Genomic DNA, 72,089 nt, shown 5'->3' with positions numbered 1-72,089 from the left:
GAGCACACTTTTGTATGTGATGTATGGGTTTCATCTTTCTTGGTGAAGGACAGGCTGGTATGTTTACCTGCACAGAAATGGAATTTTGATAAAACAATAACTTCTTTATTAACCTTTACAATGTTTCTATTCCTTTATGTTAAGTCTGAAGGCTGGATTCACACACAGCATTTTGCAGAGTTTTTCTGGCTGTTTTCGTTTTTAGGATTTAGAGGCGCTTTTTTTCGTTTTTTACAATTTACTTAAGAGACTCTCCAAAATTGTATGTGAAAAGGAGTCCAAAGGTCAATGTTCTTTTCTGTTTGTTAAAAGCTCCAGGCATTTAAAGTGTTTTTCTTTATTTCAATACAATTGTAAAATGTCTTATTTTTGGCTTTCTACAGAGAAGACTATAGAAAAAATCCAAGGAGTAACACCATACTCAGACATTTTGACAAAAACATCCAGTTTTACTAACACTTTTTAAATTTTTAGACAATACAATTTGTTTCTCACAATTAACATTCATCACCTTTCTATCTGACAGGGGATAAGTATTTCATCTTAGGAATACTTGTGTCCTTATATTTGGTCAGTGTAAACAAACTGCCAATCACACAATGAATTACCAAAACGCTTGTTCATCAGGGGAAATGATTTTTAAGATTGCTTAAAATCATTGTTCTCGGCAGCACATTGAAGCAGGAATGTGCTGCCGAGAACAATGGCAGTCTATGTCACAGAACGATCTATTACCAATTGTAAGTGCATGTGGAGGTGCAGTTGACCTGTCTAACCATGCTATTAAATGACCAGTGATCGGCGAACATGAGTCGATCTGTGGACAATTAATCTCCACAAGTGTAAACGCACCCTTTCATTGATTTTTCTAGGGTTAAGACAATATTATTTTTAAATAAAGAGATTTGCAGATAGACTGTTGAGCATTTTATTGAAAGTCAGTTGGGTAATGTGTTGTAGATTAATCCAGGAGTGGATACAAAAAAGAGGAGCAGGAGCATTTGTCCTTTATACGTAATTCATCTTTATGATCTACACTGGGATTTGGCCTCAGAAAACCTGAACGTGCGTTCTCACCATTAGGTTTGCTGAAAGTACAATGACGATTTAAAACTAAAAACTGTTCTTTACGAGAAGGCCAACTCCAAAAGAGCCTCCACTGTCCTCTAGGTAAAAACTGAAGACTGAGTTGGCCTAGACAACTTCACCACCAAACAGGAGCTAGCATTAACCACTTGACTACACAGCCGAGTAAGTAATATAACTTTTAGCTATGCACTCTCAGGTAGCTCATCCCAGTGTTTCTAGTTGGTCAAGTTTTCAATGTTTGCTTTGAGTGAATATGATATTAGAAAAAGATATCTTGAGTAATTTTTGATTTATTAATACAATTATCTTAAGGAGCCACGTTTTCCAACACTTATAATGTATAAAAGTAAATGTTCCTTAACTTAATAACTACCAATAATGTATGTAAATATGCTCCAAAAGGTTTTAAAGCCATTTCTTAGGCAAAACCCTGAGCAAATAGGCTATATTTTCTCCCAAAGCAATGGAGAATCATCTGTATAATATAGCGTTCAATGAAACATGTACGGTAAATACTTAGACACCATGAACCACACTCAACTCCCTTAGTACACTTGAATGTTTGATGTTTTCCTGAACACCTTATGTTTTATGTATAAAGAAAAACATATGTACTGTATAATTCAATTTACTATTATGTTTCTTTCTAAAGGAAGTTTGAATAGATAAGTAATAGTTTTGTTTGTGTATTTCTCTAGACAAAATGGCAGAGATAATGAATGGACTAAACATCAGCTACATTTCTGAATTCAGATTACTGGGATTTCCCCTAGTGCACCAGGCCAAAATTGTTCTATTTGTCGTGTTACTTTCTATCTATCTGTTCACAATCACATCAAATGTTATTATCATTTACTTGGTAAAATGTGATCATCATCTTAATAAACCTATGTATTTCTTTCTTGCCAACTTCTCATTTTTGGAGATTTGGTATGTTTCAGTTACTGTTCCCAAAATGTTGTCTGACTTCCTTGATCAAGACAGGAAGATTTCGAGAGCAGGTTGTCTAACACAATTTTATTTTTTATTTTTTTTTGGGTCTACTGAGAATTTTCTACTCGTCTTAATATCCTTTGATCGCTATATTGCCATATGTCACCCATTGCAATACTTTACCATAATGACTGAGAAGTTTTGCAAGTTGTTGGCAGTTGGTGCTTGGACTACCAGTATTATTGCTATGATATGTGTTACTATACCTTTCAGCCAACTGTCTTTTTGTGGTTCTAATGAAATTGATCATGTGTTTTGTGACTTCTCACCATTGGTCAAACTTTCCTGCAATGGTGCCATGGTGAGTAAATTCACTTACTTCCTGGCAGGGGTTGTAATGATCGGATGCTTCGCCCTTATCATGGCATCTTATGTGCACATCATACTGACCGTTGTTGCTACTTCATCTACTTCTGAGCTTCAGACTGTGCTTGCTAGCTGCTCACCACACTTCACTGTAGTCTTTATGTACTATGGAACTGTCTTATTTATGTATATGAGACCCTCAGTGGCAATAACTTTCCATGCAGACAAGGTAGTGTCAGTCTTCTATGCGATTTTAACACCTTTACTGAACCCAATTATCTACAGTTTAAGGAACAAACAAGTGAAACAAGCAATACAGAGATATTTTAAGGATTTGGTTAAAAACTTGAGGATAATTAAATGTTGGGAACACATGTGCAGTGTGACACACAATCATATATGAAGAATTTTGGAATAGTGACAAGGTTACTACCATAAGTGACAGATACGTTAAAGTTATAGACCAGAAGGGGGAAAACATTTCTTGTTGCTGCTCAATGCTCCATCCATTCTGGATGTTCATATTTAAAGCTATTAGCTTGCTGCATTTGGTGTTTTCTCTCAAAGGATACCCTTCCATTTGAACAAGAAGTCTGAATTGTGGCCCACATGTTATATAGAGCAAAGGTAAGTGAAATAAATGGATATTCTTATACAGCTGCTTGATAAGTCATCCTACATCATTGGAGGGCCTACCCTAGTAGAAAGGGTTTTGAAATTAATTATTAAATGAATCATAGACTTGTCAGCGGATAAGGATGGAGGACTGAAAACCTGGGTGGGTTTACGCTGAATGATCTGTCTTTGAACGACAGCCAATTTGATAGATATTTGCCGATTGGCGGTCATTTAGTTGTCTGTTTAGACATGCTGATCGCATCTCCCAAGTGCATAGAACGATAAGTATTAAATTATTCTCTGTGTATAAGTTGTCATTGTTCTCAGCAGCACATGTTCTATTCACACAGAATGGTGTGCTGGCAAGCACAATGATTTTTTAAGAAAGCCAAAAGATTATTTCACCCAGTGAACAAGTGTTTTGCTTGTTTGCTTGGTGATCAACAGCTTGTTTACACTGCACGATTATCAGGAGCGTTCCTTGGAATGCTCGGTCCCGATAACCATGCACTGAAAATGCAATCTTACAATGCACATTGATCACTTTTTCACAGGATAGAGGATATCTAATTGGGGTTAGTCCAAACATTGGGACCCTTTTTGATACCTGTAAAAGAGGTTTTGCAAAGTTCCATGCAAGAAGACGCTAAAATCAAATAGGCTAAATGCGATGACAACTTGGGGTTAACTCTGGGGAAGTTGGCTGTGCACCTAGAGGCAGCCATGAAAGGGAGCCAAGAAAGATGCTGTTGCCAGTACAGTCCTTCAAACCATTTTGCAAAAGTGACAAGGCTTAGTAAAACTTTATCCAAAAGTGAAAGTTTTGTGAGCATTTCTGGGTGTTGCGGGGGTGTCCTAAATGTGCTCAATTTGTCTAGTAAATAATGGTAAGTATGATAGTCACCGTAGCTGTCCTGGAAGTGGTAGGGCTGAATGGTGGTTCAGAAGTCACCAAGGACAACATCTGCAAGAAGTTTGTTCTCCCCGTGTCTGTGTGGGTTTTCTCCGGGGTTCTCCGGGGCCCAGTGGGGACAGTGATGATAATGTCTGTAAAGTGCTGGGGAATTTTGGTGCTATAAAAGCGAGTAAAATAAATAAATAGCGTGGCAAGAGCTCTAAATCAGTAGGGCTTCAAGTGTAACATGGCCCTTGAAGTACAGAGATCAAATGAGAAGGAACAGGGCTCTGGGAGGGAACTTGAGATGAGGGTTTGGATAAAGAGAAGTGAGACTTGAAATAATGGTGTCTGGTTGGTAAAGGCAAGATTCAGAAAAATAGGGCCTAAGTTAGGAGTGACTAGCTGGAATTCAGTGTCAATAGTTATTTCTCTGTATAGTCCTGTGTGAAATGACTTGTTCCTGTGTATGACCCTTATGAAGCAAATATAGACCTTACATAGAGGGTTACACAATTGTTCAGTGTTCTTTTTCTTTAGGTAATTCACATTGTGTTTATTTAAACCACCATGATTTTGTGCCTTATATAAGTGTTGAAAGCATATTGTGCCTCTTGAAGTAACCATTAAAGGGAACATGACAGCTGATAGATGCTGCCAAACCGTGGGCAGCATGTATCAGCCACTGGCTGTACAATCACAATAAAGCTGCTGTAGCGTTTCAGAGTAAAACATACATGACTGTGACCATGCAGCCTGTGGCTATCTATCCTTACACCCTAACCACTTTTGTAATTTCTTTTATTACACAATACCCTACACTTTTCCCTAACTAATCTCTAAATGTGTTTTTTACTGTACTTCCTGTGATGTTTTGTTTGAGATGAGTCTCAAATGTGATGTCACAGGAGGCTGGGGCTGCATTCACTTCCCTGCAGCGTCCTTTGCCCCTCTTGGAACAGGACATCACAGGGGGCAGCGCTGCAGTTACCCAATAGCTTCTTGCATCGCTGCCCCCTCTGAAGATATCCTGGGTGATGGACACTATGGGAGAGGTGAGTGCAGCATCGGCTCTCTGCTTGTGGCTCTGCTGCCACCGTAGCTTCTGTAAAAGAAGACTTGGTCAGGGGACAGAGACAGAAGAAGTGAGTGACATCAGTGCCACCCCACAGCTTATACACCCACCATCAAATGACTCATCATCAGGGGCGGTGATAGAAGCAGTGAGTGACATCAGCGAAATGTCACAGGAAGTACAGTAAAAAAAACACATTTAAAGACTAGGTAGATAGGGGAAGGTTTAGAGTGTTGTGTAAAAAAGCTCATTACAAAAGTTAGGGTGTAAAGATAGATAGTTAAAAAATAAATTTTTGGTGCATCCCCTTTAAAATACTGTAAAAATGTAAATATATCACTTACCTGAACACAAAGGAACATATCATATACCGATACAAACTACAGCCTTAAAATGGTGACAGATACATTTTTACAAGAACAAGACTTAGGCAGGCTGACAAATTAATAAATTAAGTTGATTACATGATACAGTTTTAATATGGGAAAAAAAGACACAACTATTTAATATCCTTGAGACCAATTAAATTAGCAATTACATTTTCAACAGCTGATCCCAGACATATTATCAAGAGACATAAGTAACAGACCTTATGCAGTATGGCTAAAAAGAAACTTCACTTATCTTTTCTCTTGTCTCCTGAGTCTTTTCTTTCTCCTGTGCATATGACTTTGTATTTGGTGCTACTGTTTGCCTGACTACTGTGTACACATGGCATATAATTTTATGTGCTACTGTAAGCAGACATTTTCACTTGATTGTATTCCTCTTAGCATATGTATCTTCCATTACTAATGATTGTCCTATTTTCCCACCATTTTTATTCATGAATTTGTGTGTTTTTTAAAATTTGTGATTTTTTTATGTTGATTAATAAAGGATACATTTTTACGGTTTTACATTTGGCCTGCTTGCTGTCTTTTTGTTTGCAGGAAACATAAATAGCAATAACTATGAGACATGTATATTTATGTATTCTAATTGTAGCAGTGAGTGCATGTCGTAATAATCAATAACACTGGTGGCGAACCTATGGCACCGTGCCAGAGGGGGCACGCACGTTATCGCCTCAGCACTAGCGCAGTTCCGCACCAGTGGATCAGGCTCGTGAGAGTGAGGGGGTGCATATACCAGGGTGGGGACATATACAAGGATGGGGGGCATATACAAGGATGGGGGGCATCTACAAGGTTGGGGGACATATACAAGGATGGGGGGCATATGCCAGGATGGGGGAGCATATACTAGGATGAGGAAGCATACACAAAGATGAGGGACATATGCCAGGATAGAGGGACATATACCAGGATGGGGACATATACCAGGATGGGAACATATACCAGGATGGGAGACATATACCAGGATGGGGGACATATACCAGGATGGGCGCATATACCAGGATAGGGGGACATATACCAGGATGGGGGGCATATACAAGGATAGGGGTCATATACCAGGATGGAGGGACATTTACCAGAATGGGGAGGCATATACCAGGATGGGGGCTCATATAGAAGGATGGGGGACATGTACCTGGATGGGGGGCATATAATAGGATGGGGGGCATATACAAGGTTGGGGTGCATATGCCAGGATGGAGGGACACATACATATACCAGTATGGAGGAACATACAGTTGTTCTCAAAAGTTTACATACCCAGGCAGAATTTTTCCTTTCTTGGCTTTGTTTCAGAGAATATGAAAGATAACAAAAAAACTTTTTCTCCACTCATGGTTCTTGGTTGGGTGAAGCCATTTATTGTCAAACTACTGTGTTTTCTCTTTTTAAATCTTAATGACAACCAAAAACATCCAAATGACCCTGATCAAAAGTTCACATACCCTGGTGATTTTGGCCTGATAACATGCACAGAATTTGACACAAATGGGGTTTTAGTGGCTACTAAAGGTAACATCCTCACCTGTGATCTGTTTGCTTGTAATCAGTGTGTGTGCATAAAAGCTGAGTGAGTTTCTGGGATCCAGACAGACTCTTGAATCTTTCATCCAGCCACTGACGTTTCTGGATTGTGAGTCATGGGGAAAGCCAAAGAATTGTCAACAGATCTACGGAAAAAGGTAGTTGTACTGTATAACACAGGAAAGGGATTGGCTGAAGGTTCACCTTCCAACAAGACAATGACCCTAAGCACACAGCTAAAACAATGGAGTGGCTTCAGAACAACTCTGTGACCATTCTTGACTGGCCCAGCCAGAGCCCTGACCTAAACCCAATTGAGCATCTCTGGAGAGACCTGAAAATGGCTGTCCAACAACGTTCACCATCCAACCTGACGGAACTTTAATGAGAAAAAAAAAGAACTTTTCAGAATTTACCAAATAGCTGCAATGAAACAAAGAGTGAAAAATTTAAAGGGGTCTGAATACTTTCCATACCCACTGTAGGTGCAGTGGCAAAATGATTCTTTAAAGAAGAAAAAGCCTGGAGGGAACCATCTGGAAAAATCAGACCCCTTCTTAGTCATGTCAGAAAGGGGTTTCACAATAACAGAGTAATTTTGGATGAATTTCCGGTAAAAATGAGTAAAGCCCAGAAAACGTTGTAGAGCCTTCAGGTTCTCGGAACGTTCCCAGTCAAGGACTGCACGGATCCATCCGAAAACCCGAAAATGACAACAAGTACCCCAAAAACTGCACCTCCTGAACATCAAAAACAAATTTTTCTAGTTTGGCATAAAGTTTGTTATCCCTTAATATCTGGAGCACCTGCTTAACATGCCCCCAATGACTCTCAAAATCAGGTGAGTAAACCAATCAAAATATCGTCCAGATAGACCACCACAAATCTCCCCACCAAATGATGGAAAATATAATTTATGAAATGCTAGAATACCGCAGGTGCATTGGTCAAACCAAAAGGCATAACCAGACTCTCGAAATGTCCTTCCGGGGTATTGAACGCTGTTTTCCATTCGTCCCCTTCTCTGATTCTAACCAGGTTCTAGGCTCCCCTTAAATCCAACTTGGAGAATACCTTATCTCCCACAACCTGGCTGATCAAATCAGGAATCAGAGGAAGAGGGTATGGATCACGGATTGTAATTTGATTTAATTCCCGGAAATCTAAACATGGACGTAGACTGCCATCTTTTTTCTTCACAAAGAAGAACCCTGCCGCCATGGGCGAAGATGAGGGTCTGATATGTCCCTTCTCCAGACTTTCCGCAATGAAATCCTTCATGGGTTGTCTCTCAGGGCCAGAAAGATTATACAGTCTGGACTTCGGTAGTTTAGCTCCGGGGTCAGGTTAATAGGACAGCCATAAGCACGATGAGGAGACAAATCCTTACACCCCCTCTCAGAAAAAAACGTCCTCAAAACCAGACAGAAAAGCAGGTAATATTTCCATAGAGACAGTGGCAAGGGAAATATCTAAACAGTTCTCATGGCAGTAATTTCCCATTCAATAATCTCCCCGGTTTGCCAATCCACCAACGGGTTATGTTTAACAAGCCAAGGAATACCCAAGACAATCGGTGTGGGAAGATTGTCCAGGACATAGCACGGGATTATTTCACAATGAACTGACCCCACGCTCAGTTTTACATTATATACAATTTGAGTAAATTCTTTTTGTGCAAGTGGCGCTGAGTCGATGGCGAAAATGGAAATAGGTTTATCTAAAGTACAGCAAGCAAGACCATGAGTTTTTACAAACTCAGCATCCACCATGCTGACTCCGGCTCCACTATCAACAATCCATCCATCCGTTTGTGTGCTGTCTGATAAGTGTGAACAGAGTCATATTCTCTAGCAACATTTTTCCATGGTATTTAATTGTTTGGTCCTGCATCTTTTTGTCTTTTTGTTTTGTTTCTATTTTAAAATGTTCAAAGCCTTCTCTTTCACTGGTTTATGGCCTCTGTGTTTATCTTACATAGCATTGCCTGCTCTAGCCCAGTGCTAATTGGCTAATTACTCAGTATGACCAACTGGTGCTGGCCTCTAGCAGACATTTCATTTCATATATATTCAGCTCTGGCTGGGAATAGCACGCGTGCTGGGTCACGCGTGCAATAGATTCTAAGTGCAATAATTACAAGTGCAGTTAGACCATGGCAGTTGGGCAGGAGACAGGTAAGGTGCATAAAATTTTCATACAAACATGCTTCTTGGTCAGTCATAGTGCATTATGCATTAGTCTTATCAATCTGCTTTTTATTTGTTTTCACTTCTGCTTTCTCACAACTCACCCGCCCTTCAAAACATTCTGTGCACTCTCTCTATATCAGCCCCTCCCTTCTCCCCTCTCCCATGTATAACTCTGAGGCTCTACTGACATTCCTCACCCACTGCAAACCATCCTCTACCTCCATACAGCATTCAAAACGTTCATACAAATCATTAGACCACCTGATCTTTCTCTTCTTTCTCCTTTTACTAGTCGCAGGCGACATCTCCCCCAACCCTGGGCCCCCCTCCACTAGCGTACACCACTCTCCTCCAGCTGCATATAGAAACCCTGCTAATCTTATTAACGTTCAGTGCATGCCCTCTCCTATTGATTTCCATTGCGCTCTCTGGAACGCACGGTCTGTGTGTAACAAACTAACTTACATCCATGATTTTTTCCACTCTAATTCTCTTAACCTTCTGGCTATCACAGAAACCTGGATTCAGCAGCTAGACACCACCGCTGCTGCTGCTCTCTCGTTTGGTGGGCTGAAATTTTCACATACCGCCAGACATGGCAACAGACAGGGTGGAGGTGTTGGTCTGCTCCTTTCCTCACAATGTGATTTCCAGGTCATCCCCCCGGTTCCCTCACTTATGTTTCCTTCCTTTGAAGTCCACACCATCAGACTCTTTAAACCCTTCTCCCTGCGAGTGGCAGTCGTGTATCGCCCTCCAGGCTCCGCCCGCCAGTTCTTGGATCACTTTGCCACCTGGCTTCCTCACTTTCTATCCTGTGACATCCCCACCCTCATCATGGGCGACTTTAACATCCCCATTGATGACCCCCTCTCCCAATCTGCCTCTCATCTACTTTCTCTAACTTCTTCATTCCGTCTCTCACAGTTTACGAATTCTCCTACCCATGAAGACGGGAACACTCTGGACCTGTTTTTTTCCAGTCTCTGCTTGCTGGATGACTTTACCAACTTCCCTCTCCCGCTCTCGGACCACAACCTTCTCTCCTTCTCTGTTAAGAATTGTCTCCTCACCCGGGACACCCCCACTTACCACACTTATAGGAATACACGTACCATTAATACCCAGCAGCTTATGGACAATCTCCACACATCTTTAGCCCCCATCTCCTCCTTCTCCTGTCCAGACTTGGCATTGTCACACTACAACAATACACTGAAGAGCGCCCTAGATGAAGCAGCTCCTTCTACTCGCAGAAATATCCGACACAGACAACGGCAGCCCTGGCACACGATGCAAACACGCTTTCTTCAACGTTGCTCGAGGTGTGCTGAGCGTCAGTGGAGAAAATCTCTTTTAGCAGAGGACTTCATCCACTATAAATTCATGCTCAAAACCTATAACTCTGCCCTTCATCTGGCCAAACAATCCTACTTCACCACCCTCATCACTTCAATGTCCAACAACCCAAAACGACTTTTCGAAACCTTAAACTCCCTCCTGAAACCTAAAGCACAGGCCCCCACCACCAACCTCAGCAGTGAGGATCTGGCCACTTATTTCTTGGAAAAAATCAACCACATCCATCAGGACATCTCAGCCCAATCTCCTCAGTGCCTGGATCCCCTTCCCTACTGCACTTCAAGCTCACTAGCCATCTTTGAGCCTGTCACAGAAGAAGAGGTTACCCAGCTCCTCGCTTCTTCTCGGCCTACAACCTGCAACAGTGACCCCATTCCTTCACATCTCCTGCAGTCCCTCTCACCGGTGGTCACCACTCACCTGACTAAAATATTTAACCTCTCTCTTTCGTCAGGTATCTTTCCCTCCTCATTTAAACATGCCATCATAACCCCTTTACTTAAAAAGCCATCCCTGGACCAGAACTGCACTGCTAACTATAGACCTGTCTCTAATCTTCCCTTCATCTCTAAACTCCTGGAACGCTTGGTCCACTCCCGTCTAATCCGCTATCTCTCAGATAACTCTCTCCTCGACCCTCTACAATCTGGTTTCCGCTCCTTACACTCCACTGAAACTGCCCTCACTAAAGTCTCTAACGATCTACTAACAGCCAAATCCAAAGGTCACTGCTCCCTGCTGATTCTCCTGGATCTCTCTGCAGCATTTGACACTGTGGATCACCAGCTCCTCCTCACTATGCTCCGCTCTATAGGCCTCAAGGAAACCGTTCTCTCCTGGTTCTCCTCCTACCTCTCTGACCGCTCCTTCACTGTATCTTTTGCCGGCTCCTCTTCCCCTCCTCATCCCCTTACTATCGGGGTTCCTCAGGGCTCAGTCCTAGGCCCCCTCCTCTTCTCTCTATACACTGCCCCTATTGGACAAACAATCAGCAGATTTGGGTTCCAGTATCATCTCTATGCTGACGACACCCAACTATACACTTCTTCCCCTGACATCACCCCTACCCTAATATAAAACACCAAGGATTGTTTATCTGCTGTGTCTAGCATCATGTCCTCCCTCTATCTCAAATTGAATCTCTCCAAAACTGAACTTCTTGTGTTTCCCCCCTCTAGTAACCTAACTCTACCTAATATCGAAATTACCTTGGAGGGGTCAACCATAACTCCCAAGCAGCACGCCCGCTGCCTTGGGGTCATATTCGACACTAACCTTTCCTTTACTCCCTATATCCGATCACTCACTCGCTCTTGTCACCTGCATCTTAAAAACATCTCCAGAATCCGACCTTTTCTCACTTTGGAAACTGCTAAAACTCTTACTGTCGCTCTTATTCACTCTCGTCTGGACTACTGCAACTCTCTTCTGATCGGTCTCCCTCTTACCAAAATTTCCCCTCTCCAATCTGTCCTGAATGCGGCAGCCAGGGTCGTATTTATGTCCAGCCGCTTCACCGATGCCTCCACCTTGTGCCAGTCATTACACTGGTTACCCATTCACTACAGGGTCCAATATAAACTCATTGCTCTCACCCACAAAGCTCTCTACAGTTCTGCACCACCTTATATCTCCTCTCTCATCTCAGTCTATCGTCCTACACGTGTCCTCCGTTCCACAAATGACCTAAGGCTAACATCCCCCATAATCCGAACCTCACACCTCCGTCTCCAAGACTTCTCTCGTGCTGCACCAGTTCTCTGGAATGCTCTACCCCAGACGATCCGATTGATGCCTAGCCCCGATGTCTTCAAGCGCGCTTTAAAAACCCATCTCTTTAAACAAGCCTACCACCTCAACTACTCAGTAAACTAACTTTCCCCTGTTCCCTCCTAAATACTATTCAGAATCTGCACCCTACTGTTCATCTGTTTCTACACCCTCCATGCACTCGATAACTGCACTCGGTAATTGAGTATTGCACTTTAACATACAGGCTGATGACCGGATCATACAGCTTTATATGATAATCCCGACTTATTATAATTGCCAGACCTGAAATAACAAGCACTTTCCACCTATTGTGTCCCCCCATTTCCATGTAGATTGTAAGCTTGCGAGCAGGGACCTCACTCCTGATGTAACTGTTAAACTGTCTCACCTTGTATTGAATTTATTGTTTGTACATGTCCCCGCTTAATTGTAAAGTGCTGCGGAATATGTTGGCGCTATATAAATAAAAATTATTATTATATTATTATTAACACAGAAATTTTCTAAGTTTTGCTCTCTAGTAACACCTCTGCAGTCAGGACAAAGCGGGAACTGCAGTTTGGCCACAAATCCACCCCTTGTTTGTCCAACTCCAGACTTCCAAGAGTTAATCGAGTCTCCTTTTGTTTAGGAATTGAAGGACAGGTGTTAGGGGGACGTTTGCAAACACTTTATTAAATAGAAACGCAACCGACCCCGGGGTCCGCGATGCAGCCTGGCGGACTGCTGCCGAACTCTTCCCGGGTGAGAAGGGAAGACAACCAACTAAAGACAACCCTTCCGTGTTAACTTCACACCGGACAGGGTATAGCGGTACGCTCTATCTCCGTTAACTGCACGGAGGGAGAGCGACCGGCGACGCACTTACCAACAATCTTAGCCCTTCGTGTTAAAGCACACGGAAGGGTAAGACGGTTCGCACAATCTCCAAGAACCGCAGGGAGACGTGCGACCGTGGGAACAGCAGTAGCCCTGTCTTTGATACAGGTGCTACGCTATGGGGATTGGCGCTAAAGCGGTTCACACTATCTCCAAGAACCGCAGGGAGACGTGTGACCGGACTAGGAGCAGTAGCCCTGTCTACAGTACAGGCGCTACGTTATAGGAGACGACGCTAGTGTGCGGGAGTGAATTCCGCCAGGTACTCGTGCACTCAGCCGGCGTGCTACCGGACTGAGCCGACCCGCTCAATATGGCTCTTAGCGGAGCTCTGGAGAGATGCGTGCACAACCAAACAACTAGCTCAAATGATCTGAGCGCGCCACCATGTTTGTGGGCGGACCTTTTAAAAACTAAGCCCTGCCCCACTGTCGCACCATTGGTGACGTCGCCTGTGACCAATCAGGCGGTGCCAGGTCACCGAGTCAGCTGGTTCCTGAACCACCAATCACGGTGTGCCATGTCACGGGCATGCTCAGTGCGATGCATTTTAGACTTAGGCTGCGGTGGCCTAGTCTCTCTCCGCAACCTGTGCTTCATGTTGCTAGGCACAAATACACGAGATACCACTTGTACCTCTCATGCATTGGCTAGGCGTTGGGACCGACGGCGATGCTGAGCAGCATCAGCCCCAGCTGAACCAGAATGGGAGGCCACAGAATCCACTGATGATTTAGAACCCATTTCTGATCCAGCAAGTGCCCAGCGCCTAACAACAGGTCGAGACAAAATGTCCCTTTTTCCCACAAAAAAATATACGCCTTTTTTCTTGCGAATCTCCGGGGAGATGTATGATGCAGAGATACCTCCTAACTGCATGGGTTCTTCCACCTCCCCCAGTACTGGTTCACCTTCAGACCGCTCCCCTGGCAGAGGTACACAACCCCGATAAGAAGGCCCCGGAGAAGGTGGTCTCACCCGTCTATCCGAAGGCGTCTATCAAGATGTGTGGCCAAAGACATGGCAGCCTCCAAGGACTGAGGGGTTTCATATACTGCCAGGGCATCTTTCAACCTTTCAGTAAGCCCCTCACAAAATTGACTCCTAAGGACTGAGTCATTCCATGTGGAATCCGTCGCCCATCTACGGAATTCGGAACTGTATGTCTCCACTGACTGATTCCCCTGCTGAAGGCGAAGTAGCCTAGACTCAGCCAAGGCGACTCGGTCAGGGTCATCATAGATAAGGGCCAAAGCCACAAAAAACTCCTCCACACAATGGAGACAAACCGAGTTCTGCGGTAAAGAAAACGCCCAGGACTGAGGATCGCCCTGCAGTAGAGAGATCACAATTCCAACCCGTTGATCCTCATTTCTGGAGGAATAGGGACGAAGTTTAAAATACAGTTTGCAGGCCTCCTTGAATACAAAAAACTTGTCCCTACCTCCAGAAAACCTGTCCGGGAGGGCAACCTTGGGTTCAAGCTGGGCAGGCCTACCTGCAGAGACCCCCATATTGGCAACCTGTAGCCGCTGATGCTGCTGCTGTACCTCGCCACGGAGGCCATTCACCTCCAGAGACGGCCTGTGCAGCCGTTCTGCAAGCTCTGCAACTGAACCCATACCAAGGGAGAAAGGAAAAAAAAGGTCCACGCCCAAGAACACACAGAGAGGGGGAAAAAAAATGTCAGTCTTCTGTTTGTTTTTTTCCTTTGCAAAACGAGCTCGGCAGGCTATAATGTCACGCCAGGTGTGGGAAAGACTTAGTGAACACAGAGGGAAGAGGGAAAGGGAGCCCACACACTAGGGAAAAGGGGAGAGTAGAGACCTCCTAGTCTGGTCTAGTGTCACCCTGTCTCAACTACCATCCCTATATTGGCTCCTTGCCAGTCGCCGCACGCGTGCCTTGCCCTGACTTTCCCTGGCGTAAGGTTAAGGCTATGGAAGGGAGGAGATGAGCACTACTCAATCTCACTAAACTCTATAGACAACTAGGGTAGACAAACAGGGGGAGATTGCTTAGCTTTAGATGAACTCCAGACAAATGCGCACTCGGCCTCAAGCTCCAGAGAGCGAAGTACTGCTCTTGCTAAGCCTTCACAAGTAGTGTTCAATATAGGCGGCACCTCCTTCTCAGGCACACCAGGTATTTATACACCTAGGCCAGAGAGCTAATTAGCTAGAAGGAGGTAGCCGCTAGGTCCTAGAGACAGGCTCTCATCTAAGAAGATGTCTGTAATGCCAAACGTAGAGATCTCCTGCAACCACCTGCAGGGCGACTGTCTGTCACCTCTGATACACCTGTGACAGTGACAGGACACTCAGCGCAGCTCCTGGGCTCACTTTTTTTTTAGTCAAAACCTGCTCTCTTGACAGTAGAAATTAAGTGCAGGTTTTGCAACATTTTTGCAGTTTTTTTGGTGCATTTTTTTATGCGGATTACATGTGTGATTTGCCTATGGTACATATTAAATAAAGTTAGTTGTATTCAACAAAAAAACTGCAAAATGCAGCAAAAAAGAAAACCCTGTTTGCTGCGTTTTTGCATTTTCTCATTGCTTTCTATGGGTGAAACATGCTGCAAAAACACTGAAAGAATTATCATGCTGCAGATTTTCAAAAATGCTGCAGTGCCGAAATTCAGTAAGGAACAAAAAAAGGGGCGTTCATGAGATTTCCAAAATCTCATAGCTTTTGCTGGTACTGTGAAATGCAGCTTCTTTTCAACAAAAAAAAATGCAGAAAAGAGCGCTTCGTGTGAACATAGTCAAGAGTGCCGTCAACCTTAGAATACTGAAACATTCAAGAAAAAAAAACGAAGAGGTACCAACATTGACTGCACTCTCACCTCCAAAGGCCGCATGCACCCATGATAAGACATGCAAAGTAGCATTTTTACTATGGATTGTAATGGAATTTCACAATGACTAGATGAGGGAAATAGCAAAGATTTTGACGAAGGCGAAGTCCTAATTTTGTTGCTATATCAAAAGACTTTTTCATACATACCGTATTTTTCAGATTATAAGACGCACTTTTTTTCCTCCAAATTTGGGAGGAAAATGGGTGTGCGTCTTATAATCTGAAGGTAGCTTACCGGGGAAGAATCGGCGGTGGAGCGAGTTCACAGTAGGCCGGGGCGCTGCTTCAAGAGGCAGGCAGCAGGAGTGGGGCGATGCTGCGGTGCCTGGGAGCTCATTAGATGTCGGCACAGATGAGCGGAGTACCCTTTCCCATTCACTTCCCTGTGGTGGGCTCTGAGAAAATAGCCGTCGGAGGTGGAGCACGAGCAGATTCAGTGACCCTGCCTCCTGTGACCCCGCTCCACCGCCGCCGACCACCCCGGTAAGCTACCGTGAAAATGGATTATAAGACACCACTATTTTATTTAAAACATTTTTTTTCCTATTTTCCACCCCAAAATTTGGGGTGCGTCTTATAGTCCGGTGTGTCTTGTAGTCCGCAAAATACGGTACTGTTTAATACAGAAGCAGCATACCTTGACGCCCGCTTTCCTTTAATAAAAATTATGTTACTTCCCTGTGTTAATGCCTAAGCTGCCATGTCCTCCAAGACTTTCTATCTGATGGGTTGTATTTTTTACAATCTCTGGATAGAATTAATTAGTTATAAGTGGTCCCTAAGATCCAGAGATAGCATAAAAAGAAACAGTGTACACATGGCCAAAACCATGTTGCTCAAAAAGCAACCGACACATCCAGGTATTAAATGATGGCTCCTATTTTAATTCTCTTTCTTTTATTGTATGCCAGGCATTTAATAGCTATGTTTTTGAATTAATTTTTGCTAAGCTGTTTTTTTAACTAATTTAGGTCTGTATGATAGTTTAATATGAAATTTAGAAGAGCCATAAACAATTCATTTTGAGGGGAAAAATATTAGAATATCATCTCTCTTTGAAGCAAATCTTATCTCCAAATTCAAAGGCCCTTGTTTTATACTATAGAAAGTTTTCAACGCATCTACATGTATTACAGTAACATTGGTAATATAAATCTATACTGGATTTACTAACAGTGAAATAATTTCATTCATTTAAAGCCCCATCCTTATCTATAGGAAATTGCCAACAACTCAGCAATATCACCCGTTTTTTAAATTGTGAAATTCATGACCAGAACATTTTCTGCTGGGTAGTTATTTGAAGGTTGTTTTAGTCAAGGGGAAAGTCCAGTGACAATGTCTATATATTATGTTCTTTCATCACTTCCCAAATATTTGCCAGTGTATGCCTGTTACAGTATCATTTTTTTAAGGTAGGCCTTTTTTTATGAATCTATGGGGAGATATTGATACTTTTGTTAGTTTAACTAAGTTTATAAATTTTACTATTACTGTTAGCTAGCCAAGTGTGGAGACGTGTGGAGACGTATTTAAAGCATCTTACCAACCAAAGTGTTTCACAGAAAATGTAATATTGTAATATTAAAAAAGTAATACTGCTTTAAGACAGCAGGTGTATTGAGCAGACACAGACAGCAGAGGGCCCTTGTGCAACAACAGTACATGGGCCCTTTCCAGTCCTATAGGTCATCATAATGCACAATTCCTCCAGCTTTGGAGGTAGAAGTTTGCCCCCTTACTTCTTGGGTCTCTAGGCGGTTGCACCAATGATATGTCCGCCCCTGGTTCATACACTGCTCCAGATCATTAAATGATTGAGGTATAGCAGGATAAACATTAGGAAGAGGAACATGGACAATTCTGTTCCTTGTTAAATTCAGGAGGCCACTGACAAATTACAGACACATTGTAACGGGTCTGGGAGGCGGAACCTCTGAGCTACTATACAAGGGGGCAGTCCTTGTAAGGGAGCGGGTGGCGACCAGGCAGGCAGTCACAGCAGGTGACCGGGACAGTCTCTGGAAGAACGGGCAGGAGATCACGACAAGTGACTGGGGCAGTCTCTGGGTGAACGGGCAGATGGTCACGGCAAGTGACCGGGACAGTCTCTGGAACAACGGGCAGGAGATCACGGCAAGTGACTGGGGCAGTCTCTGGGTGAACGGGCAGGTGGTCACGGCAAGTGACCGGGGCAGTCTCTGGGTAAAGGGTTGGTACGACCTGTGGCGGCTGATGGTAGACTTGAGCTCCCAGGTGAGCAGGCGAGAGTCTCTGGATAAACGGGTGGTCACAGCATGTGACGGCGGAGCCTCCAGGAAGACCAACAGACAGGCGGCAGATGAGCGCTCCCAGGAGAGCGGGCAGAAGTCTCTGGACAGGCGGGTGGTCACAGCACGTGACGGCAGAGCCTCCAGGTAGGCTAGCAGACAGGCAGCAGATGAGCGCTCCCAGGTGAGCGAGCAGGAGTCACTGGACAGGCAGGTGGTCACAGCACGTGACGGCGGAGCCTCCAGGTAGACTAGCAGGCAGGTAGCAGGTGAGCGCTCCCAGGTGAGCGGGCAAGCTGGTCCATAGACAGACTGACGGGAGTAGGAAGGCAGACCGTCGGACCTCAGGCAAGCAGGCAGGTGGCTGGTGTGCGCTCCCAGGTGAGCGGGCAGGCTGGTCCTTAGACAGACTGACAGGAGTAGCAAGGCAGACCGTCGGACCTCAGACTAGCAGGCAGGTAGCAGATAATCAGGCAGGAATCTGGCAGGTAACTGGCAACGGGACCTGAGGACTGAAGCAGAGTAGTGAACAGTGCAACAACATTGCTCGGGCACCTCCATTTTGGAGGAGGTGCCTTATATATGGTAAAGTCCTCCGGCCATTGGCCGGGGACTCCTTAGGACGGCGCGCACGGCCCCTTTAAGAGGGAGGGAGGGCGCGCGCGCGCGCCCTAAGCACAGTGGCCGGGAAACAGCGCGCGCTGCCAGCAGAGCGGGAGAGGGACGCCGGGCACGGAGCAGAGCGGTGAGGGGAACAGCGTCCCTGCCTAGCAGAGGGCAGGGACGCCGACACTACAGTACCCCCCCCTTTAGGCCCCCCCTTTTTTAGGCCAGATAGAAATTTAGCTAGGATGAGAGGTGCATGGATGTTCTCCCGGGGCTCCCACGTTCTCTCCTCAGGACCAAACCCCTTCCAATCTACCAGAAAAAAGGTCTTTCCTCTTACCCTTTTGGTGGCAAGAATGTTCTCTACCTCAAACTCGTCCTCAGCAGAAACCGGAGCAGGAGGCGTACCTGTAGACTTGGAAAAAGAGTTAAGCGCCACGGGTTTGAGGAGAGATACATGGAAGGAGTTAGGGATCCGTAAGTTGGCCGGGAGTTTCAATTTATAGGCCACCGGGTTGATCTGACTGATGACCTCCAGAGGACCGATGAACCGAGGCCCTAACTTGTAAGAAGGTATCTTGAGTCGAACATATTTAGATGAGAGCCAGACTTTATCTCCTGGACGAAATTGTGGAGGATCCAGGCGTTTTTTGTCAGCGTGTCTTTTCATACGCTCGGATGACAGAAGGAGTGCGGACCGGGTACTCTCCCATATGGAGGAAAATTTGCTAACGAGAGATTCCGCAGCCGGGTTGTCCACAGAGGTGGAGACAGGAAAAGGAATCCGAGGATGCTGACCAAAGACTACAAAAAACGGGGATTTGGAGGAGGATTCGCTCTCGTGATTATTATAAGAGAACTCGGCCCATGGTAGGAGATCCACCCAGTCAGAATGGTGGGCATTAACGAAGTGCCGGAGGTAACTGGTCAGGTTCTGATTGATCCGCTCCACTTGACCATTGGACTGTGGGTGGTAAGCGGAAGAGAAGTCCAGGGTGACGTCTAGTAGTTTACAAGTGGCTCTCCAGAAACGTGAGGTGAACTGTACCCCACGATCCGACACGATGTGGAGGGGCAGGCCATGAAGACGGAAGATGTGGCGGATAAAGTCTTTAGCCAGCTCGGGTGCAGACGGAAGGCCTGGCAGGGGAATAAAGTGAGCCATCTTGGAAAAGCGGTCAGCGACCACCCAAATGACCGTACAACCGGCAGAGACGGGAAGATCTGTTATAAAGTCCATTGCTATATGCTGCCAGGGGGCAGCAGGTACAGGAAGCGGAAGGAGGCGTCCGGCTGGCAGATGTCTCGGGACTTTGTTGCGGGCGCAGGACACACAGGCAGAAACAAAGTCTATTATGTCCTTGTGCAGGGTAGGCCACCAATAGTGCCGGGCAATAAGCTGGAGGGTCTTTTTCTGACCGGCGTGGCCAGCTAGTTTAGACGAATGGCCCCAGTGTAGGATCTTCTCCCGATCAGGTACTGAAACAAACGTCTTACCGGGAGGGAGACGATTTAGACTCACGGGAGCCACCTGCATTACTCTGGCGGGATCGATGATAGGTTTAGGTTCTTCCTCGAGATCGGACACCAGAAAGGATCGGGACAAGGCGTCTGCTTTGACGTTTTTGTCAGCCGGGCGAAAATGAAGAACAAAATCAAAGCGAGCAAAAAACAAGGACCACCGGGCTTGGCGCGGGTTAAGTCTCTGGGCATGCTGGAGGTAAGCCAAGTTCTTGTGGTCAGTGTAAATTATTACCGGATGAAGAGCCCCCTCGAGTAGGTAACGCCACTCCTCCAACGCCAGCTTGATGGCCAATAACTCTCGGTCTCCTATGGAATAGTTGCGCTCAGAAGAGGAGAAAAGTTTGGAGAAGAAGTCACAAGTTACCATTCTCCCGGAAGATGATTTTTGAGTAAGTACCACTCCGGCTCCAGAGGAGGAGGCGTCAACTTCCAGGAAGAACTGCTTGTTGCCGTCCGGGCGATGCAGCACCGGGGCGGAAGAGAAGGCCTGTTTTAGGGAAAGAAAGGCCTCCTCTGCTTCGGGCGGCCACTCTTTGGGATTAGTACCCTTACGGGTGAGCGCGGAAATTGGGGCAGTCCGGGAAGAGAAGTGCGGGATGAAGAGGCGGTAATAGTTGGCGAAGCCCAGGAACCGTTGAATAGCCTTCAACCCCTCTGGTCGGGGCCATTTCTCGATGGCAGACAGTTTCTCAGGATCCATTTGTAGGCCGGTCTGAGAGATAATGTAGCCCAGAAACGGAAGCGAGGTCTGCTCAAAGAGGCACTTCTCATATTTAGCGTAGAGATGGTTCTGCCTGAGCCTGAGCAGGACCTGACGAACATCCCTCCGGTGAGTCTGGAGATCCAGAGAGAAGACCAAGATGTCGTCCAGGTACACCACTACGCAGGAGTAGAGAAGGTCCCAGAAGATGTCATTGACCAACTCTTGAAAGACGGCAGGAGCGTTACAGAGGCCAAAGGGCATTACCAGATATTCATAGTGGCCGTCCCGGGTGTTGAATGCCGTCTTCCATTCATCCCCCTGACGGATACGAACCAGGTTGTAAGCCCCACGGAGGTCCAGTTTGGTGAAGATTCTAGCCCCTCTCAGACGATCAAATAACTCCGGAATGAGCGGAAGGGGGTACTTATTTTTCACCGTGATCTGGTTAAGGCCTCTATAGTCTATACAGGGACGGAGAGAGCCGTCCTTCTTTTTTACGAAGAAGAAGCCTGCTCCCGCCGGGGAGGTAGACTTCCGGATGAATCCCCTGGCCAGATTCTCCTCAATATATTCGGACATCGACCGGGTCTCAGCAGCGGATAATGGATAAATACGCCCACGGGGAGGAGTAGTACCGGGTAACAAGTCGATAGGGCAGTCGTATGGTCTATGAGGGGGTAGTGTCTCTGCTTCCTTTTTATTAAAGACATCAGCATAAGACCAATAAGGAATCGGAAGTCCAGGTAGATTAGCTGGGGTAGGAGAAGGACGGACGGGATGGACGGGAACCAGACAGGTCTTATGGCAGTCCTGTCCCCAGCGAAGGACTTCTCCGGTCTGCCAGTCAAGCACGGGTGCATGTCTCTGGAGCCAAGGTAGACCTAGCAGGAGGGCGTGAGAGAGTCCAGGCAGAACATGAAAGGAGATACTCTCAGAATGCAGCATTCCCACTTGCAGAGTAATGGATTCGGTGATGAGTTGGATGGGGCGTGGTAAGAGACCCCCATCCACGGCAGCAACAGACAAGGGTACAGCCAGAGGTTTGGTGGGGATGCGGTACTTCTCTACCAGGGACTGTGAAATAAGATTCCCGGCTGCTCCAGAGTCCAGTTGGGCTAGTTCGAAATAACGGTTCTCCCCGCAGACGATTGAAACTGACAGCAGCAGAGATGGAGAGGATTTATTCTTGTCTAGGTCGACCTCTCTGAGCGAACCTAGACACAGGCGTTTCCCGACCTCTCTGGGCAGGCACGGATCCGGTGCTCCTTACTGCCACAGTAGAAGCAGCTCCCCTCGGCACGGCGTAAGTCCTGACGGGTTTTGACCATCTTGGTCTGGTCGACCTGCATAGGCTCAGGAGAGTGTACCTGGGGAGAGACGGAGGGACTGACGGGTTTCTGAAAAGTAGGAGCTAGACGTGGAAACCTCCTCTCACGGGTGACCTCTTTGGCACGCTCCTGGAACCGTAGGTCAATCCGGGTGGCAAGAGTTATTAGGTCATCGAGAGTGGTAGGAACGTCCCGACCGGCAAGTTCATCTTTAATACGGCCGGACAGACCCTCCCAGAAGACGGATACCAGAGCGTCGTTATCCCAGGCCAGCTCCGAGGCAAGGGTACGGAACCGTATGGCGTATTGGCCCACGGTGAGACTTCCCTGACGGAGGCGTAGCAGAGACGATGCGGATGAGGTCTTCCGTCCGGGTTCATCGAAGACTTTCCGGAAAGCCGTGAGGAAGGCAGGCAGGTCGGACACCAGGGGGTCTCCTCTCTCCCATAGAGGATTTAGCCAGGCCAGGGCCTCCCCGGTGAGATGGGACATGATGAAGGCAATTTTGGCCCGGTCAGAGTTAAACTGGTGGGACAATAGTTCAAAGTGCAGGGTGCACTGATTAATGAAGCCCCGAGCCTGGGCGGGGTCGCCTCCGAAGCGAGGAGGTGCAGAAAGCCGGGGTCCGGGGTAGGATACCATGGTATTGGTGGGCAGCGGAGCTGCCGGGTTGCGAGTCATGGCACTGGCGGTGGTTGCTGGTGGAGCAGTCAGAGTGTCCAGGCGAGAATTGACATTCCGCAGGTGACCCAGGATGGACTCCTGTTGGGACCTCTGACGGGACAGTTCATGACAGAGGTCCGAGAGCGAGGGAGCTTGGGTGCCACCGGGTTCCATGGTGCCCGAGCAAACTGTAACGGGTCTAGGAGGCGGAACCTCTGAGCTACTATACAAGGGGGCAGTCCTTGTAAGGGAGCGGGTGGCGACCAGGCAGGCAGTCACAGCAGGTGACCGGGACAGTCTCTGGAAGAACGGGCAGGAGATCACGACAAGTGACTGGGGCAGTCTCTGGGTGAACGGGCAGATGGTCACGGCAAGTGACCGGGACAGTCTCTGGAACAACGGGCAGGAGATCACGGCAAGTGACTGGGGCAGTCTCTGGGTGAACGGGCAGGTGGTCACGGTAAGTGACCGGGGCAGTCTCTGGGTAAAGGGTTGGTACGACCTGTGGCGGCTGATGGTAGACTTGAGCTCCCAGGTGAGCAGGCGAGAGTCTCTGGATAAACGGGTGGTCACAGCATGTGACGGCGGAGCCTCCAGGAAGACCAACAGACAGGCGGCAGATGAGCGCTCCCAGGTGAGCGAGCAGGAGTCACTGGACAGGCAGGTGGTCACAGCACGTGACGGCGGAGCCTCCAGGTAGACTAGCAGGCAGGTAGCAGGTGAGCGCTCCCAGGTGAGCGGGCAAGCTGGTCCATAGACAGACTGACGGGAGTAGGAAGGCAGACCGTCGGACCTCAGGCAAGCAGGCAGGTGGCTGGTGTGCGCTCCCAGGTGAGCGGGCAGGCTGGTCCTTAGACAGACTGACAGGAGTAGCAAGGCAGACCGTCGGACCTCAGACTAGCAGGCAGGTAGCAGATAATCAGGCAGGAATCTGGCAGGTAACTGGCAACGGGACCTGAGGGCTGAAGCAGAGTAGTGAACAGTGCAACAACATTGCTCGGGCACCTCCATTTTGGAGGAGGTGCCTTATATATGGTAAAGTCCTCCGGCCATTGGCCGGGGACTCCTTAGGACGGCGCGCGCGGCCCCTTTAAGAGGGAGGGAGGGCGCGCGCGCGCGCCCTAAGCACAGTGGCCGGGAAGGAGCGCGCGCTGCCAGCAGAGCGGGAGAGGGACGCCGGGCACGGAGCAGAGCGGTGAGGGGAACAGCGTCCCTGCCTAGCAGAGGGCAGGGACGCCGGCACTACACACATCTTAAAGATATGAATAAAAACCTTTAATCTTTTATCAAACATACATTCTAAAATTGGGTTCTTGGAAATTCATTATTTCCTCAAAGCTGTCTCAAGGTTGTAAATGTGAATGTGTAACAGGAGGAAAGAGACCTGGTACCAGAGGCATCTTGGCAGTTGGACAGTGCATTGCTGTAACTAGCCTGTGTCATTATTATCAGAAGACCTTAGAACAGTTGTCTCAAACAAACATCCCACAGGCCGTATGCGGCCCCTCAGGCTCCTTCATGCGGCCTGCAGGCACGTGAGCTCCTGTAACAATGTGGCTCAGTCCATGGGGCCGCTGACATCAGTGCTTCTCTTCAATTGAATGTGCGTCCTTGGAAGCACATTCAATTGAAATGTATCGTGGCACAGAGAGCTGGTCTCCGAGCCGCAATACCAATAGCTACCACTGGCCAATCAGAGACCGGGAGCCAAAGTCGGCATGCTGTTGCAGGCAGCGTAAGATGTCACTGCCATGCACCGCCCCGGCTGTGGAGGAGAAGAGGACGCTGTTCGCCGAGGGAGCAGAGGACAGGTGAGAAGGATTAATTTTGTTTTAATGTGTATGTAAAGAGCGGCACAAAGGGGACCATTATTGCAATATGGGGACCAGGCCGGGGGACCATTACTTCAATATGGGGAGCAGGCTGGGGGACCATCAATGCAATATGGGGAGCAGGATAGGGGCCATTACTGCAATATGGGGAGCAGGCTGGAGGACCATTATTCAAATATGGGGAGCAAGCTGGGGGACCATCAATGCAATATGGGGAGCAGGCTGGGGGACCATCAATGCAATATGAGGAGCAGGCTGGGGGACCATCAATGCAATATGGGGAGCAGGCTGGGGACCATCATTGCAGGATGGGGACCATTACTGCAATATATGGGGATCAGGCTGGGGGACCATCAATACAATATGGGGAGCAGGCTGGGGGGCCATCAATGCAATATGGGGAGCAGGCTGGGGGACCATCAATGCAATATTGGGAGCAGGCTGGGGGCCATTACTGCAATATGGGGAGCATGCTGGCTGACCGTTACTTCAATATGGGGAGCAGGCTGAGGGACCATCAATGCAACATGGGGAGCAGGCTGGGGGCCATTACTGCAATATGGGGAGCAGGCTTGGGGACCATTACTTCATTATGGGGATGAGGGTGGGGGGACCATTGCTGCAATATGGGGAGCAGGCTGGGGGATCATTACTTCAATATGGGGATGAGGGTGGGGGACCATTGCTGCAATTTGGGTTGCAGGCTGGGGGACCATTACGGCAATATGGGAGCAGGCTTGGGGACCATTACTTCAGTATGGGGAGCAGGCTGGGGGACCATTACTGAAATATGTGCAGCAGACTGGGGGACCATTACAGCAATATGGGGAGCAGGCTGGGGGACCATTACTGCAATATGGGGAGCAGGCTGGGGGACCATTACTGCAATATGGGGAGCAGGCTGGGGGACCATTACTGCAATATGGGGAGCAGGCTGGGGGACCATTACTGCAATATGGGGAGCAGGCTGGGGGACCATTACTGCAATATGGGGAGCAGGCTGGGGGACCATTACTGCAATATGGGGAGCAGGCTGGGGGACCATTACTGCAATATGGGGAGCAGGCTGGGGGACCATTACTGCAATATGGGGAGCAGGCTGAGGGACCATTACTGCAATAAAGTAAAGTAGACAAAAGAAAGTGCACATTTGTTATCGCCACATCCATAATGAACCAAGCTATAAAACTGTACCATAACCCATACGATTAGTGTCATTTTAAAAAATTAAATAAACAACAAGCCAAAAATGTAAAAAAAAGATCAAAGGTGTATAGAAAAAAAAGGTATCACTAGAAATGTCATCTCATCCTGCAAAGAATGTGGCCCATCAAATTCAATTTTTTTCTATGCGCGGCCCAATCACCTAGCTGAGTTTGAGACCCAAGTCCTAGAATATGCAAGTTGTTAACAATGCTACAATCTTGATGTGTGCATCCTCCTCCTTGTAGGTGTATCATTTTGTCAGCACTCTTGTACCAGCTCCTCTATCTGTGCAACTTGCCCCCTTGTTTGTGTTTCATGTATCTGATCCATGATCTACCTTATGAAGAAACCTGTAACCTTTTTATGAAGGCTGTTAAACTACTTGATGTCTCTAAAAGGCTTTTATTACTACCTTCACTTACATATTGAGTATGTTTTATATATATGTGCGCTGTATATTTAGCTAGAGGACAAGTTTAAACACCTCCAGTATTGCCTTTACTAGGAATTTTTTATCTAGGCAGATGTAATGCAGCCGGATTTTAGCATCTGTATTATGGCCACAAGCCTTGGCCCGACAGATGGTATCGTTACCTGAACGTACAGCATCAAGAATCCCTATCTGAATGACGACTAAGTAACAGCTTCAGTTTGTTCTTAAAGGGGTATTCCCATCTCCAAAATCCTATCCCAATATGGAGTAAGTGTAATAATAATAATATTAGTAAATACCTACAATTAGAAATGTAGTATAGTATTTTTGATTCGCTATGTCTCTTTCCTCATGTGCAGGCATTGCAGGACCTTAGGTATCCATGGTTACGTCCACTGATAAAGTGACAGTTAGCTAGCTGCTAGTGGTCATAACCATGAATATCTAAGGTCCTCTATTGCCTGCACATGAGGTAAGTGGCATAGCGAATCAGAAAAACTATACTACGTTTCTAATTGGTAGTATTTTCTAATATTATTATTATTATTATACCTACTACATATTGGGATAGGATCTTGGAGATGGGAATACCCCTTTAAACCTTTTTATGGAGCTACAATACTTTAGGAACCACTTTAACAGATTACACAAATTTTTCAGTCATTAAGAATTCAATTTTACATGTGGTTATCACGAATAGTTTGTCAAAATCTTGCTATATATACTTCAAAGATAAGAACATCCTCAAATATACATACTATACTAGGATACAAATGTAGCAGATGAACATTGTATGTTGAGTTATTTTGAGATTTTTGTAGCACATGGTGAAATACTCTACTATGTCGTATAGTGTATAATCTTTGATCACCTACCAAATGAAGGCAATAACTATTACAATATAATTTATTATTCAAGAGGATCTTTCAATAGTTTGAGCATGTTATACTGGTCACATCATGAATAGTGGCTGTAGGGCTGAATAAATCATATTTTTTTAATTTCTCATCTCTGATGCGATGATATTAGCTTGTAAAGTTTAGGATATAATTTAAGATAAATCCAACTGTTACCAGAGATTTGTCTCTGGAGGCGTGTACTTCTTCCTCTGCATGATGTTGACCAATCGTAAGCAAGAGACGTCATACAAGTAAAAAGATCATGCCCCCAGAAGGTCAGAAGAAGATACCTTCTCCTGTGTGAGACGTGTAATGACAGACAACCCTGTTCTCAGCTCTGATTTCTGTAGCTATTGTATACACCAGAGCAGAGTGTGATTAGAAACACTTCAATATCTCCTCTCATAACAGTCAATCTGGTACAAGGGGCTATGTGTAATTGCATAAAGATCTGTAGCTCTCCTCTAACACTACTGTCAGCTCTCCTCATCACTGCCATGAGAGATTTGGAAATGTTTGTAATCACACTTAGTGTGGGGAGAGGGAACATAGCAAAGCTGATTGCCATGATAGGAGACCTAGAGATGAGTGTAATCACACTGGCTATGCTTTATCCTACACAGTCGTGCAGAGATCAGGGCTGAGAGCAAAGTGTGTTCATTTTATTCCCCTGCATGATGCCTTCTGCTTATAATTGGCCAAGGTGATGCAGAGGGGAAAGTACACCCCCCCCCCCCCTTAGACAAATCTCTAGGAATGCCCACTTGAACTTTTCAGAAATTATAACCAAAACTTTACTTTAAAAAATAAAAACAATGTTTTATTTAGCTCTGCAGTCATTATTCCATGATGTGACCATTTTAATATGCTAAAACTGGTGAACGGTCCTTTTTACGCTCTTAGAGATTACCAGATACTAGCTATAAAACCTAAAGGCCCCGTCACACTTAGCGGCGCTGCAACGATCCCAACAATGATACGACCTGTCAGGGATCGTTGCTGCGTCGCTATGTGGTCGCTGGTGAGCTGTCAAACAGGCAGGCTCACCAATGATCAGGGGAGCAGCGACATCGTGGAAAGAATCTTTCCACGATGTCCTGCTCCTGGTTACCAGCCTGCTGAAGCAGGAGCAGGCTGATAACCATGATAAACAGCGGGTTACTAGGAGCACACGCGCACCTAGTAACCCGCTGTTTATCATGGTTACCACTCTGCTACGGTGAGCGGGAGGTTACCGCTCACTTTAGCAGGCTCGTAACCATGATAAACAGCGGGTTACTAAGTGCGCGTGTGCCCCTAGTAACCCGCTGTTTATCATGGGTACCAGCCTGATCGCTGCTCCCGCTGGTCACACACAGCGGTGTGTGCTGACCGGCAGGAGAGCAATGACCAAAAAATGGTCCAGGACACTTTGCAGCGATCAGCGACCTCACAGCAGGGGCCTGATCATTGCAAAGTGTCACACATAGCGACATCGCTGGTGAGGTCGCTGTTGAGTCACCAAAACCGTGACACAGCAGCGATCTCGCTATGTGAGACGGGGGCTTAAGACAGAGACACAATGAATATATACCCTGCTGTAAATAAATAAGTAAAAGTGCATCTAACCTTTAGTATTAAAACCTTACCATGCGTTATAGTGACGTCAGTGTGAATAAGGGCCGAGTAGGACCGGGTCCCGAACATGGACACACAGCAAATGGGAAGCTATATAAATGTAATCTCCAGCTCAGATACTATCTGTGTAAAGAAAAAAAAGTGCAGTAACCTCACTTTTTTAAGGCCCACTATAAACTCCAAAAATCAAATGACCCAAATGTACAATATCAAGAATATAAATAAAGCCTTAATAAAAGTGCAAGTAAGTTTTTGTGGCCTTTTTCAGCTCTCAGTGTGTCATAATTCTTTGGGAACCGCATTAGTAGATAATTCCACAAATTGTTCAGCAATTACAAATTCAATACCATGTATGTGTTAACTAGTGTCAATTTGTCAGATCCTTCTGTTTTACATATTTTATAGACAATTACATCACCATATATTTATAGACTATTGGCCATCTCTTTGTTTTAATTAACTTTCGGCAATAATTTTTAAGTCAACAGATCGAAAAGATTAATAAATCATTTTCTCTAAATGAGTTAACACTCCCTATCTCCTCTTTTATTGAAAAACATGAATAAATAAAAGTAAATTCAAATAGGGTTTGGACAAAGGGCAACCATATTTTTCAACTGGAGTCCCAGATATAAGGTCAAATATAGCATAAATCTTCTAAAACTAACAAAAATAAGAGCTTTTTCATTTCTCACTATTTGAAAGAGGGTATGTACTACAGAAAAGTAATAATTGAGCAATTAAGTTCCAAACCACAACTGATTGCTGTGTTTTCACTATGACAAAATTGTTTTATTGCAACAAATATTTGTCATAAATTTTTCATATAAAAAGAATATACTATGACATATATTTCTTCATACATTTTCATAATTTGCCTAACTTCTTGAGTTATTGAGTTTTTTCGTCAATTCTTGTTGCTTTTGCAGAACTTTAACATCAAGATATGTGGTGAACAAAAATGAATACTAATCACAGCTCTGTGTCAAATTTCATTCTCCGGGGCTTCTCTCTTGGCAGGCATACTCAACTATTTTTATTCATTTTGTTCCTAATTATCTACTCAATGACTCTGGTGTCCAACCTTCTTATCATCACCCTCGTGACATCCCAGAGATCACTTCACAAACCCATGTACTTCTTCATTGGAAACTTTTCTTTTCTAGAAATGTGGTATACTACTGTCACTGTTCCCAGGATGCTTAAAGATTTAGGAACTGGAAATAAAACAATCTCCTCTACTGGTTGTATTTCCCAATTTTATTTTTTGTTCTTTCTTGGAGCCACACAACATTTTTTATTAGCTATAATGGCTTATGATCGTTTCTTAGCCATTTGCTACCCTTTAAGATACAACAACCTTATGTGCAGATCCACCTGCTGTAAGCTGGCAGCAACATCTTGGATTGCAGGTTGCTCATCAATCTCTTTGCCAGCTGCTATGATGTCGCGGCTAAACTTCTGTGGACCAAATATAATTGACCACTTCTTCTGCGATTTCAGCCCTTTGTTACAGTTGTCTTGCACTGACACCTGGCTAAATGAGATTATATTTTCTGCCGTAGCTTGGACAGTAATTCTTGGCTGCTTCTTTTTTACTTTTATGTCCTATGTTTCAGTAGTTACTACCATCTTGAGAATACCCTCTTCTCTTGGTCGCCAAAAAGCATTTTCAACTTGTGCTTCTCATATAGCAGTTGTTGGCATATTTTTTGGTACAGTTATTTTCATGTATATACGGCCAAAAGCTAAAAATTCCTCACCAGTTGACAAAGTGGTCTCAGTATTTTATTCTGTTGTAGTCCCCCTTCTAAACCCGATGATCTATAGCCTAAGAAACAAAGAAATGAAAAATGCTTTGTGGAAAGCTGTTAGTAAATTAAAACGTTCATAATCAACACTTGCACTGTATAAAATCAACAGAGTTTATATATTTTGCTTCTTTACTATACAGTATATGGATAAATGTATTAGGTCACCTACACATTACACCTTCAGGTGCTTTTATGACCTCCCATTCTAAATCCAATAATATGGAGTTGGTCACCCCTTTACAGCTATAACAACTTCCACTCTTCTGCGAAGGCTTTCTACACGATTTTGGTGTTTGTCTGTGGGAATTTTTGCCCATTCATCTAGAAGAGCATTTGTAAGGTCAGGCCCTGATGTTGGATGAGAGGGTTTGGCTCACGATTTCCACACTAATTTAATCCAAAGGTGTACAACGAAGCTGAGGTAAAAGCTCTGTATGAGCCTGTCAAGTTGTTCCAAACCAAACTAACCCAATCATACCTTTATGGAACTTGTGTACTGAGGTACAGTCATGTTAGAACAGAATAGGGCCTTCCCCAAAATTTGGAAGCTACAATTGTTCAAAATGTGTTGGTATGCTAAAGCATTAAAGGGTAATTGTAATTTCAAACAACTTCAGAATAATATGTCCTGTGTGTATATAAAGGGATTACACTATTTCTAGCCAGGTATGTCTAATATCCTGCAAAAGAAAGAGTTTAGCTTTTTTTTCAGAGCAAGTGACAAATTGGAGGGGAAAGAGTGGCTCATAAGTGGGAAAAAATGCAGAATTCTCTGATAACATATTTTATGTTTCTCATGTTCACATTTACCATTCAGTTATTCAAAATTTGATTTAAGTACAGTTTATTTCACTTGAACTAATGGACCTAGGTGAACCCCTGAAAAACATTGGAGCATTAGTGCTCCAACACCAAACCAGTTGGCATGATGCAGTCAGGCAAGTAATGTTCTTTTAGCGTTGGCCAAACCCAAATTCATCCATCACACTGTCAAACGTAAGTGTGATTCATCAATGCTGAGAACATTTCCACTTATACTGGGTCTGGTGGCAGCATGCTTTACATCACTCCATCAACACATGGCATTGTGCATGGTGATGTAAAGCTTGTATTCAGTTGCTTGGCAATGGAAACCCATGCCATGAAGCTCCAGGTGAAGTTTTTCTGCTGATGTTAATGCCAGAGGATGATTGGAACTCTAAAATTATTAAATCAACAAAGCATTGGCGACTTTTTTTGCAGTCTAGCCATGAAACTGAAGAATTACATTTTTTCCAGTGAAATGTTGTTTTAGCCCCAAATTTGTAATTTTAACAAGGGGTAACAGGAAAAATAGACTCCATAATTAGTTACGTTATTTCTCCAGAACGCAATGATACCCCATATGTGGTCAAAAACAAACATTTGGGCACATGGCAGGGCTTGGAAAGGGCACTATTTGATTCTGGAGAGCAAATTTAGCTGGAATAGAATTTTGATGCCATATTGCACTTTTAGAGCCCTTAGCATGTCAAAACCTCAACAAGTGACCCCATTTAGGAAACTAGACCCCTCAAGGAATTTATCTAGGGTGTGTTGAGCATTTTGAACTCACAGGTGATTCACATTTAGATGTGAAAACAAAAAATTACATTTTAAAATGTAATGTAATGCTGGAAATGAGGTGCTAGAACAGCAAAAAAAAAAAAAAAAACATTGAGCCATTTTGGAAACTTCAGTGCTCAAGGAATCATCTGAGTCTAGAGATGTAGTGAGTATTTTGAACCTACAGGTGCCTCAAAGAATTTTGTAACATTGGGCCATGGAAATACGGTATAACAAGTTAACTGTAAAAATGAATATTTTATTAACTGCAAATTTTTAATTTGCAGAAGGGTTAATAGGTGGAAGTGGACCTCACAGTACACGATATGTTGTCAGAAATTATTGTTTGGCCACACAGAAGGATTTAGAAGGTAGGAGCACTACCTTCTAAATTTTGCAGCACAGATTTTGCTACAATATTTTGTAAGCGACATTTGCAGAGCCCCCAAGGTACAGGAACAGTAAAAAATTCCCAATTGTAGAATTACACCTCGAAATTAATTTGTTTACGGCTGCAATGACTATTTTAGCTCTATAGGTGTTTTCACTCTGCAACTTCCATGCCATGCTTTTTTCAGGAGACTTGCAGATGTACCAAATTTTATGCCCATACATTGTGCCCAGCTTCTGCTTTTGGAGAAACGCACCCCATAAATTTTTAATCAGCCCATTTCACCAATGCCAAACATGTGGGAGTAAATTGCGGTTATATATATATATATACAGTACAGACCAAAAGTTTGGACACACCTTCTCATTTAAAGATTTTTCTGTATTTTCTTGACTATGAAAATTGAACATTCACACTGAAGGCATCAGAACTATGAATTAACACATGTGGAATTATATAGTTAACAAGAAAGTGTGAAAAAACTGAAAATATGTCTTATATTCTAGGTTCTTCAAAGTAGCCATCTTTTGCTTTGATGACTGCTTTGCACACTCTTGGCATTCTCTTGATGAGCTTCAAGAGGTAGTCACCGGAAATGGTTTTCACTTCACAGGTGTGCCCTGTCAGGTTTAATAAGTGGGATTTCTTGCCTTATAAATGGGGTTGGGACCATCAGTTGTGTTGTGCAGAAGTCTGGTGGATACACAGCTGATAGTCCTACTGAATAGACTGTTAGAATTTGTATTATGGCAAGATAAAAGCAGCTAAGTAAAGAAAAACGAGTGGCCATCATTACTTTAAGAAATGAAGGTCAGTTAGTTCGAAAAATTGGGCAAACTTTGAAAGCGTCCCCAAGTGCAGTTGCAAAAACCATCAAGCGCTACAAAGAAACTGGCTCACATGAGGACCGCCGCAGGAAAGGAAGACCAAGAGTCACCTCTGCTTCTGAGGATAAGTTTATCCGAGTCACCAGCCTCAGAAATTGCAGGTTAACAGCAGCTCAGATTAGAGACCAGGTCAATGCCACACAGAGTTCTAGCAGCAGACACATCTCTACAACAACTGTTAAGAGGAGACTTTGTGCAGCAGGCCTTCATGGTAAAATAGCTGCTAGGAAACCACTGCTAAGGACAGGCAACAAGCAGAAGAGACTTGTTTGGGCTAAAGAACACAAGGAATGGACATTAGACCAGTGGAAATCTGTGCTTTGGTCTGATGAGTCCAAATTTGAGATCTTTGGTTCCAACCACCGTGTCTTTGTGCGATGCAGAAAAGGTGAACGGATGGACTCTACATGCCTGGTTCCCACCGTGAAGCATGGAGGAGGAGGTGTGATGGTGTGGGGGGGCTTTGCTGCTGACACTGTTGGGGATTTATTCAAAATAGAAGGCATACTGAACCAGCATGGCTACCACAGCATCTTGCAGCGGCATGCTATTCCATCCGGTTTGCGTTTAGTTGGACCATAAATTATTTTTCAACAGGACAATGACCCCAGACACACCTACAGGCTGTGTAAGGGCTATTTGACCAAGAAGGAGAGTGATGGGGTGCTACTCCAGATAATCTGGCCTCCACAGTCACCAGACCTGAACCCAATCGAGATGGTTTGGGGAGAGCTGGACCGCAGAGTGAAGGCAAAAGGGCCAACAAGTGCTAAGCATCTCTGGGAACTCCTTCAAGATTGTTGGAAGACCATTTCCGGTGACTACCTCTTGAAGCTCATCAAGAGAATGCCAAGAGTGTGCAAAGCATTCATGAAAGCAAAAGGTGGCTACTTTGAAGAACCTAGAATATAAGACATATTTTCAGTTGTTTCACACTTTTTTGATAAGTATATAATTCCACATGTGTTAATTCATAGTTTTGATGCCTTCAGTGTGAATATACAATTTTCATAGTCATGAAAATACAGAAAAATCTTTAAATGAGAAGGTGTGTCCAAACTTTTGGTCTGTACTGTAGATATATATATATAATATAAAACCCAATATAAATCTGGTATTGCTGTAATCACACTGACCTGAAGAATAAAGCCTTCTAGTTACTTATACCACACAGAGTAGGCCATAAAAAAAAAAAACTATTTGTGAATTGCTGTTTTTCATTCTGCCCCCCAAAAGTCAGAATAATACTGTATTCACATTTATCTTGTGCCCTATGCTGAACACTTACCTCAGAGTTTCCGTGTAAAGTGTAAATCCCTAAAATGTGATTCAGACAAAACACGTAATGGAACCCTTCACTATTATGAAGCCGATGGAGTCACTTTGCTTTGGGCTGTTTGGCCTCTTTGCCTCTGGTATACTGGCATTTTAGGGATATTTCTAGCGCACAGAAAAGTGGTCAATGACAGTTGTGTGCCTAAAAGGACGAATACCACTGGAATAGATGCAAAACCGAGGCCAAGGCAAAGTGACTCCATCTGCCTCATAATAATGAGTGGTTCCATCAGGGAATTTGTCTGAATCACATCTTTGGGGAATTCAGTTGGAAACCCTGACTTAAATGCTCATCGTAGAATCACACAAAAATCACAAAAAATGTGATCCTAGTCTTATACTAAACGCAATGAAAAAATGTTATGTATCCCAAAATGCTACGAATAAAAACCTGCTTATCCCACAAAAATTCAAGCCCCACCTCAGGTCCGTCATCTTTCATTGGAAATATACGGGGTTTCCACATTATTGGTATGAAATAGGCTCTTGAAAAGTGACATGTCTCCAACCCGCCCCCGCCACCCCCAAAAAATAAAATCCAGTGAGGTCTCCACTCCCAAAACCAAATTACCCCTTTCTTTCAGTTCAGTTTCATTACCCCTTTCTTTCAGAGACCCCAATCAAGATGGTTTGGGGTGAGCTGGACCGCAGAATGAAGGCAAAAGTGCCAACAAGTGCTAAGCATCTCTGGGAACTCCTTCAAGATTGTTGGAAGACCATTTCTGGTGACTACCTCTTGAAGCTCATCAAGAGAATGCCAAGAGTGTGCAAAGCAGTCATCAAAGCAAACGGTGGCTACTTTGAAGAACCTAGAATATAAGACATATTTTCAGTTGTTTCACACTTTTTTGTTAAGTATGTAATTCCACATGTGTTAATTCATAGTTTTAATGCCTTCAGTGTGAATGTACAATTTTCATAGTCAAGAAAATACAGAAAAATCTTTAAATGAGAAGGTGTGTCCAAACTTTTGGTCTGCACTGTACATACAGTTAGGTCCATATATATTTGGACAGAGACAACATTTTTCTAATTTTGGTTCTAGACATTACCACAATGAATTTTAAACCAAACAATTCAGATGCAGTTGAAGTTCAGACTTTCAACTTTCATTTGAGGGTATCCACATTAAAATTGGATGAAGGGTTTAGGAGTTTCAGCTCCTTAACATGTGCCACCCTGTTTTTAAAGGGACCAAAAGTAATTGGACAATTGACTCCAAGGCTATTTCATGGACAGGTGTGGGCAATCGCTTCATTATGTCATTCTCAATTAAGCAGATAAAAGGCCTGGAATTGATTTGAGGTGTGGTGCTTGCATTTGGAAGGTTTTGCTGTGAAGTAAACATGCGGTCAAAGGAGCTCTCCATGCAGGTGAAACAAGCCATCCTTAAGCTGCAAAAACAGAAAAAACCCATCCGAGAAATTGCTACAATATTGGGAGTGGTAAAATCTACAGTTTGGTACATCCTGAGAAAGAAAGAAAGCACTGGTGAACTCATCAATGCAAAAAGACCTGGGCGCCCACGGAAGACAACAGTGGTGGATGATCACAGAATAATCTCCATGGTTAAGAGAAACCCCTTCACAACAGCCAACCAAGTGAACAACACTCTCTAGGAGGTAGGCGTATCAATATCCAAATCTACCATAAAGAGAAGACTGCATGAAAGTAAATACAGAGGGTTCACTGCACGGTGCAAGCCACTCATAAGCATCAAGAATAAAAAGGCTAGACTGGACTTTGCTAAAAAACATCTAAAAAAGCCAGCACAGTTCTGGAAGAACATTCTTTGGACAGATGAAACCAAGATTAACCTCTACCAGAATGATGGAAAGAGAAAAGTATGGCGAAGGCGTGGTACAGCTCATGATCCAAAGCATACCACATCATCTGTAAAACACGGCGGAGGCAGTGTGATGGCTTGGGCATGCATGGCTGCCAGTGGCACTGGGTAACTAGTGTTTATTGATGATGTGACAAAGGACAGAAGCAGCTGATTGAATTCTGATGTATTCAGAGCCATACTGTGTGCTCAGATCCAGCAAAATGCAGCCAAACTGATTGGTCGTCGTTTCATACTACAGATGGACAATGACCCAAAACATAAAGCCAAAGCAACCCAGGAGTTTATTAAAGCAAAGAAGTGGAATATTCTTGAATGGCCAAGTCAGTCACCTGATCTCAACCCAATTGAGCATGCATTTCACTTGTTAAAGTCTAAACTTCAGACAGAAAGGCCCACAAACAAACCACCACAGTGAAGGCCTGGCAGAGCATCAAAAAGGAGGAAACACAGCGTCTGGTGATGTCCATGAGTTCAAGACTTCAGGCAGTCATTGCCAACAAAGAGTTTTCAACCAAGTACTAGAAATGAACATTTTATTTACAATTATTTAATCTGTCCAATTACTTTTGGTCCCTTTAAAACAGTGTGGCACATGTTAAGGAGCTGAAACTCCTAATCACACAAAAAGAAAAAGTGGGCACTGCTGGGGAATAATAATCACAAATAGAAAGGGGTGCTACAGTAACCTGATGTAAAGACACAAAATAATTCGGAAGAAAAAGACTCAGGATATATAACCATGCACACCCAATGTTGGAAAAGTGAAAAAAATCTTTATTACATGATTACATTTAGACAACAAAAGAAAAAATTTTTAAAAGCATTTAAAACAGACAAAAACATGTGCAATCTTCATATGGGGGAATTCATGATAATATGCATAAAAATAGCAATAAACCCCACTATGTTATGTGCCACAGGTATATTTTACATCACTTACATAACATTCGATTAATGTAGACCAACTAAGCAACCCTGGCTATAAATAGCACAGCATAACCAGTCAAAATATGTGTTTATGACAAAGCAAACCCCCCTAAATAATATAAGTGAATCAAGGAATGAGTAGGAGAGATGGTCTATTGGCAATGGGGGCCCATATTTTAGAGGTATTGGCCAGATTGTGTCACCAAAGTCATATATGACGTGGCACAGTTGATCCACATATAAATAACAAGCCAGGCATTCCTGAGTGGTCAAGTCAAGAAAATAAGTAAATAAAAAAAAATACCCCTGATGAAGCTGCGTCTGAGCAGCGTAACGCGTAGGGTCTCTGGTGCCAGCAGGTAATTATTCTTCCATATATTTTTTATTTACTTATTTTCTTTCCCCCATATGAAGATTGCACATGTTTTTGTCTGTTTTAAATGCTTTTAAAAAATTTTTCTTTTGTTGTCTAAATGTAATCATGTAATAAAGATTTTTTTCACTTTTCCAACATTGGGTGTGCATGGTTATATATCCTGAGTCTTTTTCTTCCGAATAATTCTGAAACTCCTAATCCCTTCATCCCATTTTAATGTGGATACCCTCAAATGAAAGCTGAAAGTCTGAACTTCAACTGCATCTGAATTGTTTTATTTAAAATTCATTGTGGTAATATCTAGAACCAAAATTAGAAAAATGTTGTCTCTGTCCAAATATATATGGACCTAACTGTATATGTCGTGGGGATTCAGTATCTTTGGTACTCTGCAGCGTTCACACAGGCATGTAGTTTCTCAGGGCAAAACAGGCAGATTTATTAAGGTTCATAAATCTTCAGCATATGGGAAAATCAAAACATCATTTTCAGTATCTTCCTCCTGTTAGGCTATGTGCCCACATAGCAGATTTGATGCAGAGCGTTTTTGCCTCTCTCTGGCAGAGAAAAACGCATGCAAATTTACATTCGTTTTTCCTGCCAGAGAGAAGCGTTTTTTCAGCGTTTTTACATGCGTTTTCGCATGCATTTATTCAAGCACTTTTTCAAGCGATTTTGAGCATCACTTGGAAAAGTGCTTGACAAGTTGGTCACAAAATATAAATCTATGCAACTGGCATGGATTTATATTGTGTGACCAACTTAAATGCTTTAACTGCTGCATCTATAGTAAATCTATAGTAAAAAAAAAAAAAAAGAATTAAAAAGTTAAAAATAAAAAAATCCTGTATCCTCACCTCTCCAGTCTCCTCCCGACGGCGATCCTCTCTCCTCGGCGTCCCGCGGTGTACTGGCAGGACCTGCGGTGACGTCATTTAGTCAGCTGATGGTCACGCGACCATCACCTGACCGCTGACATCAGCGGTCGCGTGACCATCAGCTGACTAAATGACGTCACCGCAGGTCCTGCAATTACACCGTGGGACGCCGAAGAGAGAGGAAACCGCCGGGAGCAGACCGGAGAGGGGAGTATACAGGTTTTTTTTATTTTTAACTTTTTTATTTCTTTTTTTCACCGCGTGGTAGCCGGGATGAAGAGGAGTTGTAGTCTCCTCTTCATCCTGGGTACCACACGCACCGCGATTACGCTGCAAATTCGCGGCCATTGAATTTAATTGAAACACAGCAAATCCACATATACAATACAGGCCAAAAGTTTGGACACACCTCATTTATAGATTTTTCTGTATTTTCATGACTATGAAAATTGTACATTCACACTGAAGGCATCAAAACTATAAATTAACACATGTGGAATTATATACTTTACAAAAAAAGTGTGAAACAACTGAAAATATGTCTTATATTCTAGGTTCTTCAACGTAGCCACCTTTTGTTTTGATGACAGTGTGAATGTACAATTTTCATAGTCATGAAAATAGAGAAAAATCTTTAAATGAGAAGGTGTGTCCAAACTTTTGGTCTGTACTGTACCTGCGGGTTTGCTGCGTTTTAAAGGTTCCTCAATGGCCGCGAATTTGCAGCGTAATCGTGGTAGAAATGGTCATGCTGCGTTTTGCAACGCAATGCGAATTTGGCGCGCTAATTAGCGCATCATGTGCACAGCACATCTGAATTCACATTGCTTTGCATGGCAGACGGTTTTTCAAGCGTTTTCGCGGCCGCAAAAACGCTACGTGGGCACATGGCCTTAAACTCGAGGGGTGTGTGGAAGTTAAAAAGACATCTTGTGCATGTTAGGCTTAGGCTGCGTGCCCACGAAGCATTTTCCAAGTGTTTATGCTGCGGAATGTACGCAGCGTAAACACTTGGGAAACGCTTGGTAATCCGTCCCCCATGGTCCCCAATGACAAGCCGCAATTGGGACTACTCACAAAAGTCACCAGCTGAGATCCCGCTGTTCATAGCTGTTTGATAGACATGGTGCTAATGCACCAAGCTGGCAGACAGCCGGGAGCCCCAAATTATAGGCTTGTGAGCCACAGGTTGGGGACCAATGATGTAGACATTACTGTCTGGCAGTCTCGGGATTCATAAAGCAAAAGATGATGGCAGTTAAGTGGTTTACCCATGTAATTCCTTTCTCAGCTGTCTTTCGCTGTGCCTGCTTCCTTGCAGGCACTGAACAGAGCCTGAGCGCATCCACCGTAAGCACATGCGCAAGCAGCAAAATATACGTATTATGCTTCAGTGAAGCAGCAACAAAGGCTGTATTCAACCAGGGTTGTGGAGTCAGTAAGCCAAACTACCTACTCTGACTGCTCAATTTCCCTGACTTCCGACTCCTCGACTCACTACTGAGCAGCACAGATTCATCTCAACTAAAAGCTGAGATCCATAGATAAGGAACAGACATTTATGAGACATTTCATAACTTTCCCAAATTCTTGTGAAAACATTTACAGCATATTCTGCATTGTACTACTGTGCCCAATTTATTATATATTTTAGGAGTCGGAGTCGGTCTGTTTCATACCGACTCCACCAAAATGGACACCGACTCCACAACCTTGATTTAAGACATCCATGTGGCAAGACCTAGTGCTGTCTGCTTTTTTCTCAGACAACACACAGACCAATAAAATTGTATGCATAATTTTGACTGGTGACACTGATCACGAACGTGTTTTGAATTTTTTTTATGGATACTTGGTTTGCAGAAAAATCACAGACATGTGAACAGCTCCATAGATTATAATGGGCACATGTTCTATCCATGAAAACCACCGTTAGCATTCGTACTTGACAGGCGGATGTATAAATGGGGCCTAAGGCTACATTCACGCAACTGTATTTGTGTCAGAATTACTGTTGTCTTTCTACAGTTCGACCACTAGTGGCTGCTATTGTTCACCTTAATAATTGTGCTGCTGTTGTACTCCTTACCACTGGAGGATGCTGTTGTGTTCTGCAATTGCCCTTTACAAATACAGATTCTGAACCTACAGAATCCATCTTGTTTCCTGTTTGGGCCTACTTAAAGCCACATGGATCTCTTACTCATTGCTTGAATATTGTGTCTAGCTGTTAGCGTAGTTTCTCACCAGCTCCTGAACATTCTTACCCAGACTGTTCTAATTCATCTACGGATTGTTTCCTACAACTCCTTTGCTTTATCCAAGAACTTCTACTACCGCTTGCTGTTCCTGCTTGAGCTCCTTCGGCCACTGGTTTCCAGCAGTACTACGCCAGTATCGTAACAATTTGGTTCTCAGTGCTGTCCATGAAGAAGGCTGGCCTCAAACAGGCTGTGTAGCGCCCCGAGGGTTCGGCCGCTACAGGGGTATTGCACCTCAGACCAGAGGTGTGATATTCCACTCCCGGGTAAGGATGGAGTATGGACCAGGGCTCAGTTGGCTGCATACAGCACACACACCCCATTTCCGAGGGACAGCTCAACGGTGCTCCCACTAGACAGAAGTGCAGGCACGACCGACTATGTCCCTGCCTGGAGTGGGGAGGGGGGTGGAACACCCAGTGCTGTAGGGGCAGATAGGGGTTGGTTCCTGAGCGTAGGTAGGAGCTCATTGGTTGCTGGTCACCTGGGCTCATGGCTAGAAGGAGGTATAAAAGGTGGGCACCATCTTAGAACAGTGTTCAGTCTGTGAGGAGAGGAGAGCTGACAGGGAGCAGCAGCTCAGGCTGAGTGCTGCTCCAGAGGCAGGCCTAGAGAAGAGGCCAGAGCCTGAGAGGAGAAGGAGAAGTGGGCCTGGAGAAGAGGCCAAGGGAAGGAGGAGAAGACAGAACAGGAGAGAAGGAGAAGAGAGAGAAACAGAAGGGCTCAGGAACAAGAAGGTGGAAGGGACCCTAAGAACCTACGAGAATCCAGGGTGAAGGGTCAGGCAGATTAAGGGTACCGGATCCCAAGTTGGTGGAGGAGAAACTACCCTCAGCCAAAGACCGGTCATCATGATCATATATTGGTGCGACACCTCATCAAACCTGCTAGGAAGGCACCATATAGGACAGCGGAGAACGAGGCCCACGTTTAACCGCACAGGTCCGCGGCAGCTGGACAAGAGTGGGTCACTGGTGAGGTAGGCCAGAGAAAGGATAAAAGGGGGTCCTGTGCCATGCTCCTGAACTGCCTGGGAGTTGACTGAGCCCCTCACCTGGTGGACGCAGCACGGCTCAGGTGGTCACTGCTGGCCGAAGTGACCTGGAACAAACGAACTGTGAGTAAAGACCCTGGACTGTAACTTGTTGTCTGTGTGCTCCTTCGCGCTTCCAGCACTATCAGCACCGGGACTCGCACCACCATCACTCCCAACATCCACTACACTGCCCTGGGGCTGCACTCGTCCCGTGGGGAGTCACATCACCTCAGCTGCACCCATCATCAGCCCCAGCGGACTGCCTTGCAGCGGCGGTTCCTAATAACCGCAATCCACGGGTGGCGTAGTCGGACATTATTTGGAGTGCATAGCAGACTACCATTGGCCTGACCACCCTGAGCCGCGGGACCGGGCCGCCACTACTACTACCCCCATCGTTCCCCTATCGCCCGGATCCGCGTGCCCCACGGCCCAGGGGGCGAGTCAGCTGCACCAATGATATTCTATAGTTCTGTTCAGATGACCGTTTGTTTACACAGATCGAGTGTTCTCGTGAACAAAAATTGCTGCATGCAGCATTTCCTTCCATATTTCAAATGAGACTTGCCTGTTCAAGGTTATGGCCCAATTAATTTGCAGAGTTTTTTTAAGTGACTTTCCTAGTTTTTTTGTCTTGTGATATTAGTTGCCATTTTTGGTGCTACATTCTTCAAAATGTAACACGTGATTCATGAATTTGGTGCAAAGTCAAAAATTATCTTTTTTTCTGCATTGAGCTGTGAGACTTTTTTGTGCCAATAGTTCCACACTTTGCAAAATTCCATTAAAAAATACTGACACACTCAAAAATACACCACGGGGAGACTGGAGTAGAGCTGTGCCAAATTTTGCAATGATTAAAAAGTTGCAATTGATGAATCAGGCGAATACACCTGGAACTGCTAAACTCTGCCCATAAAAAAAAACAGATGAGCACAAATAAATGAATTGGGTGCAAACAAAACTATGCAAAAAAACAGGTGCGAAGGCTATGATGTATTGGGGTCTATGGGTGCACCCGAAAATCGGATCCCATATGAATGAACCATAAAGCATCAGATTTTTACAGATATATTGCCATTATTAAAATAGGAAACTGTTTATGGTCTTGTAAATTTTACTAACTGCTGATGTATAAAAACAGATGCCATATGGATGAAAACAATGGATATATGAATGACAATACAAATTAAAGGGAATCTGTCACCATGTTTTTATTACATCATCTGAGAGGAGCATAACATAGGGGCAGAGACCCTGATTCCAGTGATGCATCACTTACTGAGCTGCTTGCTGCCATTTTGATACAATCACTGTTTTATCTGCTGCAGATCTATCAGTTCCCTGAATGCTGAGCTCTGTATAACCCAGCCCACACCACTGATGGCAGCTTTTTGCCTATGTTTGCCCAGTGTAGAAAGGAAACTGCCAAATGGTCTGGGCATGGTTTTACTACCTGGCAGCAGGTTTACTAGTCCTCTACTGATTAAACTGTGATTTATCAACATGACTGGAATCAGGATCTCTGTCTCTACATTATGCTGCTCGCAGCCAAAACTTGGTGACAGATTCCCTTTAGAAATAATCCATTTTTTTCTGGATGAAAATCAGACTTTCTTTATATGCTTGTGTGAACACAGCCTAAGGGCTCTTTCAAATGTCCGTGTTTCCGGTATGTGTGGAGACACTGACACACGCAGACCCATTCAAATCTATGGGTCTGCGCACATGTCAGTATGTCTCCACACGCTGACGTATCCATTTTTTTGCGGATGAACGGTGCACAAAAGTGTCTCACGCTGAACACACACGGATGACATCTGTGTGTCATCAGTGACACGGACCGGCGCCTAGGAATCAGTGTACAGGTAGCGCTGTCCCCAAGCGCCGGGTGCTGAACACTGCCCTCATCATGGTAACTGCCGGCGCTGCGATCAGCACCAGCAGGGACAATGATGAGGGTAGTAGTAGTCTTCTCCTGCAGTGTCCCTCTGTAAAAATAATTATAAAATAATAAAATCCATACTCACCTGTCCGGAGATGTCCCCGCTGTAATCCTCTGATGCCGGGGAGAATGAGCAGCTCCAGCGAGCGGGGCCCGGAGCTGAGTCCTGTCACTCACTTAAGCGCAGCTCCGGGGCCGCTCGCTGGAGCAACTTATTCTCCCCGTCGTCAGAGGATTACAGCGGGGACATCTCCGGACAGGTGAGTATAAGGATTTTATTCTTACTTTTACACAGGGACACTGCAGAAGCAGACACTACTACTCTCATCATTGTCCCTGCTGGTGCTGATGGCAGCGCTGGCCGGGAACCATGAGGGCAGCGTTCAGCACTTGGGAACAGCGCTAACTGTAGCGCTGATTCCCAGGCGTCGGTGGTGTTCCTGATGCGGCACACGCGGACACGGATATCTCCGGTACCGTGACGTACGGACGTGTAAAACTGGCCTAAGGCCGACTTTAACTGAGTGCAGGGGCTGACGGCCATTGACATAAACTAGTCTGGTCCATAACTTGGACCAGATTGTCACACGCTGTAGTCTTTTCCAATCAGACTGTTGGTCCGTGTGCAGCGCCTATAATGGATATATGTGCTGTCGGCAGTGCACGGCCGTATAATATGCCCTTCTGAACTCGCCCTGAGGGTAGGGAGATATGTGACCAGACTAGTAAGCCCCTGGCCATCACTGGCCAGCTTTCATGCACACCAAGCCCGTACACGAGTGGCCTTCCCGTGTCATCCCTCGTGCTACAGGGTTTTACATCGTCTGAGGGAAAAACCTCTTTAAGAAACCACAGCCATCCTGAGGTACAGCCCAGCAGTCACCCGTTTCTGTACGTGCTGCATTACAATCCCATTCTAACCACATGGCCATATGTATGAGCCCTGTTGCTTCTATGTGTAATATTTGAGAGGACTTTTCCCAAAAAAACATGACTGGATTAAGAACTGAGAGTGGCGGAATATTTCCTCCAGATTTCCCGCCTTTACAAAGGCTTCCATACGTGCTGTGAGCAGCCTGTGTCACACAATGAACCCTGCTCCTCCCCCACCCGCCTTCGCCTTAGCAACGTGCACCCTGGTGACGTCACCGAGCGTCGGCGAGCGATAGAAAGCCTGATTCGCTCATACCTAATCCTAATTGGTCAGCTTTATTTCCAGGGTGACGTTTTTAACCATAAACCCCGCCTCTCATTTTTTATTGGAGGACTCAACTTCCTCTTTCTATGACTGGCGATTCGCCTATCCAATTGGCTTTCGAGTGCGCGTTAGTCTTTCATTACGTCCTCTTTTTTTTTTCCTTCCAACCAAACGGTACAGTCGAGGAGATTGTGTGGCCGCCATTTTGTGCTAGAGACGCAGTGAGCAGTAGACGGTTCCCTCTAGCTCTTAGCGAGCCTACTTGTATCCGCAGCTTTTATCCGTGTTTTCCTCTACTCGCTGAAGCCTGAGACTCTCAGCGGCGCTGAGCAGGAGAGCGGTGGGAAGAGGTGAGTCATCCAGCCCAGACGGCTCAGAAAATGGCCTCCGTGCACAGGCCGCGGAGCAGCCACTGCGCCTCGTGTGAGGGAGCGCCGTTATTCCGTACAGTGCGGGGTGGTCTGAGGGGGGATGGCGCCGGTGCTTTAATGGTTTACCCCAGAGCGGCTGCCTGGAGTCCATTACCCTCGTGTAAATCGCTGTAGAGACGATGCGTGTGTCTGCGTACGCTCAATCCTAGCTATACCTGGTGGCAGCCGTGACCCTTCCATGCGGCCTACACGTGTGTGCTGGTGATCGGGAGCTTCATAATCACTCTCCCCTCCCTGACTACGGACGGCGTGTATACGGCTAGGCCTGACCCCTCCCTCCCTGATTACGGACGGCGTGTATACGGCTAGGCCTGACCCCTCCCTCCCTGATTACGGACGGCGTGTATACGGCTAGGCCTGACCCCTCCCTCCCTGATTACGGACGGCGTGTATACGGCTAGGCCTGACCCCTCCCTCCCTGATTACGGACGGCGTGTATACGGCTAGGCCTGACCCCTCCCTCCCTGATTACGGACGGCGTGTATACGGCTAGGCCTGACCCCTCCCTCCCTGATTACGGACGGCGTGTATACGGCTAGGCCTGACCCCTCCCTCCCTGATTACGGACGGCGTGTATACGGCTAGGCCTGACCCCTCCCTCCCTGATTACGGACGGCGTGTATACGGCTAGGCCTGACCCCTCCCTCCCTGATTACGGACGGCGTGTATACGGCTAGGCCTGACCCCTCCCTCCCTGATTACGGACGGCGTGTATACGGCTAGGCCTGACCCCTCCCTCCCTGATTACGGACGGCGTGTATACGGCTAGGCCTGACCCCTCCCTCCCTGATTACGGACGGCGTGTATACGGCTAGGCCTGACCCCTCCCTCCCTGATTACGGACGGCGTGTATACGGCTAGGCCTGACCCCTCCCTCCCTGATTACGGACGGCGTGTATACGGCTAGGCCTGACCCCTCCCTCCCTGATTACGGACGGCGTGTATACGGCTAGGCCTGACCCCTCCCTCCCTGATTACGGACGGCGTGTATACGGCTAGGCCTGACCCCTCCCTCCCTGATTACGGACGGCGTGTATACGGCTAGGCCTGACCCCTCCCTCCCTGATTACGGACGGCGTGTATACGGCTAGGCCTGACACCCCCCCCCCCCCCTGATTACGGACGGCGTGTATACGGCTAGGCCTGACACCCCCCCCCCCCCCCTGATTACGGACTGCGTATATACGGCTAGGCCTGACACCCCCCCCCCCCTGATTACGGACTGCGTATATACGGCTAGGCCTGACACCCCCCCCTGATTACGGACTGCGTATATACGGCTAGGCCTGACACTCCCCCATCCTCCTCCCTGATTACGGACTGCGTATATACGGCTAGGCCTGACACTGTTTTCCAGGTCTGTTTGCATTTTGCCACTGGCATGGGGCTCACTGGTTGCTTACTTTACTGCTGGAAGCTTTTGTTTTTGTTTTTTTTCTTCTTCGCAGATGTTGGGTGATGTTTATATAGGGCTGTCATACTGAAACTGGCATGAGCCCCTCTTCACCCCAATGTTGTGATTGTACAGTGCTGCAGGTTTTGATTTCATGAATGGCATGGAACACTATTTTAATCTTTTTACTGAGCTTTTACGGGTTTGAGCAGCGTTCACAACCAAAAAGCTAGAAACTATTGTGATATCAGGTTGTTGTAGCATAATTAGTAATGGGGTCAAAACCAGGGCTGTGGAGTTGGGAGTCGGTATAAAATGGACCAACTCCTAAAATATATAATAAATTGGGTACAGTAGTCCAATGAAGTTTGTGAGGAATATTTTTTTCATAAGAATTTGGGAAAGTTATGACTAGTGTTGAGCGATACCTTCCGATATCAGGAAATATCGTATCGGATTGGATCGGGCCGATACCCAAAAAGTATCGGATATCGCCGATTCCGATACCGGAAACCAATGCAAGTCAATGGGACACAAATATCGGAATGAAAATAAACCCTTTCTTTCCTTGTAGGTTAATTCTACATGAAGTAAAACAACTAAGAATAATGTAGAATGACATGAAAAGCCGGCAATTCATCAGCGGCATACACCGGTACCCGACAATTTACAACAGAAAGAATAGAGCATCACACATAGATTAGATAGATAGAAACATGTCAGTCACATATATAAGAAGTACAGTGACAGTGTTGCTTACTGTACTTGTCATTTAGTGTAAAGGATTTATTTAAAAAAATAATAGTGTTTTCATGCACCGTCTCTTTAAGAAAGCCGGCCGGCAATTCAGCATCTGTACCCGACAATTTAGAATAGAAAGAATAGAGAATCACACATAGATTAGATAGATAGAAACATGTCAGTCACATATATATGAAGTACAGTGATAGTGTTGATTACTGTACTTGTCATTTTAGTGTTAAAATAAAGGATTTATTTAAAAAAAAATTGGCGTGGGGTTCCCCTTAATTTTAGGCTCTAGCGGAGGTTAAGCAGACAGCTGGGGCAAATGTTTGAAGCCTGGGAAGGGGGTAATACCCACGGAGCTTCCCAGGCTACTAATATCAGCCCCCAGCTGAATACCTAGCCTTTACTAGCTATTAAAATGGGGGAACCCCCCAAAAAAAATAACGTGGGGTCCCCCCTAATTTAATAGCTAGCACAGGCTAGGCAGACAGCTGGGGGCTGATATTAATAGCCCAGGAAGGGTGCCATGAATATTGGCCCCCTCCCAGGCTAGAAACACCAGCCGTCAGCCGCCCCAGAAATGGCGCATCCATAGGATGCGCCAATTCTGGCACTTAGCCTCGCTCTTCCACGCTGCCCTGGTGCGGTGGCAGGGGGTAATAGGGCTGGGGTTGATGTCAGCTTATAATGCCAGCTGACATCAAGCCCAGGTTACTAATGGAGAGGCGTCTATAAGACACCCCCATTACTAACCCCATAGTCAAAGTTAAAAGAAAACACAACACCCAGAATAAAGTCCTTTAATTGAAATAAAGACACAATCCTTTATTGTTCTAAATTAAACCATACTTACCATCACGCCCATTCCAGCTGAAGCCAACGATCTCCTGCAATAAAAGTAAAATAATAAAGCAACCTCATCCTTACCTTTCCATGGTTCCCACGACAGCTTCAGCTCTGCTACATCGAGATGACAGGCTGGACCGCAGCAGAACGCTGCCATCCAGCCTGTCATCCCGCAGACACTGAGAAGCGCAGGCATGCTTGCGCTCTGCAGTGTCTGGCTGTGACGGCATAAAGATGAGACGAGTTCATGTCCAATGAACTCAGCTCACCTCATGCACGTCACTGACAGCGTGGGAAAATTCTCATGCTGAAGTGCTGAGTGCAGGAGAATTTTCCCACGCTGTCAGTGACGTACATGAGGTGAGCTGAGTTCATTGGACATGACCTCGGCTCATCTGGATGCCGTCACAGCCAGACACTGAGGAGTGGAAGTATGCCTGCGCTTCTCAGTGTCTGCGGGATGACAGGATGGATGGCAGCGTTCTGCTGCGGTCCAGCCTGTCATCTCAATGTAGCAGAGCTGAAGCTGTCGTGGGAGCCATGGAAAGGTAAGGATGATGTTGCTTTATTATTTTACTTTTATTGCAGGAGATCGTTGGCTTCAGCTGGAATGGGCGTGATGGTAAGTATGGTTTAATTTAGAACAATAAAGAATTGTGTCTTTATTTCAATTAAAGGACTTTTTTCTGGGTGTTGTTTTTTTAAATACTTTACTAGAAATTCATGGTGGTCATGTCTAATATTGGCGTGACCCCATGAATTTCGGGCTTAGGGCCAGCTGATAATGCCAAGCTGGCCTTAACCCCTTTATTACCCAGTGAGCCACCGCACCAGGGCCCTGGATGAGTTGGGTACAGCGCCAGAAGATGGCGCTTCTATGAACGCGCCATTTTCTGGGGCGGCTGCGGACTGTAATTTGCAGCGGGGGTGGCCCAGAAAGCTTGGGTCTCCCTGCGCTGCGGATTCCAGCCCCCAGCTGCCTAGTTGTATCTGGCTGGGCACAAAAATAGGGCGAAGCCCCATGCATTTTTTTTTTAAATTATTTCATGAAATTCATGGAATAATTAAGAAAAAAAGGGCTTCCCTATATTGTTGTGTCCAACCAGGTACAAATAGGCAGCTGGTGGTTGGGGGCAGCCCATTCCTGCTTGCTGTACCTGGCTGGACACAAATATAGTGCGAAGCCCCACGTCAATTTTTTTTTAATTATTTCATGAAATAATTTTTTTAAAAAAGGGCTTCCCTATATTGTTGTGTCCGGCCAGGTACAAATAGGCAGCTGGTGGTTGGGGGCAGCCTGTTCCTGCCTGCTGTACCTGGCTGGACACAAATATAGGGCGAAGCCCCACGTCAATTTTTTTTAAAATAAATCCTTTATTTTAACACTAAATGACATTTGAGGAGTTAATAAAGATGCAGTCCCTAAATTATTATTTATTTTTTAATTAATTTTTCCCAAAACTTTTGACGTGGGCTTCGCCATATTTTTGTATGCCAGCCAGGTACAGCATCCAGCTTCTATGAACGCGCCATTTTCCGGGGTGGCTGCGGACTGCAATTTTCAGCGGGGGGGGGGGGGGGGGGCAGAAAGCTTGGGCCTCCCTGCGCTGCAGATTCCATCCCCCAGCTGCCTAGTTGTACCTGGCTGGACACAAAAATAGGGAGAAGCTTCAAGTATTTTTTTTTTTAATTATTTCATGAAATTCATGAAATAATTAAGAAAAAAAGGGCTTCCCTATATTGTTGTGTCCAACCAGGTACAAATAGGCAGCTGGTGGTTGGGGGCAGCCCGTTCCTGCCTGCTGTACCTGGCTGGACACAAATATAGTGCGAAGCCCCACGTCAATTTTTTTTAAATCATTTCAGGAAATTCATGAAATAATTAAAAAAAATTGATGTGGGGCTTCGCCCTATATTTGTGTCCAGTCAGGTACAGCAGGCAGGAACGGGCTGCCCCCAACCACCAGCTGCCTATTTGTACCTAGCCGGACACAACAATATAGGGAAGCCCTTTTTTTCTTAATTATTCCATGAATTTCATGAATTTAAAAAAAAAAAACGTGGAGCTTCGCCCTATTTTTGTGTCCAGCCAGGTACAACTAGGCAGCTGGGGGCTGGAATCTGCAGCGCAGGGAGGCCCAAGCTTTCTGGGCCCCACCCGCTGCAAATTGCAGTCCGCAGCCGCCCCGGAAAATGGCGCGTTCATAGAAGCGCCATCTTCTGGCGCTGTACCCAACTCATCCAGGGCCCTGGTGCGGTGGCTCACTGGGTAATAAAGGGGTTAAGGCCAGCTTGGCATTATCAGCTGGCCCTAAGCCCGAAATTCATGGGGTCACGCCAATATTAGACATGACCACCATGAATTTCTAGTAAAGTATTTAAAAAAAACACAAACACCCAGAAAAAAGTCCTTTAATTGAAATAAACACACAATTCTTTATTGTTCTAAATTAAACCATACTTACCATCACGCCCATTCCAGCTGAAGCCAACGATCTCCTGCAATAAAAGAAAAATAATAAACCAACCTCATCCTTACCTTTCCATGGCTCCCACGACGGCTCCAGCTCTGCTACATCGAGATGACAGGCTGGACCGCAGCAGAACGCTGCCATCCAGCCTGTCATCCCGCAGACACTGAGAAGCGCAGGCATACTTCCACTCCTCAGTGTCTGGCTGTGACGGCATCCAGATGAGCCGACAATGAACTCGGCTCACCTCATGTACGTCACTGACAGCGTGGGAGAATTCTCCTGCACTCAGCGCTTCAGCGTGAGAATTTTCCCACGCTGTCAGTGACGTGCATGAGGTGAGGTCATGTCCAATGAACTCGGCGCACCTCATGCACGTCACTGACAGCGTGGGAAAATTCTCACGCTGAAGCGCTGAGTGCAGGAGAATTTTCCCACGCTGTCAGTGACGTGCATGAGGTGAGCTGAGTTCATTGGACATGACCTCCGCTCATCTGGATGCCGTCACAGCGAGACACTGAGGAGCGCAAGCATGCCTGCGCTTCTCAGTGTCTGCGGGATGACAGGCTGGATGGCAGCGTTCTGCTGCGGTCCAGCCTGTCATCTCGATGTAGCAGAGCTGAAGCTGTCCTGGGAACCATGGAAAGGTAAGGATGAGGTTGCTTTATTATTTTACTTTTATTGCAGGAGATCGTTGGCTTCAGCTGGAATGGGCGTGACTGTAAGTATGGTTTAATTTAGAACAATAAAGAATTGTGTCTTTATTTCAATTAAAGGACTTTTTTCTGGGTGTTTGTTTTTTTTTTAAATACTTTACTAGAAATTCATGGTGGTCATGTCTAATATTGGCGTGACCCCATGAATTTCGGGCTTAGGGCCAGCTGATAATGCCAAGCTGGCCTTAACCCCTTTATTACCCAGTGAGCCACCGCACCAGGGCCCTGGATGAGTTGGGTACAGCGCCAGAAGATGGCGCTTCTATGAACGCGCCATTTTCCGGGGCGGCTGCGGACTGCAATTTGCAGCGGGTGGGGCCCGGAAAGCTTGGGCCTCCCTGCGCTGCGGATTCCAGCCCCCAGCTGCCTTGTTGTACCCGGCTGGACACAAAAATAGGGCGAAGCCCCACATAATTTTTTTTTAATTATTTCATGAATTTCCTGAAATAATTTAAAAAAAATTGACGTGGGGCTTTGCACTATATTTGGGTCCAGCCAGGTACAGCAGGCAGGAACGGGCTGCCCCCAACCACCAGCTGCCTATTTATACCTGGTTGGACACAACAATATAGGGAAGCCCTTTTTTTCTTAATTATTCCATGAATTTCATGAAATAATTAAAAAAAAAAAAAAACGTGGAGCTTCTCCCTATTTTTGTGTCCAGCCAGGTACAACTAGGCAGCTGGGGGATGGAATCTGCAGCGCAGGGAGGCCCAAGCTTTCTGCCCCCCGCTGAAAATTGCAGTCCGCAGCCGCCCCGGAAAATGGCGCGTTCATAGAAGCTGGATGCTGTACCTGGCTGGCATACAAAAATATGGCGAAGCCCACGTCAAAAGTTTTGGGAAAAATTAATTAAAAAATAAATAATAATTTAGGGACTGCATCTTTATTAACTCCTCAAATGTCATTTAGTGTTAAAATAATGGATTTATTTAAAAAAAAAATGGCGTGGGATCCCCCATAATTTTAGTCTCTAGCGGAGGTTAAGCAGACGGCTGGGGCAGATGTTTGAAGCCTGGGAAGGGGGTAAAACCCACGGAGCTTCCCAGGCTACTAATATCAGCCCCCAGCTGAATACCTAGCCTTTACTAGCTATTAAAATGGGGGACCCCCCCAAAAAAAATGACGTGGGGTCCCCCCTATTTTAATAGCTAGCAAAGGCTAGGCAGACAGCTGGGGGCTGATATTAATAGCCCAGGAAGGGTGCCATGAATATTGGCCCCCTCCTAGGCTAGAAACACCAGTCGTCAGCCGCCCCAGAAATGGCGCATCCATAGGATGCGCCAACTCTGGCACTTAGCCTCGCTCTTCCACGCTGCCCTGGTGCGGTGGCAGGGGGTAATAGTGGTGGGGTTCATGTCAGCGCCAGCTGCCATGAAGCCCAGGTTAGTAATGATGGGCGTCTATAAGACACCCCCATTACTAACCTACAAAGTGTTAAAAAGAAAAAACACACACTACACCCAGAAAAAAATAATTTATTTGAAATAAAACACACAATTTTATTTAATTCTTAGTTTACTAAAAATAATAGTTACCTGTCCACGTTCCTGCGCTGATCTCCCATGCACAGCTGTCACATCTGGAGATGGTGACAGCTGTGCATGGCTGCTGTAAGCTCACGCTGCCGGGAACACGTCCGCTCCCGGCAGCGGGAGCCACTGACTGAGGTCACCGGAGTGCATTCAGTCAGCGCAGCTCCGGAGACCTCCTTTACGGCACTGCTGTACCGTGGGAATTTCTCACTATACAGCAGGGCCGTAAAGCAGCTAACCGGAGCAGCGCTGCCTGAACTCCGGTGAACCCGCTTATGCTGTCATTCTAGCGGCGGCAGCGGTTCAGAGCGGTCACATTCTATGTGGCTGCTCTGAACTGGAGATCTTCGTGGGACACTCGTGGACTACTACGGAGGGGTAAGGATAAGGTTGTGGTTTATTATTTTATATTTTATTACAGGAGATCGATGGCTTCGGGGAATTAGGTGTCTTGGTGAGTATAGGTGTAGTTTTTTATTTTTTACTTTATTTTAGGTGGCGATCGGCGACAGGTAATGTATGAACTAATTTCTTTTAGGTAACCACTGGCCACCAATGACGTGTATTTAACATTTATTGGGGACACAGTAGGGCAATTTAAATAGCAGGATCAGTCTGATGGGAACTACTGCTCCCATTGAGCTGATCCTGCTGGCAGGAGTGGACGGGGGACAGACATAGGCCGATGGGAGTAGTAGTGTCACATCGGCCTATGTCTGCCTGCACGCACACACCCGCACACATCGCACAGACACCCCGCACACACACCCCGCACACATCGCACAGACACCGCGCACACCCGCACAAACATCGCGCACACACCCCGCACACACACTAATCATGACGGGTCTGGGAGGTGAGGCTGACCTGTGCGGCCGTGGGAAAGTTCATGTGAGTTCATGCAGTCAAGCATGAACTCACATGAACCCTCTGAGGGCACCGCGGCGACTTCAAATGAACAGCTGATCGGCATCACCTGATACCTCAGCTGTTCATTTGAAATAACCGGCGGGAAAGCCGGCGGTGAAGTCTTTTCACTGCCGGCTTCCCCGCCCGGGTCCTTCACTCCCCGCTCCTTGGAGCTGCGCTCCCCGCCCGGTCCTAACTTACGATCGGGATGGGAGGTGGCGAGGGGAGCGGAGGATCGGGGTGGGAGGCTGCGGGGAAGCAGTATGGGGCTGTGTGATTGTTTAAAAGCCGGCGGCTTTATACCGCCCGCCGGCTTTTAAACAATCAGGAGAATTCTCCCCCGCTGGGATGGCATTCTGATGACAGGCTGGATCGCGCTGCCATCCAACTTGTCATCCTTCACAGACACTACAGAGCGCAGGCATTATGGGAACTTCCGATTCCGGTATCCGATATTGTAAAAGTATCGGAATTCCGATACCGCGAATATCGGCCGATACCCGATATTACAGTATCGGAATGCTCAACACTAGTTATGACATGTCCTATTCCCGATCTAAGGGTCTAGACTTTTAGCTGAGGTGAATCTGTGCTGCAGTAAATTTATCACTTAAACATGAGACATGTATGAGGGAGTTGGAGGTTTGGCTTACTGACTCCACAGCCCTGGTCAAAACCATATCGCTGATGCCAAGTTGTTTATTATAGCGCCATTTATTCCATGGCGATTTACATGTGAAAAAGGGGTATACATACAAAAACTACAATAATCTTGGAACAAAACGTGATGGCGACTGGTACAGGAGGGGAGATGACCCTGCCTGTGAGGGCTCAGTGTACAAGGGATGGGTGAGGATACAGTAGGAGAGGGCAGAGCTGGTCATGCAGCAGTATGGTGGGGTGAGGGTTACTGCAGGGTGTAGGCTTGTCGGAAGAGGTAGGGCTTCAGGATCCTTTTGAATGTTTCTGATGTGTTTGGGGTAGAGAATTCCAGAGTAGGGGGAATGCACAGGAGAAATCTTGTATGCGATTGTGGGAAGAGGAGATAAGAGGGGAGTATAGAAGGAGCTCTTGTGAGGTACGGAGGCTGCAGTAGGTATGTACCGGGAGACTAGGTCATAGATGTATGGAGGAGACAGGTTGTGGATGGCTTTATATGCCAAGGTTAGGGTTTTGAACTGGAGTCTCTGGGCAATGGGGAGCCAGTGAAGACTTTGACGGAGTGGTGGGGAAAAGCGGGGGGACAGATGGATTAGTCGGGCAGCAGAGTTTAGGATAGATTGGAGAGGTGCGACAGTGTTGGAAGGGAGGCCACAGAGCAGGAGGTGGCGGGAGATGAGGGCATGCACTAGTGTTTTTGTAGATTCATGGTTCAGGAATGTGCGGATCTGGGAGATATTTTTGAGTGGAGTTGGCAGGAAGTGGAAAGGGCTTGGATATGTGGTTTGAAGGAGAGATCAGAGTCCAGGGTTACCCCGAGGCAGCGAGCTTGCGGGACTGGGGAGAGTGAGCAGCCATTGACATTGATAGATGGGGGGGGGGATGAGATGGTGGGTCAATCTCTTTAGCCCAGTGCATAGGTAATAACCTGCTGATCTCTGGGACCTCCACTCATCCTTAGAACAGGGCTTTTCCCTGTTTAAATTGAGAGGTAGCCCCTATTGCTTACCGCCGCTCCATTGAGTCTGTGCAATTGGCAGAAATGGAGGAGATATGTTCAGTAGAGAGTCTTTGTGAATGTACGCTGCTTTAGTGAACTGGGGGCATGAAAAAAGTGTATTGAAAAGCTGGTCATGTACATTAGATAGCTGATGGCCACCTCTCCGAACCCAAATGTTCACCCTGGTTTGGCAGTGTCCATATGTTTAGGCTATGTGCACATAACTTCTTTTTTTTTTTTTTTTTTGGTCACTTTTAACAGTTTCAGGCTTTGAAAGCTGTGAAGTGGCTAAGAATGACCTGCCCATTCTGGTGGCTTCTGCTTGGGAGCCACTGCTTTTATATATGGAATGTCTGCAAAGGCTCTTCAGCCTGCCTTTTCCTGGAGCATCTTCTGCTTCAAAAGCTATGTTGGTGTCTAAAAGACGCTGTGTGCACATATCTTCAGACTTTGACATTTTTCTTACTGCTCTCAACAATCTTGTTGCAGACCTACTGGACAGTGGTGGCTGCTCAAAGTATTTTTCATATAAGGAAGTAGAAGTGTCAAACTGCATTGTTTTATTTTACTTTCTTGTATAGCGCTTATTTGGATGGGTTATTAATGGTGCACTATGTGGGCCATCCTTGACATTCTTCATGGAAACACTGTTCTGTGTCCTCCATAAAATACAGTCGAGAAAGCTGAATCCAAGGTCTCTTCCTTTCTGGACTGCGAATGGGAGAGAAAGGGATCTCTATCCTATGTGGGACCCTAAACCGGAGTAGGGACCTATTAGATATTTATAATATATTGCGGGCTATTGGGTTGGGTCAATCTGACAATGTGGCTCTAGGATCAAAAAGACTGCACCCCTGGTCTAAGGGCCCTTAACAGTATTGGCTGAAAGTCTAAAGTGTGGGACCTCTCAAACTCCTTCATTCTAACTTCACACATTGAGTATTTGGTGTGTTTTTGACACGGTTTATTTGCATTGCGTGTAAAAAAAAAAAAACAAAAAAAACCCACAGAATCTTACTCTTCTGGAACGGTATTGGATTTATGGAAGTCTCATGCCTGTTATGCTTTTTTTCACTGCATAACCTGACCTGTAATGCATTTTTGAAATCTGCAACCTGTTGATTATTCTTGCGCTAAATGTTTTCCTTTGCATAATTTCCCATAAACTTGAATGAGGTGAGGAAAATTTGCTGATACAGTGCATATGCATTTTTCTTACATTTCCACAGCAGAAATGCCCTAAAAACGAATGTAATCTGCACATAACTTGATCAATAGTTTTTTATCAAATCCAAGAGGAAATATCCAAAACAAGTATTATCTGCAACATGACTTAAGCTGAAAAATACGATTAAAAACATGTAATGCAATTAACTTAATGTATCTAATTGGTTTAGAAAATGTGAAACATTAAAAACACACAACACTTGGCCTTACTGTGTGTGATCAGTGAGGAGGAACCATGGAGACAGGATTCCCCTGTCCTATTGATCGGTGGGGCTTAAAGAGGTTGTCCAGCCTTATGTCACAAGTCTACAGTTACAGCGTCACTGTAGACTTGTGAATCCTCACATCATGAGCACTGTCAGGATTCTCCGGAGTATGTTTTGTTTACATACATCTGGCTACATTCTGAGTAGATTGTAACTGGTTTTGCTCCATACAGTTATATTGAGTGAGACCTTGTCCATCTAGTCGACATGTGACCACATGTATGCAAATCATACTTGCGGTCATGTGCTCCCACTGTCACATAGTCTTAAAGCATGTAGGCCTTAAAGCGGTCAGATCTTAGGCTATGTGCCCACGATGCGTTTTTTTAAGCGTTTCCGCAGCGGCAAAAAACGCTGCAGAAACTCTTAAACGCTTGGTGTGGAAAAAAAAAAAGAAAATAACTATTATATTTGCCTTCTGACGGCCCCCGCTCTCCTTGTCTTCACTTGCCGGCAACTCGCGGTGGACTGAAGGACCTGCGCTGACGTCAGTCATGTGACGACAGGTCCTTCAGTGTAGTGTACTGCAAGCTGCCGGCAAGCCAGGACGGAGCGACGCAAGACTGCGGGGGCCATCGGAAGGTAAGTATAGATTTATTTTTTACCATTCTTTAGGTCACAGTATATAAATCCATGCCTTTTGCATGGATTTATATAGTGTGACCAAGTTGACAGGGACTTTCCAAGTGATGCTAAAATCGCTTGGAAAGCTCTTGTCAACCCGCATGCGGAAATGCATGTGAAGAACACTTCACATCCGCATGTCCCTGGCAGGAAAAATGCATGTGCAATCCGCATGCATTTTTTTTTTCTGCCAGGGAGATGCAGAAACGCTCAGGAAAAAATCCGGAGCATTTCTGCATCGTGGGCACATAGCCTTAATCTTTTATCCAGTTGACACCTACCATTTAATTTTACCCGTCATGGTTTTTGACTGCATCCTAAAAATGTGATCTGATGCATATCCATTAGGGTTGCTGTCCTTTACCACCCTACAACAAATTGCCAGATGTGACCTGGCATGCTCTGCTGAATCTGGTTAGAGCCCTCACTGGTGCTTTGTTCTTCAGCCTTTATAATGAATCAAACACAAACTTTCCTTAAGGCTATGTTCACACATCATGGTTTTTTTATGTCTTTTTATGCAAATTTTCAGCTGCCTTTTGCAGTACCAGGAAAGTCTGAGATTCCAGAGATCTCATGCACACAATGTTTTGTTGTTTTTTTTTTCATGATTTTGTGCTTTGCATATTTGTTTGAAAGCTGGAGCATGTCACTTTTTTCAGAGTTTATTCACCCACTGAAAGTAATGGGTTGTGAAAAAAACACTGAAAGAAAGCAGGTGCCAAGTTTTCAGCGTTTTTTTGTGCATACACCAGAATGAGATTTTTTTTTCACTGAACTCTATGTACATGCATAGCAGACGAAAGGACAGTGGAAAAAAAACGCTGCTACAAAAATCCTGGCAAGAGATCAGATTTTGCTGCAGAAAGTGAACGCAGGAAAAACCTTGATGTGTGAACATAGCCTTATTCTATTTTCTTTGAAAGTCTAAGGCTGTGTGCCCACGTAGCATTTTTCAAGCGTATATGCTGCGGAATTTCCGCAGCGTAAACGCTTGAAAAACGCATGGTAATCCGCACCCCATGGTCCCCAATGGGATTCCGCAAGTTCTATGCACATGCTGCGGATTTTTCCGCAGCGTTTATGCCGCGTTCAAAAATCCGCAGCATGTCATTTAATTTTGCGTTTCCGCAAGCGGAATTGCCTTAGTCCAATGCATAAAAAACGCAAGGCAATTCCGCATGTGGAAAACGCGCGATAAACGCGTGCGGAATTCCGCATGCATTTTTCCGGGAGAGGACTTGCATTTATGCAGCAGAAATTTTCTGCTTCATAAATGCAACGTGGGCACATAGCCTAAGGCTATGTGCCCACTATGCAGAAATGAAGCAGAAAATTTCTGCAGCGTTTCTGCATGTTCTTGGCAGTGAAAAACGCTTGTGGATTTTACATGCGTTTTTACATGCGGATTTGACTTGCGTTTTTCAAGTGCATTGGGACCTCAAATCCGCATGCAGAAACGCACAAATAATGGACATGCTGCGTTTTTTTCCGCAAGGAAAACCCGCGGCGGAAAATTCCGCAGCATTGGCACAGAACATACAGATTTTCATTGGGGATCATGGAGCACGGATTACCAAGCGTTTTTAAAGCGTTTCTGCAGCGGAGATTCCGCATCAAAAACGCTTGAAAAACGCATAGTGGGCACACAGCCTAAAAGTTCAACAATTAGGGATTTATTCTTTATCCCACATGAAATCTCTAAGAAATGTGTTCTTGTGTTGGTTTCTTGGGGAGCTTCAGGCTTTTTTTTTTTTTTTTTTTTTTTTTAAGGGTGAATTGACTGTTCTCACTCTCTGATCTCTGAAGTACATCAGTGTTTTTCACACATGTAATTCATAATTGGGTATGTGCAGTATTTAGTTCGTGTGTTCTTTATGTATCTGTTTGGATGGAGGCAGTGCTACATGTTCATTTTTCCCCCTTCTTACCCCCTAAAGTATACCTTTTTATTCCAATTTCCCTGAATCTAAACTATTCTCCCATTCTCCTTTTCACAGGACAGAGATCTGAGCAGCAGTTCTCCAAATTCCCCCTCTACCTTCCCTGACCTGTTCTGAAAGAACTTAAATACGTTCCCCTCCCCCTATCTCTTGTTGTTGCCAATAGAGAAGTGGACATGTAGCAGTCCAGGTGCTTCCAATAGCCTGAATGCTCAAGCACCATACCATTGGGAGACTTGGGGAAAATTTAATCTTATCACTTCTCCAATATCTGCTGCTATTATGAATTTTAACTATTTTTACGTAATACAGAAGAACCGAATGCTGCACTTAAGTGCTCAGAACAACCTTTCACCTCCTGTCTACCCCCAACCCTCCCTTTCCCATCCCTTCAATGCAAAATTTTTGGGGTGTATTACCTGATCATGTTGACAAGTGACGGTTTACAAGAAAATCATTTTTAAGAATTGCTAGTATTTTTAAGTGGACTTTTTACTGAAATTCTCTACAACTTTTTTTTTCCCTGATTTGGATTATTTTCATAATTTTTTTCCTTTTTTTTTCACAGCGAAGAATTTTTTTTGAAACTCCCAACTACAGTAAGTCTCGCATTTCCTGTGTTTTTAAATTGTTTTTTTTTTTTTTAAATTTTTCCTACCTTACTGGTCTTTTTTAACATTGCTGTATTTCTAATTTTTTATAGTTTTTATATAAACTGTGTGTATTTATATTGGTACAGATGCTAATTTTTTTTTCACTGTTTTAATTTTTATTTTTATATTTTTTTTATTTTTGTTTTTTAATTTTTCATGGTGGGGGTTGGATTGGGAAGAAGTCTATAATTTTTAATTATGCTTAATCTACAATTTTTGTGCTAAATTATTTAAATTTCTCCCAGTTACAATGTGTAGATGTTACAATTTTTCTTGCTTTGTTGTACGTTTTACTTTATACAGCTATAACTTAAATATTTTCAAGCCTTTCGTAAAGTTTTAGTAATGCTGTTGGAACACGTGTGATGTTTTCCTACTGTGCATTACCATTGTGGGCAGTGGCATTTTTGACAGTTGCAGTTAATGTCCCTTCATTTAGGCCCTTTCCCTGCCCCTCCCCACTCCACCTCCCATACCTTTTTGCCCAACCGCTGACAATCTGCAGCAGGGAACGGAGAAAGACCACTGACAAGTTAATCTACTGATGCCTGGTAAGACTGGTTGATTAATAAGGTAAAAAAATGTACATCAATGACATGTTACTGTTAACCAAGGCCCCTCAGTTTATTTGCCTCAGACTTGCTCGTATCTTATTTCATAATTGTAAAAAGTTTTGTCTGTAATTACAGAGCAACTCTGAGGACATTTGAATGTGCTAAATGGTGACTTTGGCCACAATGCACAACAAAAATGACATTATTCCACCTCTACATCACACCATGACGTAATTGAATATGTTCATGTTGTAACTCGCAAATTTTTTTATATATATACACACACTCTTTTATATTTTATTTTTTGGCGCAACTTTTGCTCAACACGACCATGTTCACGTATATTGTGGTGTTATTTGGACGTGACGTACGTTGCTGGAAAAGTCGTAATTCAGCCGCAGACTTAGACTGGATTCACACATCCATGTATTACTAACCAAACACGGACCAGGTGTGGTACTCCTGACCTTAACTCAACAGCTTCGTATAAGCCCTGGAGGCTCGTGAGTTTGTCAAGACGTGCGGCTAGTCCTTACTCAAACCCTGACACATGGATGTGTGAATCCGGCCTAAGGCTGCATTTGCACAACCATGTACAGAGCGCAATCCCTTTACTACTGTAGGTCTCCTCACTTGAACAGAGTCTCAAAAGACCTGTGGTTATGGGTATTGCTGTCCATACATGGATATGTGAGTGCAGCTTAAAGGTTTTCAGAGAGCTGATGTATTCCATCTTTCACTGGCCATGAACATTTGATAAGGGTGTACTTATTGAAGGAATATGCTATTATGTTTGCAAGCAAACTTTTTGACATGAAAGTTTTTCGATTGGAAGATTGCCACCAAAGGTGTCTTATTAGTCATTAATATTTTGCTAAATGGCGGTCGAGACCACTGTCTAATGTGTATGGCCAGCACAAGATCATGGAATAGTCTTTTCGGGAGAAGGGGTTAAAAGGCACACCTAATGTACTGCAATGTAACATGCCTTGTATATGGAAATAGTGGGTGTTCCTGCAGCTGCTATGCTGCTTGGCACCACTGATTAGAAGACTCTCTGGTACATAGGTAGAAATAGGCATACAAGCCTGCTTTATTGGCCTCATAATGGCTTCTTCAACCTGTATGGAGACCTCTCATTCTGACCAGGAGGAAGGTGCCATCACATGATGCCAATCAGTCTTTTAAAGAGTAACTGTTGTTTTAATCTTTATTTCATAAATCAATAGTACACATGAAGATTAGAAGCTTTGTAATATATCTCCTCAGAGAAATCTTCTTTCTCTGCCAGAATTGATCAGTTTTTATCAGAATTCTAATTTCTGAGGTAAAATGTGTATTCAGTGACACTTTCCCATTACTGAGATGTGAGTAGACCAGTGTTCCCCAACTCCAGTCCTCAAGGCCCACCAACATGTCATGTTTTCAGGATTTCCTTAGTGTTGCACAGGTGATAATTCCATCACCTGCACAGGCAATAATTCCATCACCTGTGCAATACTAAGGAAATCCTGAAAACATGATCTGTTGGTGGGCCTTGAGGACTGGAGTTGGGGAACACTGGAGTAGACAGCTGCTACTGATGAGATTCTATGTAGATGGAAGAGCTAGAGGCAGAGCTCCGGCCCCACTCCTCTCACTTCTACATATATTGAAGATGGCCGTCCTTACGGATAAGATTCTATCTCCTTAATGGGAAAGTCTGTCTTCACAGAATACACATTTTACCTCCAGAATTAAGAATTTTGATAATGACCAATTTTGGCATAGAAAGAAGCAGATTTCTCTGATTAAGATACATTAAAGTTGCTTATTTTCATGTGTACTATTGATTTCTTAAATATTAAAACTACTGTTACTCCTTAACCTTTTCATACACTCATTCTCCAGTGTGCCATATAAATGCCCTAAAATAGAGTTCAAATGATCAATTGTTCATTAAACTGAAAAAATGTATACCCAACGCTGTCACAACGCAATTTAAATGGGGTTTTCCCATGAATAAAGTACATTTTAATCAATAGATCATGGATTAAGTTCCACAAACGAGTTTTAAAAAAAAAATGTTCCTTTGCGGAGATATTATAAATGTGCCCCTATTGTGTAATGGATGTCCCTGACTGTGTGCAGTAGCATGGTCTGTTCATACCACATCTCCTGGGCAGGGGAGGCAGCTAAAGAGTATACAGACATTACAGCAGGGGATCACAGCTGCTGCCTTCTGAGATGTAAAACACTTCCCTGCAGAAATCACCATCTATGAACGCTGGCCACGGGCCACCATTCATGGGAGATCTGCAATGACGAGCACTGTGGCATGTGGTTGTCATGCCAAACCGCCGGCGCCCCACAATCATGTGACAATGGGTGCAGTTTGTGACATGCTTCCTGTAAGCGTGAGTTAAATGCCGCTGTCAGATTGACAGCGGCAATTAATGTTAACAGCCGCGGATAGATCGCGATTCCACCCATGGCTGTTAGGGACACATGATGGCTGATTAAATCAGCTGTCATGTCCCTGAAAAGATGCAGTCTCAGATGCCGGGACACTACCTATGCCGTACCTATGTCCTGAAGGGGTTAAAAAAAATGCCTCACGGAAAGCAGCTGTGATCCCATGCTGTCTGGTCTGTTCCCCCCACCCCGCCCAGGAGATGTGGTATGATCGGACCATGTTCCTGCACGGTGAGACACTGCCAGTACACGGGCACATTTATAAGATTCTCGGCACAGGAACATTTTATTAACTCTTCCAATTGTGGAGATTATTTTTATTCCAAAATCTGTGTAAAAGGTGCTTTGTTCATAGGACAACCCCCTTTAACAGGCCATATATGTTAAGACCCTCATACACATTAGATAGCTGTCAGCAGGACTGTCCTATCCATACACAGGTGCTTTCCTTAGTGCTCCTGTGTTCTCCAAGAACCACTGCCAGAATCCTGATGGTGGTTATCTCCTGTAGAGATCCTTCTCTCCTTGACACCTATTGAGAGTCTGGGAACCTCCATACACATTAGGCTGGCATCTTATCCTGCTGTTGTCAGTGGGTTTAGCACGCTTCAGTCTAATATGCATTGGGCCTTTTAGGTTTTTGCTAGGTCCCACCTTTTTGTCTGAGCTACTTTACACTGGACTCAGGCCTAGTTTATTCTTTGCCTTTATGGCAAAAGTTTTTTTTTTTTTTTTTTTTTTTTGTTTTGCCTGAAGCATAAGATGCAGAAAAAAAATTCTAGATTCCAATATATGACATGCCACCGCATGATTTTTTTTTTTTTTTTTTTTTTTTTTTTTTTTTTTTAACACTGAGGCTCTGAATACTTTTGCATCACATTATTCCTTTTATTAGAAGCTCTATATTTGGCAGGGATTTTCCAAAATATTGATAAGTTAGCTTAGTGACCTGAGAGCTTTGTTTTAATACAGATACAACTTGTGTTTTGGCTGTTGGAGTGCCTGTACATTTAGCATTCAATTTAACCGCTACTGGCAAAAAAAACCGGCACCTTGTTTCACAGCAAGTGAATCACCTGTATTTGCCGCTAAACTGCTGTAAACGGTGTGTGGTGTTTGCCATGTGGCATAACGCTGCATATAGGCACACTTAGATAATTACAGTATAAATGATCATTTTGCCCACACATCTATCTGTAGGTAAGACTTGTTGAACACAAATTAGGTTTTCACACGAGATGTTTCTTACTCTTATTAGGTTAATGTGCCTTCAACGTTCAGCAGTTATTTTTCATAAAGTTTCTTGTTAACAAATTTGTTTTTAAATAGTTTCTATTTTTTTTTTCTAGGGTTCCAAATTGCTACTGTAGATAGTAGTAGAGACATGGCGAGCAATGTCACTAATAAAACAGACCCTCGCTCTTTGAACTCCAGAGTATTTATTGGGAACCTAAACACATTAGTGGTGAAGAAAGGAGATGTAGAAGCAATCTTTTCTAAATATGGCAAGATTGTGGGCTGCTCCGTACACAAGGGCTTTGCATTTGTGCAATACAACAATGAACGCACTGCCCGTACTGCTGTAGCAGGGGAGGATGGACGAATGATAGCTGGGCAGGTCCTGGGTGAGTGACTGGAAAACAGTATATACTTTTTTTTTCTTTTTCTTTTTTTTTTCCTCCAAAGGCATTTAGTAGCTTATATGGTCTTTGGTTGACATTTTGGACATAATGTTTATGTGTAAAACATTGTCTATTTTTTGTGAATGTCTTTTATGGCTTTGAATCTGGAAACTTATTTAACAGCCAAACTGGAATTTTCATTTGGTTTAGAGCTCCAAGACCTATTTCCTGTAAATATATAATTTTATTTTAAGTAAACTTTGACCATTGCGATATACACATTATAGAGTGGCGTTTCTTTTGTTTCATTCTTTCAGATATCAACTTGGCTGCTGAGCCCAAAGTGAACAGAGGAAAAGGAGGAATCAAGCGATCAGCAGCTGATATGTATGGGTGAGTTATATATGGGTTGAGGAAGCTTCCGTGTTACACTGCAACTTTAGAAAGGGGTTGTCAACCCCTTCATGTAGAAGTGGCCAAGCATGATATTTAAATATAAAACATTCCCTACAGTTTCCAGCTCCCCTCCCCACTGTTGTACCTTTCCTAACTTGCCTTGGACGGCATGTGGTTCTTAGAGGTAACAACTCTGCATAACCAAAATGCAATCAGTGACCTCTGGAATGACTGCCTACAACTGTCACATGCCATGTTAGAAGAAGTGCTGGGAACTAAGCACTACCAGTAGAGGGATCTAGGGGGTAGTGCTGTTGTTTTTTTTTTTTTTTGTCTTTTCTCTTGAAAGTTTTATTATGACTACAAGAGGTTTAAGTTCCATCAAAAACACTTTGTAGGTTATGGGAGCCCATAGGGTGCTTTCAGCAATTATAGATATTTGCTTGACTAGTAAAAAATACAAACTGTCTTACAGAAGGACAAAAATATTTTCGTTTAGTAGCCTTGTCCCATTTTCCTCTCTGGTTTGAAACATACTGTCAGATGTGAAAAAGTTCACATGCATTTATCTGCCCGGACTAACATCTTTCAAACACCCGAAGAACATTTACAGTGAATGGTTCTAGTATGAACATGTTTCTGCTAAAACACAATTTAGGGACTTTCTTGCTTATATAGCACCATCATTCCATAGCACTTTACAGCCATTATCACAGTCCCCATTGAGGACAACCTAGGTTCTATAACAGTATGTCTTTCAAGTGTGGCAGGAAACCCATGCAAACTTGGTGGGGGGGGGGGGACATGCAAACTCTGTGCAGTAGTGTTCATTCCTAAATTTTTATTTTTTTTTCATTCTGTGCTTTGTCTTTTTAGGTCTTCCTTTGATTTGGACTATGATTTTCACCGGGACTATTATGACACGTATGTGAATGGCCTCTTAGTATGAAAGCTTTGCAGATGTAACACTGTACAGGATATTTGACTACTGCCTACTATTCTTACAGCTATACTGCAGCCCGTGTGCCCCCACCACCACCCCCAATAGCTCGAGCTGTTGTACCTTCAAAACGTCAGAGAGTGTCCGGAAATACCTCACGTCGTGGGAAGAGTGGTTTCAACTCAAAGAGTGGTCAGCGTGGTGGGTCTTCAAAGTCTACTAGATGTGAGCACTGAATTTTTAATGGTTTTGTGAACAAAACTTGTTTTCAATCAGTGTCAACATATTCATCAGCCCTTAAAGGGGTTTTCCCACAAAAAAAGTTAAAGTTCATTTTAGTCAATAGATCTTGGAGTAATAAGTTCTACAATTGTGGGACTATTGTCGTTCCCTGCCCAGGAGCTGTGGTATGATCAGACCGTGTTCCTGCACGGTCAGACAGACATTACACAGTACACAGCAGGGGCACATTTATAAGATTAAATCAGCACAGGAACATTTTATTTAAAACGCATCAAATTGTAGATATTTAGTATTCCAAGATCTATTTATTTAAAAGGTCCTTTTTCATGGGGAAACCCCCTTCAATTTATGGTGCACATCTCACAAAATCCCACTTCAGCCCAATTAAAACTAGTTAGCAATTCAATTGATAGAAGTGAGGATTCAGTTTTCAAGAGCTAGCAGCTTGAGGAAACTGAGGTTGACGCACAAGTTAAAATTCTTGATTTGGACCCTGGTTCAACCCAGTTGTATGTATTTAATAATAAAAAGCTAATACTTGCAAAAGCTGTGTGAACCAGTCTTTCAGGCACTATTAAGTGCATTAGTATGCCAGGAGTGTGGGAAATAAAGGCATGTAATACTGGGGGAAAGGAGACGATAGTCGAGGGAAACTAATTCAGTACCAAGGTGTTTGGGAAGTTTAGTCTTAAATCACTGTTACAATGTAGAGCGCAGAGATGGCAAATAAGGGTAGGTATAGCACTATGGAAAGCTTTGTGGATCCCTGAAAAAAAAATTAAATTTAGCTAGCGGATCGCAGTATTTAATAGATAGGTGGATAGATATATTTATTCATATTTTTATTAAAAAAAATTTTTTTTTACATAAGGTGTTTCTTCACTAATGGTACTCTCAAACTACTCCTTTCTGATGGTGTAATGGAACTGATGCAGCTAATTGACATTTTATACCAAATGAGTTATGTTTTACATTTGGAGTACCTTAAGATTTTCTCTATTAAAATTATTAAACTGCTGTACCATTTAAATATGCCCTTAGATGCCTAAATACAAAAAAACATGATTTCCCTCTGTATTAAAGTGTCTAACTAAGCTTTTTTTTTTTTCTTTTCTTAAATACAGTGAAGGGAGATGATCTACAGACCATTAAAAAGGAGCTCAGTCAGATAAAGCAGAGGGTGGATTCCCTTCTGGAAAGTTTGGAACGTATTGAGCGTGAGCAGTCAAAACAAGGTAAATTGTTGTATTAATGTCTGAGATTTGTAGCATGACATGGTCTTAATTTAAATGGTTAAAAGCAGTATGTTGGCTACTGTGCAGCAGTGTGATTGTGAAAACCTTTCCTACTACAGAGACCAAACTAGATGATGATCAGAGTATCAGCTCTGTAAAGAAAGAAGAAACAAGTGTGAAAATGGTGGCAGAGGAAGCTGGTGAATCGGGAGAAGAGGGAGACCTGCTGGATGATGATGATCAGGGAGAAGACACAGTAAGGACTTAAATATTGTAACTTTATTTGGTAGTTGCTAGAGCTAAGCAGATCAAATAATTAAAATTCTGTTTGATTTTCCCTGGAAATCTGATATACAAAGTTATTCTCCATGAATTTGATACCCCTTATTCTCTGGGGTCACTAAAGGGTCTAATAAACGTAAGAGATCTAAAAAAAAAAAAAAAACCTTTTACTCTCCTGGGCATCTCATGCTGCATCGGTGAGAACCAGACTGGTGATGCGGAGGGGCCTGTAAGGTGTCTCTAAGGATATATTTTTTACTTTACATTTTGATGGCCTTGTATGGTTTAAAAGATTACCAAAGGCTGCCATTTTGCTGAATCCAATTAAAAAAATAATTGATTAAAGTGCTTTTCTCTGCAATCAGACCTCTATGGGCCATACAGGTATGTATAGATTTACTTTTCTTTACCCTGTATGGCAATAGTAGAGGTCTGATATTTCACATGGGGGGCAATATCGGACCTCTACTATGGCCATACAGGGTGAAGAAAAGTAAATCTATACATACCTGTATGGCCCATAGAGGTCTGATTGCAGAGAAAAGCACTTTAATCAATTCTTTTTTTCCACAGGCTTGGCGTCCCCCAGATGCCAAGCCTGTGTAAAATAGAATTGTTTAAAGTGTTTTTCGCTGCAATCAGACCTCTATTATGGACCATACAGGTATCTATAGACTGACTTTTCTTTACCAGGTATGGCCATAGTAGAGGTCTGATATCACCCAGAGGGGTGACTGATTCCCTTTTAAAGGGTTTTCCACTACTTGGACAACCCTTTTAAAGGGTTTTCCACTACTTGGACAACCCCTTCTCAGTGTGAATGCTTAACCCTGTTTAAAAACACCTATACTTGCCTCTGGTGTTGGCACTAATGTTCCCAGGGTTCAGGTGAGGTGGTTATGTCACGAGAGCTCTGCATCTAATAAGCACCAACTTTTATCAGCATGCACAAGAGACAAATGTACCTGCAAAAACTGTTTCCTGTAAGCAGCTCATTTACTGCCGAGAGCTGGTTTTGCCTGCAGAGAGAAATGCAGCAAAAACGTAATGTGTGAACATAGCTTGCCATGGTTCTCTCAAGCTAAACTGTTAAATGTTAAACCTAAGTTTTTTATATTTTTTTTAATTATTTTTAAGCTTGAAGAAATAAAAGATGGTGACAAAGAAACAGAAGAAGGAGAAGATGAAGGGGACAGTGTAAATGAGGAAGAATCTTAAGTCCACTCCCTGATGAACTCTTCAGCCTGTTGTGTATAGTTGATCCATAGCCTCACCCTGTACAATCAGTGGCACCACCAGCTCTTCAAGCCTGTTTGTTATGCACTCTGCATTTCCTTTGCCTCCTTTTTCATTTTGATACCTATTTGCGACTTCTAGAATAAGTGCATTGTTTTTACATTGTTGTCTTGCGGTCTCTACTAGCTTTTTTTTTTTTTCCCTTGGGTTTTTTGTTTTAATTTTAGGTCTCGTCATTTTTAGTTTTATTCATGATTAAACATATCCACTATGCTATACCTTTGACAATGTTCTTAGCATTGTGTTGCTACAGTTGGAGTTGGTGTAAAATTTGAAATGAAAAATGACATTTCTTTAGAAATAAACTTTGTTTTTATAACGTAATAGTCTTGTCTATAAATAAAAGAAACGCATGCGGAAAGACTTGTACGAAAAAAATGCTTAATACTGGGTTTATTTTTGTAGCTTCAATCTGACTGCAACCAAACTAAGATGGTCTGCTTTAGCTTTGTAGAAATGCTGTTCTGGAGAAAATCTCACTTCTGTGCAGAAAAGATAAATGTGTTGTTGGCTCAGCATGAACTGCAGCATGAGTAGTAAGCTGGTATAGACTAATTTCTCCTTCCCCCCATGACGGCACCACGGAGAGGGGATCTGTCCTTGACGGGATCCTACAGTTCCGGAGGAGGCATACCTGCGGGGTGCCTGAAGATGATCTTCGTGGGATGCCCGGCCAGTCCGATCCAGGCAGCGGGGGTCCCCTGCCTTGCCTGGTGCGGTGCCCTGATGCGCAGTGGGCCTTTAGGGGGGTCCAGACGAAGAGGTTGGGGCCCGCTGAGGTGCTTTGCTGCCCCCCCCCCCCCTTCCTTGTTGCGACAGATGGAAGTGCGGCCCAGCGGCGTCCTTATGAGCTTCTGGGTCTGCCGTGCGGGGGAGGAGGGGGTGCCTGGTCACCGCAGGCACTATGGGAGAGACTCCCAGTGCTTTAAAAGACAGCTGAGGATGCCAGGAGCTGCTTCTTAAAGCTCTGGCATGCTGTCGGTAGAGAAAAAAAAATATATATACATATATTTTAAGCAGCAGAAGGGAAGGAAGGGAGACACAAATCCATTACTTAGTGGGTAGGCGGAGCCCCATAGGATAGTTCACCTCAGATTAGAAAGTGATGACCGGCCCCTCCAGTATAAAGGCTCCTCCTACTCCCATGTTCTCCAGTCTTTTATCTGAGGTCTCAGAGGATAGTCGCTGCCTCGGCAGCTCCTCAGAAGAGTTTTTTTTTTTTTTTTGTTTTTTTTTTTTGTTTTATATCCAGCGAGACCTGGACCCCCCGTGGTCTAGAGGTCTCAGGGGGTCTCGGCACTACTGAGACCCCTGACCCTCCCCTGGCGGCTCTGTGTACCCCTTGAGGAGGTCCCCACATAAGCCTGCCGGCCCCGGGGGATACAGGGCGCTCCCTGGCGGAGGCGCACACCACATCTGGGGGTCCCTGCGTGTTCCGCCGTAGGGGGGAGCAAAGGGCCACGGCGCCACACATCCCTGAGGATCTGTGTGGCGTTCAGCCGGGTAAGTGCTCTTTTGTATAAGAGTGCCTTAACGGCTGCGGCAGCAGCCGCCGTTTCTATAAGTGTGACTGCCTGTGTGTTTTTGTCTATTGCAGACGCTGCCTTTACTGGGGGGAGCAGAGACGGAGGCCAGTAATGTTTGTGGCCCCACATTGCTTAGCTTCCTGCTGTGTATCAGGCAGGAAGCTTTTTGTATAAGCGCACATTTTTTCTTTAAGTTTTTGGCTTCCTGCCATCATTGGGGCAGGAAGCTCTTTATTAGCGCACGCTTTTTCTTTTCTTGCTTCCTGCCTTCATAGAGGTAGGAAGCTCTCGGTCTAGCGCGCTTTTGCTTGAATAGCGCGGGCTGTCGGGGGTGTGGCTTAGCGTCTCCTGGCTTCCTGCCGTCATATCTCAGGCAGGAAGCTCTTGGTTTGGGCGCGCGCTGTCAGTCCCTGCTTCCCCTCCGGCTTCCGAGTTCCATCGGGCACCTCCTGCTCTCTGCTCCCCCCTCCACCGCTACACACTCAGGAGGAGCGGTCGCCGCGGTATCGGTGAGTTCCCTCTGCCTTTGGCAGAGGTTCCCTGACGGCGTTTTTCACTTTGGCTAACCTGCTAGAGAGACCTAGTCAGCGCTA

At 44.7% G+C, this 72,089-nt stretch overlaps 2 protein-coding genes across 5 annotated transcripts; both read left to right on the top strand.

Annotated features, from left to right (window-relative positions):
- The first annotated feature begins 30,007 nt into the window (after positions 1–30,007).
- LOC141256702 (olfactory receptor 11L1-like) lies at positions 30,008–30,940 on the top strand. Its single transcript, XM_073671192.1, has one exon. It carries the CDS (start codon positions 30,008–30,010, stop codon positions 30,938–30,940), a length of 933 nt encoding a protein of 310 aa, XP_073527293.1.
- Positions 30,941–45,660: 14,720 nt separating this feature from the next.
- Positions 45,661–70,294, top strand: HNRNPC (heterogeneous nuclear ribonucleoprotein C). 4 transcript variants are annotated; one of them, XM_073671198.1, is made up of 10 exons: positions 45,661–45,877; positions 60,864–60,894; positions 61,388–61,499; positions 65,306–65,581; positions 65,896–65,971; positions 66,851–66,898; positions 66,982–67,115; positions 68,282–68,392; positions 68,512–68,648; positions 69,812–70,294. In XM_073671198.1, exons 3-10 carry the CDS (start codon positions 61,493–61,495, stop codon positions 69,890–69,892), a joined length of 870 nt encoding a protein of 289 aa, XP_073527299.1. In that variant the 5' UTR covers positions 45,661–45,877; positions 60,864–60,894; positions 61,388–61,492; the 3' UTR covers positions 69,893–70,294. The 4 variants fall into 4 exon arrangements, with proteins under 4 accessions (XP_073527299.1, XP_073527298.1, XP_073527300.1 ...); XM_073671197.1 differs by having other exon boundaries at positions 45,662–45,877; positions 66,982–67,139; XM_073671199.1 differs by lacking the exon at positions 61,388–61,499 and having other exon boundaries at positions 45,662–45,877; positions 66,982–67,139.
- The last annotated feature ends 1,795 nt before the right edge of the window (positions 70,295–72,089 follow it).

Source organism: Phyllobates terribilis, unplaced genomic scaffold (assembly GCF_046119375.1).
Source record: "Phyllobates terribilis strain yellow unplaced genomic scaffold, ASM4611937v1 Scaffold_1__5_contigs__length_1240528914, whole genome shotgun sequence".
Lineage (NCBI taxonomy): Eukaryota > Metazoa > Chordata > Amphibia > Anura > Dendrobatidae > Phyllobates > Phyllobates terribilis.
This window is presented reverse-complemented; position numbering and strand designations above follow the sequence as displayed.

Bases quoted from the DNA above. Each gene is read 5' to 3' on its own strand.
- LOC141256702 (XM_073671192.1), top strand. From the start codon at position 30,008: ATGAATACTAATCACAGCTCTGTGTCAAATTTCATTCTCCGGGGCTTC.
- HNRNPC (XM_073671197.1), top strand. The intron at 68,393-68,511 runs GTAAATTGTTGT...TTCCTACTACAG, and splicing joins GCGTGAGCAGTCAAAACAAG to AGACCAAACTAGATGATGAT. The intron at 68,649-69,811 runs GTAAGGACTTAA...ATTATTTTTAAG, and splicing joins ATGATCAGGGAGAAGACACA to CTTGAAGAAATAAAAGATGG.